Source organism: Corylus avellana, chromosome ca7, assembly GCF_901000735.1.
Source record: "Corylus avellana chromosome ca7, CavTom2PMs-1.0".
NCBI classification, from domain to species: Eukaryota; Viridiplantae; Streptophyta; class Magnoliopsida; order Fagales; family Betulaceae; genus Corylus; species Corylus avellana.
Genome location: NC_081547.1, coordinates 1,364,021 through 1,434,843, shown reverse-complemented (window position 1 = coordinate 1,434,843; position 70,823 = coordinate 1,364,021). Strand labels below are relative to the sequence as shown.

The window sequence follows — 70,823 nt, the reverse complement described above, 5'->3', positions numbered from 1 at the left end:
AAAGAGAGAGATGGAACTTCATACTATATAAAATAAAAATGGAGGCTTTGGGAGTACTGATATCTCTCTCAAACAAACTCAGGCCAGAAAGAGAGAGAGAGAGAAAGAGAGAAGCAGTCGCTTTTCTTCCTTCTTACCTCCTTTTTACTCACCAACAATATTAGCTTCTATTTATTTTTATTTATTTCTCCTTTTGTCAAAGAAAATTGAAAATGGAATCTTATAACATGTAGACCAAAACACAAAGGAAACTGCTTCCATTTTATTAGTTGTTTGCTCCTATGACCAAAATAGCCTTTATCTATAGCACAGTACTGTCACTCCTACATTTTTTTACTTGTTTACTTCCCCAAATTATCCTCAAAATTACGTATATCATCTCTTAACCATATATTAAGCAATTTGTAATCGGGTAATTTTTTTTATTCAATAAGCAAAAAATGAACATTTACTGTTTATTTTTTACGGTGAAAACAAATTTGATTGGAGGAAAGGTAATTAGCCAAATTAAGCAATTCACAATAAACGTTTTTTCTAAATCATTTAATTGGGTATTAGAAATGTATGAAAAGACGAACATGCCATTCGGAATGTCGGCTATTATTGTCATTTTCCAAACGTCCTTTGGAAACCAACGCAAACTACGGAATAAAATAAAGATAAGGTCTGTCCAAAGTCACCTCAATGATCCAAAACTACCACCATCCTTCCATGTGTGGGGAATGACGAGGATGCCCCGGCTGATGATTGTCATAAATTGGCGACAGTGTTTGTTGGATATGAGATTTCGGTCATTTTAAGATACCCCGCCATGTTGTGCATCACTAACCTAACTTAGTGATATAGGCGAAAGAGAGGGACAGGGAGAGTCATTTGAGAAGATTTATTAAATATGAAGCAAAACTGCCGTACCGAAAGGAGGTGGCTTGGTGGCGCCATGGGTTTGGGTTGAGACCACAGTAATTAGGTTTGTGTGGATGAGACATGGCCTGAAAGCCACACTTAACCGCTTTACGGTTTGCCAATGTCGAGATAGGCATGTCCATCACCCTTTTCGGCCTCCTAGCCTCTCATTTTTACAGGTGCTTTTTGTGCTTTTTCCTTTTTAGCTTTCTTGATTTATTGTTCTTGCATGTCACTAGTGGTGATGCAGTAATAATGCTATTTACTATACTCTCATCTCATTTCATCTGTTTATGTATATATAAGCACTTCTCAAATCAGTCTAGTGGGACGTTATCAGAGCAATAATATTAACTTCAGGTCAAGTATTTCATGTATTTGGGTCTCATTTATTAAGCGGGAGTATATGAATAGATATGCTAAACTATGAATTTAAATTTTCTCTAAACTCCATTGGAATAATTTCTTACATATATACCTAGTTTATAATATTGCCATGTTTCTCTTGAGCATGTGAGGATTTAATAATTATGTTAAAAAAACAATGTATTTTTCACATGATAAATGACAGATTTATAGATTAATTTGCATGAAATTTATATTCTTAAAATATTTTACTACAAAGAAACACATGCCACTTTATTAAATGAGTTTATATAAATTATCTACAAACGTCTGTAACAAATTTCTATCTGAGCAATAACGTAACATATTATTTTTGGGGTGAATGTTTTCATAACCATTAATTTGCCTTGATTGCAAATGAATGCATGTTGATATATGCACATTGTCTTGCCACGTGAGAGCTGATATGCTTCATTGATGTTGCCATCCAAGACGTTCGTAATTGCGCCGATTTTTCTGTAACCAAATATTGAATGAGCTTCAGTTTTTTTCTAATTTTTTATTGCAGCTTCAGTTCTTAATCCCTCCTCTTGTTAAATGTCTACTTTCTTTTTCCTTTTTTTCTTTTCTTTTTTTCCCAAACAACCTTAAACCATAACCCAATGTAATTCTCAAATTCTTAATTAACAGGTGAGACCGATGCATTATTTAATATTGTGCAAACCATATCTTATAAATATTTTCATAAAGCCAGCATGCATGCTAAGGTTTAATAGCCCTTGAATTAGCCCGTATTAAATATTTGAAGGCTACTAAACCCTTTCAGAATCTAACAATTAGATTCCAATCTAATATAGTAATTAATATCAATTGTAGACATATATATAAAAGGGCATAAATTTTTTATAAGGTCATGAGATGAAAAAAAAAAAAAAAAGTTTCCAACCCAATTTCTAAAAATTTATGACATGTTTCTTTTCATGTAAGAAGCACATGCTAATAAAAAAAAAAATGCTTCTTCTCACATATTCAAGAAATGCATGACACTTTTAAAAACTTAGAGAAATTCCTATTAACTCAGTTTATATATATATGAAGACTTTAACCGATTGAAGGCAGAAAAAATTAACCAAAGAAAGTTAGCAAAGATGAAATTTGATTTATTTTTAATGAACCAATAGTATATATGCAGTAATCCCTTGATGAATGCAACTTGATCAATCGACGTAAAATGCACGCAAGTATGTTTGACTTCCCGGGGATTGAATATGTAGCATTAGCAAGCCTATAATATCCTTGTCAACAGGGCAAGCCAAGTTTTTGTTTCTTCTTTTTGGCTTTATATGTAGCTAACCATGTTTAATCAGCATACCTATAGTTTTTAATACATATGTGTACGTACGTATACTCTTTTTATATATTTTTATAGCTATTTTACAACTTGCTAATACATGTCAACATGTGATCGGAACCATGTTAGCCACTAAAAAAAAGTAACATTAATTGTCTAATCGCATGCTGACACATGTCAGAAAGTGGTAAAAAAGTTATACATTTTCTCTCTATTTTAGCTTTTTCTATTTTAATTACTCACTTTTTTCAAAGCACCTATATCTCACATTTTATTTTAGCTATCAACTTTCCTGGCCTTAATTATTTTATTTAATCTTTGTTTTCAAAGCATTTATATTTCAAAGTTATGTGCATGTCTTATCAATTATTTTTATTTTTATTTTTATTTTTTTCCTTTTAACAGTTGGTGCGCATTGTAGCAACTCATTAATTTTTGGAAACATTTAGAGCATCTCTAGGATACCCTTCATATGATTCATAATAGCTATATTTAGATATTATGAGCCATTTTACTCATCTAACAGATACTTCAAAATGGAGTACTTCCATCTATTTTATTACAGTAAACTTTCGTATATAAAAGTTAATTGTAACACATTAAAGTCTTTTCTTATTATTTTCTCTCCCCCCTCTCTCTCTTCTCTCTTCATCTCCCTAAACTTTTCACATTAAAAAATAATATTTAAAGTAAGCAGAGAGATAAATAGTTTAATTTGTTAGAGTTTGTATTAAAAAATTAGTAGTTAAATTAGCAGGAAAAAAAAATTATATTTTGAGTAGCTAAAATAGCTACCACTACCTTAGATACTACCTAGTACCTAGCTAGCTAGTTGCCAAAATTGGAAACCCAAACTTGTGTTATCTTCATGTGTTGACCTTTCCAGATATATATTAGGATAAACCAATTAAATCAAATTAATTTTAGGTTCGTATTTGATTTGAATTTAATGTTTGAGTTGAATTAACACCATTGAATTAATACTCTTACCAATAAGTTATAAGCTTTTTGTTTACTTAAAATGCAAGAAGGGAAAAAAGGAAAAAAGTGGGAATTGTCTTGCTTACGTACGTACTAGAATTATAGCCGCTCAACACTCAATTGGAAGGGAGATTAAAACACTTTCGTCTCAACTGCAAACCGGATCGACAATTGACAGCGCAACCCTCTCTTTCTCCCCATCTGTCGTCTTTCGGGTGATGTCACGTGATTCTCACCCTCTTCTCACACGCTTGACAGCCCCACTACATGATTGACAAAACCTAATTATCTCATCCTCCCCTCACGTGCCAAAGTCGGCTATGCCAGTATGCACGTTTGCCTCCATATTTATTACCCCCATCTCCTCCGATCCTCTTAAATTATTTTCCCATGCGTCTACAGTTTTTGTCCTCTCCTTTGCGTACATATATTTTCAAAGTTCACGTTCAAGCTTGTATGAGAAAGAAAGAAAAGCCAACCCTTTACACTGGTGGTTGTGTTTAAAAGGGCATGGCTAATTCGATCGAGTTTATTTCAAGCAACAACCTCTAAACATCACCTCCCCACCTTTTTTTTTTTTTTTTCTCGTTCGGCGCAGACACAAACATCAACAACCTAAGTTCTGGTTCATTTGATGTAAAAGAGACAGCAGCATGAAGAAGGTAATCTCCACCAGACACTACCATGTTCTCTTATTTAAATTTCTATCTACTTAGATGGGACCAAAAAATGATGTGTGCTTCAAATGTTGGAGCACTTTCTGATGGCCTCCCTCGTCTCTGAATTATCCCACATGTTCGTCATGCATGCATGGAGGAATTTATTTTTGATTATATATATATATATATATATATTGTTCTCAGAGTGATCATGGCCTGATGGGTGTGTCTGTTAATTATATCATGCAACTTGATCATGCACACATCAATATTATTAATTATAATGTGATAATAATACACACACACATATATATCTATAGTGATGGCATCATCTCTCAATTGTCTCCAACAATCTTTTGTGCTCACATTTTCTTTATTGCGATGGCCAATATGCATCACATTAACTAGTTTGTCTTGCAAGAAAGCGTGGTTTTCATAATTGATCGATCTAATTTTGTTCTACGTGGCGACAGATTTTGCCGCATTTGTTCCATGGCCTAAAAGCTAAATGGGGCTTTACCCAAACAAGGGCTTACAAGGAAGGAAGGTAAAGAGGGTAAATAAAGTTGCAAGATTAATTACGTCAGGAAAAAAAAAAAAAAAAACCAACTCTAATAGTACCCAATTATATATGTACCTAACGAGAAGAATCACAAACACCCTTGAAGGATTTTAGTTTAATTATATGTGAGCATCGCTTGAATTTGAAACAAAACTTGTCTTCTCTCTATAATGTGTTCGGATTTTGTTGAAACTATTAAAACATGATGAAAATCAAGAGAAATTAGAAAGAGACAATAATACACACAAATTAGCTAGGTGGTTTGGCATTAAGACTCAATTAGGGCCCCTCTTCCTTTGGACCTAACGAATTAAATAGTACAACACACATTATGATTTATGAATATGATCAGTCACTAATATTTCTAACAAGTCCCTCTAAATTTGATAATGCTCTTCTTGGTCTAATTTCAGTATTTTCATTATAACAGTGGATCTTGTTATATATGCTAATTAATGAAAATTAACCATATTAAATCTCCACTTGTACGTACCCAAAAGTTTAAGTCGATAGAAAATTGTTTATTTAATCATTTAGTTAATATTTTAGCAATTTTCCTTAATAAGTGAAGTCCAATACGTGTAATATTTAATTAAAATATGAGGAGAATAACGAAGACAATGTTCAAGTTCAAAACCTTTGTTCTGGTATCAGATTAAATCAACATAGTTAATAATATAACACTCTCCAACTATAATATGTGTCATGAAGTTAGAATTGTTGCTCCATGTTCAGCAATGTTTATGAAAAGAATAATGATATTCCTCACACCTATCTATCACATTCATTTTAGATCAATTAATATAGCGTGTTTTAAGTACCTTTCAATTTTAGAGACTTAAAACCATTTTTTTTTAAAAGGTTAAAAAGTTACTTAAACCCCAATTGAGCTCTTCCGGTACTAGCATGTACTAGCATGCATGATCACGATCGGTTGCATGTACGTGGCACATACATGTTAATTAGTGGCAGACTGCGCGCCAGTACAACGCTTAACATGTGGGAGTCGAAGTCAGTCATCAATCAATCGCTTACTTGGATAAAGCTTAACGGTTTTTTTTCTAGTTTAATTTTATATCGCAGATCGACCCCATTGCTCATATATCATTCTTCGTTTGATGCCATGAACAACTACTCTTAATTCAAGCAATATCACTCACTTCCTGTACTCACCAGCCATAAATAAATCCATTTAATCTTGAATATCCAAGCTTCACACTCGCCCAAAAATGGTGGCCGGCTAGCTGCATATATATATATATATATATATAGGAGAAGATAGAAATAAGAAAGATGAAGGAAAAAGCTCACACCCTCTATCGGGCATTGGTGCTTCAATGATACTGGTGGTACGTAGTAGATAGGAGAGTGGTGGTATCGGTGGTAGTACATACAGGTAGCTCATGGTGCATGGTGTGTTCAGATGTTGATGGATCGGAAATTAGGTTTATCTTTATTTTCTACTTTTTGCCCTCCCAGTTTTGGTAGGCTTGCTGACATTCAGGTACATGTATACGTAGCATGTATAGATAGATAACTCTTAAATCTTATTTCATTTTCCTACTAGCTATGGCCATTTTTTTATTTTTTTTTTGGTTCAAATTAAAGACCAACGTACACTTTAAAGAGGGCAACCCTAGAGGGGAAAGGACATGTGCCTGCAGCTGTCGATATAACCCCCAAACCAAAGAGAGCAATTGTCATTTCAAAAAGAAAAAGATGCCCCAAAATCATAATTCGGAATTTTGTGCATGCTAATATATATCTGTACACATTTAATCGCATAAGGGCAAAACTGATCAATCAAAGACAGCAACAATTTTGGCACTAAATTATTTTCTTTAAAATTCCCTCTCATCCCTTATTTGCAACAACTAAAATATGTCCCGTTTTTGAGAAAGCTATTGTCTGTCACTATTTTTTATATCATTGCGACTTGCAGATGTAGATGGTGACTTTGTGCCCCACGAGCTGTACGTCTCAGATCTGAAATTACAACTACAAATATTTTGCTTCTTCATTTTCTACAGACCTCATGTCTCTGTTAATATAACCATTAATCTATTTAGTTTTTTTTTTTTTTTTTGGTAACTGCGTGAGTGTACTTCCATTTAATATCAAGAGGATCGATATTTGAGATAATAAATTAAAAATATGTCAACCATTTTGTTTTGAGCAGCCCAGATATGATACATGGTGCATAAAATAGTTAAACAACAGTAGCAGACAAAAAAGGAGATTCACGTCTTCATGTGTGACTAACTAATAACACTTCAAATTCTATATTCGTCGCCTAGCAAGGGAAGCGGAGACTTTAATGCCCGCACCTTATTCTAGATGCCATTTTTTGTTTCCTTTGCTTTGTTTGCTTTTTCCTTTTTCTTTTCCTTAAAAATAAAAAACATTCGTTGGGAGTTGGAGTTGGTTATGTGTAATGGTGTAACCCCACAATCTCTCGCGTAGGGAAATTGAGTAGCTTAGAGAATTATAAAGATATTTATGGATGATAAGTCTCGCAAAGGTTCTTTATTGTAAGACTAAATCTTTATAAGTAATTCTAAAGAATTTTCAAATTAACTAGCTAGTCCGATCCCTTTAGAGTAATAACACAGATACATATGATTAGCGCTTTTTCTGCGTCGTTACAAATTGTACGTATCAGAGCACTGCATAACGTGGCCCTAACAAAGACACATGCATGAGCTTTCCCTAGGAAATTTGTAACGACTCAAAGAAAGGCATTAGGTTTATAAGTGATTGTAGGAAATGTCTCAAATTGACTGGGACATATATGGCTAGTGCTTTTTTGAGATATTTGTTTATTCTATTAAAAATGTATGTGAAAATTACGCACTCTAACGACATGTGTTAATTTAATAAACTGAGTTAAAAAAAATCAATATAATTAATTTGAAGAAAAAAATAAACTGTCATTTTCCAAGAACGTAGTGCTTTGCACAATCTTTATAACTACATAATATGTGCTATAAATTATTTCCACCTACTTTTCATATACAGTCTCAAATTTTACTTACTAATTGTGATACATAATTTTATGCATGAGATATATATAAATATATAAGGAAAGAAAAGAAAAGAAACTGCCAGAGAGATCAAATGGCTTTTTATAGCTACAGTTTCAGATCTACAGCAAATTCTGGGAAATCACGTTTCTATCCATTGTCAGGTCCTTGATTCCCTGGCTTTTTATATCCTCTACTAGTGCTTTATCAATCGCAATTCCCTTTGCTGCCTTTATTATAGTGACAATTCTTCTTTATGCTTCATAACTGTTTCGTCATCGGTTTATAGTTTGCTCATAGAAAATGAACCATAAAAAAACAAAAGACCGACCGAAAACTAATTCCATTATTCTTAAGGATTTGTGAAAATAAAACCTAAGAAAATAAACAAAACTTCACCCCATATATCGCTACTAAAAGCAGATCTTGAGAGAATACATTCTTATTTAAAAGAGATATGTTAGAATCTAATAAAAATTCGATATTTTGCCCATAAAATTCGATGTGGCAAGATGCTACATCATCTTCTTTTTGTTTTGTCTTTCCCTCCACACACAAAAAAAAAAAAAAAAATGATGTTGCATCTTGCCATATGGACTTTTATGGGCAAAATGTGGAGTTTTTATTAGATTCTAGTATTTTTCTATTTAAAAACAACAAAAATATAATAACAAAAATTCAACACACTCTCACGCATTCTACATGCCATCGTCGGCCAGCCACATGTTGCTAAAATGCACCCCGATGACTATTGACACGCACACACTAATCAATCTACGGTGGAGACGAGAAAAGGGAGATGGAAGGAGGAAAGAGAAAGGGGGAGGGAAGGAGGGAGTCGTAACTCCCTCCCCCACTCTTCTATGCTCTCTTTGTGCTGCTAAAAAATAAGACAATCTTACTATATCAACATCAATAAAAGATTCAAGCATATCATGCAATTATAAATACTTTTCAAATAATTCACATGAATATGATAAGTTGAGTATTACAATTTGTTCATATTTATTATTATTATTATTATTATTATTATTATTATTATTATTATATAGCAATAAAATTAGAATGCATATTTATATGTATATGATTTGTTTGAGTTCACATTTGGGAAGGGAGTGCTAAAATAATTATTTAAACTTGTTGCTTATACACTTTGTTAAATAAACATTTATCTCAAAAGATCAAATTGATGATAAGAATAGGTAAATTTAATCATATAATATTTAGCCAAAATGAGAAAAAACAATAGAGTTAAAGTTCAAATTCATGACATTTGTTCTAATACCATGTTCAATCATTTAGTTAATTAATATTCTAATGCACTTTATCTACTATGAGATATCTCTCATATGGTTTAATCATATCTTCTTTTTTTAACATTTATTTGAAAGATTCTATAATATTTTATCGCATTTGACAGATTCAATGGTGATGAGTCATTGTCCTTCAAAAATTTATCAGTTCACAATCTCAGAAGAGACCAAAAAAGAAACTATATATGAAGCAGCACATGACACTAAATGCCATTTCTTACAAATATGAGGATATATATAGTTGTAATTAATTAAAGATAGATAACTTGACAAGCATGTATGGGACCCTCCTCCTTGTTTTTTTTTTTTTTTCTTCTTCTTCTTTTTAAATGGAAGCTTGAAATTTCTAGACAAATTCTACAGTAATTAATGGCCGGAAAATTGCCTTAACTAGTGTAGTTGTATGAGTAAAAAATAAAATTAGAAAAAGAAAAAGAGAAAGGAAGTAAGAAAAAGGGGAATTAGCATATATGGGAAAAGAAAAGCATAGAAAAAAAAGAAAGAAAAAAAAAAGATCGTACAGAGGTAAATTGATGTACGAGGAGGCGTCAACGCCAATTTTGTAACTGTCTCTTTTGCCCAATGGAGAGTTGGAAAAGGAAATGATGCAAAGCGAAAGGTTAAGACAGACAAAACTGCGCGGTAATATGTAACGACAGACTAATAAAAATGAATGGTCCCTCACCCTCTGCTTTGTCCTTTTTTATCACTCACATTCTTCTTTTCCTTTTCCGGATGCCTCCAACTTTTTCTCCTCACTTTTCCACACACTTACATTTACAACACTTTGCTTTTCTTTGTGCCTAATTACATCATTATTTTGATGTGGCAACGTTATAACAGAGTACCCGACGAACAAGTACTGCCTAATTCTTGAACGCTGAAAATTGGCTCTTTCATGGTCCGGAGTAAATTTTACATACAAATCTAATAGTTATAGTTTATATGTACGTTATCACATGATGAATAGATAAATGACGTGTAACATAGATAATGTAAGATATAATAAAACAAAATCTTGACCATAAAATAGATTCCCTCCCTCCATTTTACTTGAGATCGGATCTTATATATATGCCCTTTGGAAGGTGTCCAGGGTTGATCCGATAGCTAGGTAGATGCTATCTGCTTTACAATTAATGTGTATATGAAACTTAACCTCTCATATTAATACACGTGTAATTTAACAAGTTTGTTTATAATGCTTCTCTTTCTCTAATCCCTGAAATTCTTCTGATAAAAAGGACAAATTGGTGCATTTCTTAACTGGGTCAACGATATACATGCTGGTCATGCAGGCCCTTTCAAGCTTAGCAAGAGCTAGCTAGCTAGCTGCCCAGGTTTTGGATCTCATAGGCTCTCATGTTCAAAGTGATTGTGATTTTTCTTCTTTTTTTTTTTTTTCTTGAGCTATAATGTGATTGGGATTCATATGGCACGTATAGCCATGTCATGATGAGAATGATTTTGTTCAAATAGAGCATCTTTTTTTTTTGGGAGGGGGGAGGGGTTGATGAATCGATAAAGCATATATCTTATTTGTAAGCTATAATGTAGCCAAAATCAACCTTTTGAGAAAGGATTAAAAAAAAAAATTGTGTTGGTCTTTCAACTAAAATTGATCAGCTGATAATCGGTGGTTTTCAAATCTCATATATATTGGCTGGCCATTTTTGTGCATGTTGACCTTATAAAATGAGGTTAATGCTGACACGATTAGCCGGATTAGGGAGAGAGTGTAAGAAAGTTTCATGCAACCAAGGTCAAATTGCATACAATATTATTAAAGGATGGCCGTTTGACTAAAGTCTTGTATATGTGACGATAATAGACATTTATATATTATAAACATTTTCGTTTAATTTTCAACGTGTCACTTACGTCCCTCCATTGGCTTAGGGATTCCATGCCCCCACTCGTCACGATATAAACTTACCAAACAATCCATCATAAACAAATGAGATTTAAATATTCAGGTGAAGCTAATCTTTCCACAAAATGTATAATCATAATCCAATTATATCCTAATCGCTAGTTCGTACATAAAATCAACAAAAAATATATATATTTTTTAATTTTTCTTTTTTTTTTAAAAAAAAGGTAAGCCATATACCTAATGATGTTAAGCTCTAACCAACAACTTCCCTTCAATGAGGTATCTCTAGATACTCAAGAATGATGGTAAGCAAGCAAGAAACCTGGCATATTTTTTGCTTAAAAATCAAGCCTTGTGAGTTGTGACTCTCACCACCAAACCCTAGTATTTTAGTCGTCGTTAATTGGTTTCTTATTTCTATTGGTCCAAAAAGTTGAAATCTATTGAGGTTGGGACGAATATATAATGAGAAAAATCCTATTCAAATGTGCCATTCATGTCACACAAGAGCCATTGTGTTTGTTTTAGAGAAAAAAACAAGCTTTTTATATACTAGTATTTAGAGAAAAAGAAGAAAACAATATACAAATGCTCTTGTGTGGGGCTAAGTGTTAAAGATATTCGTCACCCCTTTTAAAGTCCAAGAAGCTTTCTGATGTATATGAAAATCTGTCATATCAGATTTAATTTATTATATATGTTATGTTATATTGTATTATGTATTATAATAATAATAATAATTAGTTTATCATTGTGACTGTTGACGAAGTAAAACAATTAGTTTTAGAATGGATTATAATATTGTGGATGGCGATGGGAACACGTTTTTTGAAGCCTCTTTTTCCACTTTCCTAGTCACAAGGGAAAGAAACGTTTGAGAATTTACACACCCTTACTTCATTTCTTTCCTAATCAAATGTGCGAGAATCCAATTGAATCCAAGATGTTCAGCAGGATGATTTAACTTTGGATGTCAATAAATATGATGCCCTTCATCAGGCAGTGAAATGGACAGAATCATGTTCAAATTTTATTTTGTTGTACGTCTAATATATATAGTATACACATATTTTTAAAAGGATATAGTTATTTAGTAAACTGTTATATGATTGCCATATAATTTTTAGATCAATACTCATATAGTAGTTTACTAAATAACATTATTTATTTTTAAATGACGTAACAACATATTTTATATATATATACACTGTTAAATGTGTGTGAAATCCAATTTGGACCATAAAATTAATGAATACAATCCTTTGTCCTGCTCCCAATGGATCTAGAATCTCAATCAACTTCATCATAATTAAAGAAAACAAAAACCTAAGATTTAAAGGTCTGTGACCATATCGATAGAACCCTAGCTAGTGGTAAAACGCCAAAAGCACCCCTCTAGGCTGTTGAAAATAAGATCATACGGAGTAAGATTATATAAATTAATTAGTCAATTAGAGCCACCATGGCCGAATCTTAATCCAAGGGGTTGTTATTCTTGGGACTAGAGAAGGAAACAGGCATGTCCTTCTCAAGTGGGTCACTTTCCTCTGAGATGATTACATTAACCAAGGGACCAACATTCTCATGGTATGGCTCCACCCTTTTCGAGATAATTATTTACTTTCTTGTTCGTGTTTTTACTTCTTCTTTTTTTTTCCTTCCCATTTTCACCTTTTATGTTAACGAAGTTGGAAATTAAAAGAAAAAAGAAAAAAAAAGAAAAAAGGAGGAGGCAAATAATTAATATAGGAAAAGAAAAGAGCCGGTGAAATTAAAGCATTAAAACTTGTGGGTGCAACAGTCTCGGGTTTGGCGGCCTTTTGGGCATGGCCCCATGCGGAAAACGACCTGAAATTATTGAAAGCATACCACTTCTCTGTAACAAAAATGGGGGTACTGTCATATGAAGGGTATATCTATAAGGTGGTCCTCTCACCTCTCTTCGTATAAGGGGGTCCACGTGGCACTTCCGGCAAGGGGTGGCCACGGCCACGAGGGGAGAAAGTGGTCCAAAGGGATCCCATCGATCGAGCGGTGTTGGAAACTCCAACACTTGTCTACAAAAGGGAGGTGCATGCCAGGCTGTTGAGCAAGAGCATGGGCGACACTCACCCTGAACCTCAGCATCAGCCTCAGAGACTGATTTTTCATGGCCGAATTGGTATTTGTAAAATTATTAATTTTTTTAAAAGTTTAAGTGTGATTAAATTTAATCATATACTTTAACACTTTCACGTGAGAGTGAATTGACTGAGTCGGAGTTCAAACTTAAGACCTCTGACTTTGATATTATATTAAATTACTATTTGTCCTAAAAACTTATTTAAGGGTTTGAAACCATTCATAAAAACTCTTTGATATTTACTATCTGAACAACAAAATTCTGCATGTACAGGGTAAATTAAGGTTTCAAACTTAAGACCTCTGACTTTGATATTATATTAAATTACTATTTGTCCTAAAAACTTATTTAAGGGTTTGAAACCATTCATAAAAACTCCTTGATATTTACTATCTGAACAACAAAATTCTGCATGTACAGGGTAAATTAAGGTGGGTTAGAGGACCACCTCTTGTATCCTTGCGACGTGGGTCTCATGTGGGTTGGGGCCTAAGAGACTACAAAAACACTTTTTGAGTTTTTGGATGGACCTCTCTCTCTCTGGGGGGGTTTAACTTCGTTGTCCAACTTGAAAGCCTCCACTAGCAAAGCTCTTTTCAACAGTCAATTCTTGGGCATTTCTCGATCACTTCAAATTCTCTCCATTTGTTTAGTTTTATATATATATATAGTTTCAGTAAAAATAATAATAATAAACAAAAAAAAAAAAAAGAAGCAAATTACTCCGCAAAAGGGTTTTATGGTGTACCAAAAGTATTACACTTCTCTATTTCCAATCTCAAATCTGACGTGAAACTCTCTCTAGCATCATTGTTGACCAGGACAAGAACCTACAGTTCAGATATTACTCGACGACAAAATCATGTTTTCACACTGAGAGAGATGTTGCAATTACCAGACCACAATGGTGCTTATCCAGCAATTGTGATTAATGTCTTAGTAAAGTTTGAATTTTTATTTGTTGAGTATACACTTGCGATTGTAAGCATAAAAAAAACTAGTGCAAGTGCATGGTTAATATAAATGGTGTACGTACCCGTCAAAATCTGGCAAGATAATTGACTTTCTTCTTCTATACATGGTCTCTTGATTCATGATTTAGTGTGTGATCAACTGAATCTTCAATAATGTAATTGAATCTAAACCTATAAACTTAAGCTGAAAAATTGAATAATATCCTAACATATACTATATGATTGTTTTCCTCAGGCATAAATCTCCCAAACGCTACAAACAGAAGCCAGCAAGACTTGGTAATTTATCATCAAATAATTTGGGGAAATAAATACTACAAAGAAGGCTATCACATGTATATAAGTTGCGATTGAAGTTTTGGTCCAGCTTTTACGGATATAAAAATCCGTAGATGCCAATTATTACAGGCCTAGAGCTTCTCATGCATGGGCTCAGATCAGCCCCACCTTGTCACCACTTGACAGGCTTTATCTAGGCCCACCTAAGAAGTAATTGCATAAAGCTATTATGGGCCGGATCCATTATGATTCATGGAACAAAAAAGGCCGCCCGAGGTATTGCCCAGGCCAGGCCCATATTCGAGGCTTGCAAACTGACAAGCCGCCATGGGTTCTGGCCTGCCTTGCTTTCGGGCCGTTTGGGATGTTTGAAGGCAGACACGTAAGATATGGTTTCCTCTTGCTCTAAAGCCCAATCGGGAAAAAAAAAAGGAAATTCGTTATTTTCCCTTTTGGAGTTCAGCAATTTTAAATCCAATTCCAAGATTACCCTCCTTTTATTTTCATTGTTAAATTAATCAGCACGGAATACCATTATAATAAGTTCCTTAGGATTTAAAATGTGACTTTAAACTCTTTGTAGTAAGCATAGATGACAAATAATTCCCATAATAATACGATACGCGCATGTCCTCTATAATAAAAAATATATAAATATAAATACTAAAAAAAAAAACACTCTAATTGGTGGTTGGACCACCACAAATTGGCAAGAGGGTGTAGCTAAACTATCCCCAAGGATTTGAGAGTTGTTCAGTGACGGTTTAGGACCTTTCGGTCAAAATTTCCAACGGAAGTTTAGAATGAAGAGTTATTTGTTATTTATACTTATCATCAGAAGTTTTAAGTTACTTTTTAAATCCTAGAGAGTTTATTGCAAATTTATTACAAATTGATGCAATCAATTTTGCTTCTTCTTTTTTTTTCTTTTTTTTTAAAAAATCTTTTTTGGTTCTGTTGAGTTCTTCTTTCAAGATGTGAGGCAGCATCTCCAACAGATTTGCATGGAAATTTTTTTATATATATATATAAAAAGAGAAATGCTAGGTATTCTTCTAGTGTTTTCATAGTATTCTCTCAACTGTAATGTGGTTTTTAAAATTATTATTGAGTTTGAGATTATCATTATTAACTTTTAATCTATTGATGATTTTAAAAACCATATCACAATTGAGAGGATACCAAAAAAATACTAAAAAAAAAAAAACATAACATTTCCCATATATTAAAGAGCCCTTGTTGAATCTGCACACAAGTCCTTAATTAACATTTATTCTTCCTTTTATTGGGCTATGTTGGGGGTAGAACTTTAACAAAGAGTAGGCCATAGGCCGTAGCAATTAGAATAGGGTAGTGCTATTTTAAGAGATCGTATTGACCATTGACCAAGATTATTTGATCAACATATTAATACATCCCACTGATTGAGCATGAATTCGTGATTCACTTTGGTTTCCTGCCTTATTTGGCCTATGCAATATGCATGTTCCACCTACAAAATTGCTAATTATTTGCAATTGCCTAATTTCTTTGTCAATCACTTTATTCTTCCTCCTTTTTTTTTTTTTTTTTTTTGCTACCATTGCTCTAGTTTTCAGCAGATTGTCTATGAAAACTAAAATAATAATATTGCTACAGTTTTATAGGCCTAATAAAGTTTCAGGGCAATGAAGGAAAAAAACAAAAACAAGTAGAGAAATCCAATTGATCATGAACATCTATTTCATTCATCGGAAAAAAAAAAAAAAAAAAAAAAAAAAAGAAAAAGATCATCTACAATTGATTGAGTTTCTTTTAGTAAATATTCCCTTCATAGAAAAAATAAATTACAGAGGTTTTAGTACAAAACCAGAAAGACCCTTCTCAATGCTCATGAACATCAACTTCGATGACACAGACAAGCAAGAACTTGAAAACGCCTTTAAGAAAAGAACAAGATCCACTAATATCAGACCTGCGCTTAGATTCGGTGTTCACCGCCTTCAACCACTTCTTTGTTTTGTCGGCAACCGTCTCTTTCTTACGTCGGAACGTGTAGCTTCTGAGGTATCTCTGCCTGGGGCTTGAGGCATAGCTCTCATGGCCGACAGGATCACTACTTTGAGAGTTGATTAATGGAGAGCGACCCGTCTGCGTCTCTCTCTTCTCTTTCATGCTTACCCTTTTCAAGAACTCTGCGTCTGCTTCCGCCCATTGCAAGAGCTTCGCAAACCTAATTACCTTCACCGGGGCTTCAGCATCTAAACACCCCGCAATACAGTTTGAGTTCATCGCTAATTATCTATCTCTCTCTCTTCACTAATCTTTATCAAAACCTACGATTAGTGAAAAGCAGGGTTGCCTCTTGGAGGATATATATATAGTAGTCCCTTGAGTGGCCGAGTCTACCCTTTTCCGAGACGTACTAGTTTTTAGTTCTTATTTCCTACTAGGAGTCTAGGACTATCTATATAGGAGATTTATTTTAACCAAAACAAGTAAAAAAACAAAGGGCATTACGTACTAGTTTTCTTTTCCAACTTCTACGTGAATTAGAATTAGACCCTTACCTGGAAACTTTGAATCCCCTCATTTTTCTCTTGTGTGGACATATCAAAAAAAAAAAAAAAAAAATTTAGTTTTTCATCATCAACATGTGTATTGATTTGTGAATTAAAAACATAGCATTTCAAACACTTTCGTAATTAGATCATTATTTTTTAATCAGGATCTCGAATCTCCTACAATTACATGCCCTCGCTATGATATAATTGGGAAAGCAATTGTAAGAGCTGTCTCGATCTCCAATAAGACTAACTTGCTGGAACTTTTCACAACTTCAATCCAAACAAAAATTACAGCCAATTCGAATCAATTTCTTTCTTTCTTGGGACCAGCTGGTAGCTCTGGCCAGTCATTGCTTGATTTTGGGGGAGATATGTTATAGTAATGCTTACAACAAGTTTTTTTTTGTTGTAATTTGAACCGAAATCCAAAGAAAGCAACGTGACTTAACCAAAAAGATAATGGAAAGGGCACAGACATTCTGAGGAAATTTTTGATTAGATAAAGTTTTGTTGCAGGGAATCTTTTGGTTCCTGTGGCCTCTAATTGTTTTGTCCTTTCTTGGTTTGGTCTTTCCTCTATCTTTGTGTGGAGTTGTATATCTAAATACTAATGGTTCTTAGCTTTGTCTTTACATACAAGATAAAACAACCATCAAGCTGCCAATTCTAACTATCCCTTGTATTATTTATGCACCAAACTTACACTCTTTAAATTCAAAACCCTAATCTTCTACATCCACCATTTGGTCAAAGTTGTTTAAGGACTCACAACATACATTTTGTTAGTTTAAACCACCAACATTATTATTATTATTATTATTATTATTATATCCTTCTTCAACTTTCTTCAAATAAGGATAGAATCCAAGTGACTTTCACCTTCTTAAGTTTCCTTTAAGGTTTTGAGGTGTTTGTAGTTTATTTTGGCCGTCTCAGTTATTTTATTTTTTATTTTTTAATTCACTTTTTTTTTTCTAAGGGTTTTTTAACCCTTAGAAGAAATCCCAGCCGATATACCAAGCTACTGCAGGTAAGCCAAATCCGAATTATTGAATTATTTGCTTGTTTTGTTTTGTTTTTTTACGAGTATTTTGTTTCTACAGCCAGGGGTCAAAGAATGAATATATGAGGTTTGGGCTTTTAATTTTTTGCAGTTTATTTTCTATTTTTATGAGGTTTAGGTTGTGAGAAGATGACTTTTTATTTTGACTGAGATTGAGTCTAATTTTTATGCCTATATATATATATAGATACTAAGGACAAATTTACTAAGAACAAATTTCAAAATCGGCTGGCCCATGGCCCCTAAAGCCCGTCTGGCCCATGGCCCCAAAAGCCCGTCTGGTTTGGTCTCTATCATCAAGTTCTCGCTTTAATCTCTCAATGAATCAAGGCCCAAGAATAATCGTAAAGCCCTAGGCCTGGACCTTGAGCAGTGGAGATGCTACAGAATATGGACCTAGGATATGAGGTAGACATCTTAATGGACTCGGCCTAAACAATTTCGGTTGTAACCAATTAGGCTAGTAAGAGGTCTCCACTCGAGTTCGCGACTTAGCATGTATTGGAGTATGATTCAAATTGTGTCGAGACATACGTATAAGATTATATAAATAAATTATAATTTAGTTAATTTAATTAACCTCTTAGCCCTAGCTAACTCACTAATTTTGTATTAAGTTTGTGGGTCATATCAAAAAAATTGTTTAATTCTAAATATCGCATGTCAAATTTGGGTAGTCTCGAGGTATGAATATAAGATTATATTTGGTTAATCATAACCAGACTCATTTGATTAAATGTGTTAAATTTCTCAACTATAATATACTAATTTCGTGAAAACGTGCAAGTTATGTAAAAAAAAAAATATCAGCCTTGGTTGCAATGACGTACTGGAGGGAGACCGGGAGTGGCCCTGGTTCCCCCCCAAATCACAAGAAAAAAAAGTTAGGCAAAAAAGAAAAGAAAGTGTTTTTGCCAGTTGGTCCCTCCTAAAAAATTGTTAACCCTTAATCTTTTTCCTAATTAAAACTTGGATCCGTCCCTGCTTAGTTGGGTATCTATTAGCGAGTGAAATGAAAAAGAATAATTTCATGGTAAAAATGAAATACACCCCACAATGTCTATATAGGTTGGTCCTAGACTCCTAGTTTGAATTTTGTGTGTTGGATATGGTCATTTTACAAGTCAAATTTAGACAACTAAAGCAAACGAAAAGATGGAAAAGACAGCACCGCAGACACGAAAAGAGGAAGGTAGGCTGAGCAGTAGTGTCGTCTTTTTTCTACTTATTAAGGCAGTTAGACAGGCCATTTCTACACAACAAGCATCACTGAAGAAAGAAATAGTTATTAAGAAAAAATCCTGCTGGTTTTGTTAAGACGACAAAATTGTCTGCCTCTCTGTTTTACTATGTACACAAAGAGTGAATTTAGGTATGGTTGGTGCTCCTATAAGAGGAAATTTGTCTAACCGCTTCGAGTTTGAATTAGGACCGATAATTTTCAATACGATCTAAAAATTCAATGCAAATATAACAGAAAATTAGCAAAAATTTAATCAATTATACAAATCATTTTGACAAGATCTGCAAAATCATTTTCTCGTTTGTCTTAATTAATTACCTTTAATTAATTGATTTCACATTTTATCATCATTTTAGTTTAATAATTATTTGCTGATGCAAGAGTTTGAGTTACACGTGAAGCGAAGTATTAAAATATTAATTTATAAGCTTAAACTTTTGAAATAATTTGTGATTTAACTACGTGTATTCACAACTCAAATAACACTCCAAATTAATGAATCCAATTCCATTGCAAGCACTCTTCTGGCTATCGATGGCGATGGATGGATAAGAGCACGGATGATGTGTACCCTTCGTAGCCCTAGCAATCTGCATGTGTTATTACCATTAGTATTTGTCTACCACAAAACAAAAAAGAGAGGAAAATGTGTATTTTTCTAGTAAAAAAAAGAAGGATTTTGTCATTATAAATAGCAAGATTTAAAGATATTGATAATTAGAAAAGGCAGCACCATCAAGACATCAAAGTCATTGATTGATGGAAGACAAAAGCATTGTGCAGATGCTTTTGAATTTCTGCATAACAACAAGTTAGAAATAGTACGTCATATTCCAATATAATACATCATCAACAACATGGGCAACTTGCATGATTTCTTTAGTTAAACAATTTGTTTAAACTTAATTAATTTATTATTATTTTTTTAATGAATTCGGGCTTGTTTTCAAACTGCTCCATCAACTAGTGGCTGTGGGTCTCAATCTTTCAAGAAAAATGGAAAAAATAATGAACAGTTAGAATTTTATTGAACTTTATCCGTCGCGCCAACCAGAAGAGTAGAAGATCAAAATCATTATAACAACTTTGATTAATTAATAGGACGAAAAAAAGCAGATTACTTGAGGAGACGAGGCATTAAGAAAGGGACAAAAACAAACAAATGGTCGGCTGAGAGTGCTTGCTTTCTTATGGAAAGTGATTCCATCACTCTCGTGGGGTATCTGCATATATCCCCGGCCAATCAAATCATTACCTTATAACACACATTTTCCTTATAAATGTGATCATACTAGTTTGCTCCAATTATATTCCAAGGTGACCCAGTTAGGTACCCCATGGGTGCATGAGGCAGTAGGCAAGTTGCTACTATATATATTATGCTTTTGAGAATAAAGTGGTACTGGTACACAAACTTAATGATTGTTTAGGCCATGAATATCCCTCTAGATCCTTCTTAATTAAGTGGTGGGAATTGCAGCTCCAGATATTGAATCTGAGATGATAGAACAATAATCAACATATATACCAGAATATCTGCAGAAGCCATTTTCTTTGTTATTGCTGAAACAGTTGTATTGTAATGGTGGGTGTCAATGGGTAAGCCAAATTCTCCCACTAATGAGAATATGGAGAGGAGGGACTAGCATATATATATATAGGAAATCATATGGAGTCATACGACGTAAAACCCATTATTTAGTGTCGTTTAATGCAAAAGATGTAAAAACAAATTACACAAAACGTTGCATTTAAGATAAAATATTGACATCAATCATTTCTTAAAAACAAATAAGATAAAATTTTAAAATCAATGGGGCCATGAGCCATGACCCTTGATTCTATCTTTGAATCCATCTATTAAAAAAGGGAAATATTGTTTAAACTAAACCTCATCAATAAGTCTGAAAACTTAACCTTGCATCCCATTTTTATTTTTTGGAGTCCCCTATAGCTAGAATTACTTGATGCCAGTCAATATGGCACATCCAAGCTGCTTCTATTTAATTGAGTGGATCACTTCACACCACGTATTTGGAAGTATTCTCAATGATTTTCCTTTTGCCCACTGAATTGATCCAAATCCGTAGCAGAAAGCACCCCCTTATAGCCCTTTCCGGTTGTATTATTGCTTAGGGGGAAAAAAAAAAAAACCTTAAGAATATCATGAGTTAATATCCATTCATCACTTGAGGGGACCATTACTCACTCAATGGAAGCTACTGAGCATGTGCTAGCTCATCTGCTAATGTCAAAAGGAGGGAAAGGAATAATATTTTATTTCTCAATGAGATTACGTCCACTGAAAGAAACTTAGTGGTTGCGATGCATGTGAAGAAGTCTTAATCTCTGTTTCGAGCACATCAGCACCTAACTGCTTGAATTAAAAAAAGGGATTATTACCTCATCGTATGATCACCAGCCAACTATAAAATACACAACTATAATCTATAAATTACTACCTTAAGAGACATTTGTTTTGTGCATGAAGTATGTTGCATGTATTATTATTATTATACGTACGGAGAATTTATATGCATTTTTAATTGATTATATGATTTTTACATGCATTATTAATTTGATATTTGTTTTTATAGTGTGTGATTCTAACATTTGTTTTTAAAATGGGGTAAAAATCACGTACCAATTTGATAAACTAAATTATAAAAATTTCTTTTGGTGGAAAGAAAACCATTCATGAAAAAATAGATGAAGGTTAGAAAGAAAGGAAATGACTACATATGATTTGTTTAGAAAACCAAAAAAAAAAAAGACTAAAGAGTACTAAGAGTGCATTTGGCATTGTAATTTTCACAAACCAAAAAACTAAGAGCATAGTTTTAAACTAAACTACAATTTTACTAAATGCTTAATTTCATATCATTATTTTTAAATTTGCAAAGTCAATCCCACTCTAAATACGATTGTAAGTAACTGGGGCCTTGGATACAATTCAGAAAAATTAAAAGCATGTTTCAAAAAAAAATTAAAAGCAAGAGGTAGTGTGCTATGGCCTTTCATTTGGCTATATATGTGCCACAATCTCATTGTGGGGTAAAGAAATGGGTCCCTCTGGCCTGCTGGCTCACTTGAGGCCTCATAATGCAAAGAACAGAGACTTAAACTGTCACTAGTAACAATAAAACTGAACGGAAGATCAAAAAAATACCCACTTTCTCCCCATGACATCTTTGTCAACCAGAAGGAAAGCAATTCAATGGGGGTTTTGACATTTTGCGGAAATGCGGTGGAAAATGGGATCGGGATATATTGAGGACCCCACAAGCAAGAGAAGAAAGTGTTAGAATTTCAGTACAATTACACAGCTTCACCATGTCTTTTTGGTGGTCTTTAAGGAAGGTAGGATAAGAGCAGTTGTTCAAGTTTCAAAACACTTTCCAACCATTGTTTTTGCTTGTTCTTCTTCTTTTTTTCTTTTTTCTTTTTTTTTTTCTTTCTTTTTTTGCGTAGGATCCAAGTACTCTCCCACTTGACTCTTTTGGTCGCAAACTTTTCCTTACGTTTTTGTGATTGTGGCTTTGTTTGAAAAGGGTCAGTGCTTTGAAGGGCTAAAACGCAATCCAGAAAATGAAAGATAACATCTTTGATGTCCTCTAATTCTTCTTTGGTGACTGTGCAATCATGGGTATTGGGAATTTTGTCTGATCCGGGATTCATCAGATTATATTGTCTCTGCAGATTTTTAAATCTGTTTCGGGTGAGTTTCTGAAAGTTGTTACCTATGGCGTCATATCAGTATTACCTGTCATGTTATTATCATCTGAAAATTGTAAAGGTGGGAGATTCCACTTGCTTTGATTTTTTTTTTTTTTTTAAATAATCATAATTGTATGGGGCTGGTGGAGGGTGTTTCCATATAGATAAGGGGTTCGGTACTATTTGGCTGATTTCTCAGCCTATTTATTTAGGCCATTGTTTGCACATCATATAGGAATTTTGAGGATTTGAAGCATTGTGGGCAAGTTTGTACCTTGGTGAGTGATTTTATTACCTTTTTTTTTTTGTGCAAGTAAAGTGTTCTTTCATTACATACTCCGAGTTTTTGATTGATGAGGCATAAAGCGATTTGTTTAGATTGGGTTTCCATGTTCTTTTATTGTAACTGCGTGTATACGCAAAGAATTGAATTCCAGAAAGTTTATTTCTCTCTGAGAATGACTAGTATGTTATTTCGGTATTTCGCTCTTATATCCCTTCCCAATTTCTCTATAGAACTACTGCCTCAAAATCTGTAAGGTGTGTACCATATTAAGACACTAATCAAATTGTGAGGCTTGTTTTTTTGTATATGTTTCCCAATCACTGTGAATGATGTTACTTGTTTTGAGATTGCCATTTCCTTCAACTTCATTGCATATTACGTCTTTTCACTTAATATTATATATATTGTTCAAACACATGCTTTACCATCCTAGAATTATTCTTAGAACCCTCTAATGTGTTTTCCTCATATTACACTTTACCAGACGGTAACAAACATTAATTCTAGTTTTTCACCCCCGGTATTGATGTTTGTATGAACTTCTCAAACAGTGGTATACATAAAAATAGGCTGATAAGAGTCACCAGCTATTGCCAGAGATGTTTGGAGCACCTATCAAATTTCCTTTTGCCGATTGGAACATGATTCTTTAATTCAAATTAACAACTTGGGTGCAGGGAAAAGCTTGCAGTCTACAGGCGAATAACATTTTACATTATGGGTTGGCTGACCAAGATTCTTAAAGGTTCTAGCCATAGAGGGCAATATCATGGGAGATATGGAGAGGAAAGAATTTGGGACGAGGCTCGTAATTCAGTGGTAATCATAGTTTCTGCTTTTTATAGATACCGCCATGTGGCTCCTGCTCATCTATAATATGTTTAAGCTAGCCTATTCGCTAACAGTCGCCGATTCTTAGAATAGAATAGAATTTCATATTACAAGTTAATTTAAGAGTAGATTCTGAAGTGATATTCTCGCTCAAATTTTATGCTAGCTTGTTTCAATTATTGTCCATTGCTAATTGGAACTTGGATGCAGGATGAATTGACAGATATTGAGAGAGAACAACTTGATTATGTTATTGCAATGTCCCTTGCAGAAGAAGACCTGAAAGGGAAAAAAGTGATTGGTAAGTTTCACTGTTTGTCTGTGTTGACCTCGACATCACTCAATTGTTATCTGGGAGGGTTCTCCAGAATTTTATTAAATAAGAGTGATGACTCATAAATGAATGCATAAATGGCTCCTTAAACTGAATGGCTCATTTAAGTTGGTATAAATGAATTCATAAATGGCTCCTTGAAAGCCATAATGAACAATGAGTCTCCTTAAACTGTAGTAAACAATTCATACATGGAAAGGGTCCATTTAGATGAAAAGAAAAATTCAGGTATTATCTTTGAATGCGGAAGTTACTTGTATTGAAATCAAAGGCAGCCTGAAGTCTCATCCTCTATTTTCTTATTTTTCTTAGGTGATGAACCTCAATCAGATGAAGATGAACATCTTGCTAGAGCTCAGTCGGATGAAGATGAACATCTTACGAGAGCTCATTCCGAGGAAGATGAACATCTTACTAGAGCTCATTCCGAGGAAGATGAACATCTTACTAGAGCTCATTCCAAGGAAGATGAACATCTTACAAATGCTCATTCCGAGGAAGATGAAAATCTCACTAAAGCTCAATTGGAGGAAGATGAACAGATTGCCATGGCTATTCAAGAAAGCCTGAATGTGGGGTCTCCGTCTCCTCCTCGATATGATAGTGGGAATATATTTCAACCTTATCCATTCTTCTTTCCATCTGGACACAGGTATATTTGGTCATTATGACATCTGTAGTATGTTATTATCTATATGCTAATTGCTCTACTCCTTAGTTTGCTAAAAATTTCAACAAGTTCAATTTAACTGCTTTGAAATGAATGAAAAGGTGCCAAGAAAAGTGACATTTTTTTATGAACAACGGCTTTAGGTAAAATCTCGACGATTGAGAAAAAAGGAGAAAAAATATTGTGGGTAGATGTTGCATGTGTAGGAACTCTGGTAAGATGGTGGATCATCTTCTTTTACATTGTGTTGTGGCTAGAGAACTGTGGTCATTGGCCTTAACTTTATTTGGAGTGCATTTGGTGATACCTTGCACTGTGATAGAAGTGTTTACATTAAGTGAGAACTTAGTCATCATGAAAAAGCTGAGATTTGTTGGGCAGCTTCTCTTTGCATTATGTGAACAATTTGTTGGAAGAGAAATTTTCATACCATAAAGGATGTAGAACTGACTGGGAACTTGCTTAAAAACACTTTTTTATGTTCTCTATTTGATTAACTGCATGATTTGGGAAGTATATATTACGAATAATTTTTGGATTTCATAGCTCTTTTGGATTTTCTTTGTAATTTGATGAAACAGTGTATTATTATCACCATGTGTATCAATTCTTTTTGTTCTTAATAGAGTTTTTATAACTTAATCAAAAAAGAATTGGAGATTGCATTTCCTACAGGTGAGCTAGGCTAGCTTATCTGTTGAATCATAGCTGAAAAAACCAATTCAAGCCATATAAACATTTTTCTTAGTACTTTTATTTCTTCATCTCGTGGATCAACCAACTTATTTTTATTATCACTTTGGTCAGGTAGTGCCTACCTACCCACAGGTATTTACTCACTTTCTTTGGAAATACTCGATGGAGATACCTGCTGACTTTAACCTACTTAAGTTAATGCAAAAAAAAAAAAAAAAAAAAGAAGAAGAAGGATTTTTAGTTTTCTGAATGTTCGATGCTCTGCAAACTAGTTTGATATTAAATATCTTGAAAAAAGAAATGCTAAATCTAAGTTTAAAACCTTGAACCTATACTTGGCATAATTGCTGAGGAATTAGAGACAGAGAGATATGTAAGGTTAATTCTTCGAGGTTGTAATGGCAGTTTGGAGGTTTCTAGATAATTTATTTCCAGTGACGTATTGCAGAACAGAACATGACAGAATCTGAAATGAGAGACAATGTGATACATTTGTTCTTTGGCTTCTGGGTGTTTTATTATTTCTCATGGTTGTGGGAGAAGAGACAAATTTTAATGGGAGTAATGCAAGCATCATTTAATTTGAAGTACTTCTTTGATTTGTAATAAGAGGTTGACCTGCCAAATTACATAAATAGAAGCTGGCATGAACATCTAAGCTACAAGATGACTGTTTAGAGTTGAGACTTGATGGTCTTATGTTTGAGCATTCCAGCCCAAGATTGACTAACAATAGAAAGTTTGTAGAGATGCTACGAATAATGCTTAGGTGCTTATTACTTGGTTATTCATCAGCTGGGCTTATATGATCTCAGTGGATTGAAAGGATTTTGGTTTTAGATTAAATGGACAAATAGATGTTAGAATAATGAACACCTAACTGCTGGAGTAATAGAAACTCATAAGCACATAACTTAAGATGTACAAATATGTTATATTTAAAAGGAAAATTATCCGAAAGAAGCTTTCCATGATATATTTGATCTTGTAACATTTTGGTATAGATCTTTGAAGTAACCGGAAATGACGTACATAAAAAATACTTGGTTGTTTTTCTCTCACCTGAAAAAATGGGGTTGGAACACATTCTTGTTACCTTCCTGAATTTTCATATGGAAACTGTACTCATAGCAATGCCTCTTGAAACTTAATCGACCCTCCATTATAGGTAAATTTGCTGTATTTTACTGAGGTCAAATGAAATCTGACCTGTTTGTTGGACCACATCACTTATAGGATCTGTGCTGGCTGCAACACTGAGATTGGCCATGGACGATATTTGAGTTGCATGGGTGGCGTTTGGCATCCAGAATGTTTCCGTTGTCATGTTTGCAATCTACCTATTACTGATCATGAGGTGCAACAAATTCGAGTTAATTTAATTTGTTTTTTTTTTTTTTTGGAATTGGATAACAATATTCTTGAATCCCAGGCTGATTTGCTTTTCATTTTGGTGATTTCAATGACTATTAATGAGTGGAATGTCTTTTCTCTCTGACAGTATTCTATGTCTGGCGATCACCCTTATCACAAATCCTGCTATAAAGAGCAGCACCACCCAAGATGTGATGTTTGCAAGAACTTTGTAAGTTAGCTATCTTTGGTTCTCTCCTCTCTCTCTCTCTCTCTCTCATCAAACATTATGTGTGCCTCACAAACAGAAACTTGAGGCTGCTCTAAATCAAATGTAAGACTCATAATCTTACCAAATTAACACCTGAAACTAACTTCGAAGGGATTGTTTGAGACGGATCATAGATTCTTGGTTGATGAAATATCTTTGCATATCCATTAACCCCATGGTCATGTTGTGACAATAGAAAAGAGAACAATAAAATAAGTCAATCACACAGAAGACCATAATTTATGTGGTTCAGCTTAATAAACCTACATCCACAAGCAGAGACGACCGGGAGAAAATTTTTCTACCAAAAGATGGGAGTACAAAGAGTAGTGAAGAGAAAACCACTCAAAAATTCCAAAGCCTCAATACACCAATATCTCACTCTCACACGAGAATTTCAAACAAAATATAAATATTTCTCTATTTCTCTCACTACTACTGTGTCACTCACACAGTCTAGACAAATAAGGAAAACACTTTTGAGTGTGGCTAGAGGCTGTTTCTCAACGTTGTCTCTTACATTATGATAGGCTGAATATGGTATTTATATATTTGAGGAAAGTCTTCTGGGTGAAAGTTATAAGCCGTGTGGGAGAAGTAAACCAAACACAATTGACATTTCTTTCAAAACTATTGGAGCGCACTGACTTGATCAATCAAGTCACGCAACAAGTATTTGGAAGATTGACACATTGGGGAGTCTTTCAATGAGATCATAATACAACATGTTGTGATATCACTCAACTCATAAGCTTAAGCTTAGGAATTTTGACCCAACTATATTATATCAACCGCTCACACTCGCAATAGATTTTCAATTTGAGGCTCAATCTTTTTATACCAACACATGTATACTCAACATGTCAATTATCTCAGATTCATGCGAAAATTAAAATAATTTCACAAACAAATAAACAGGTGAATACTCTGAATGGTGCCTTATTGCTATTAGCTTGATATTCTGATAGCAATGGGGATGTTGTTCTTGCTGGTGTGGTCAAGTCTGTTTAAATACGAAAATTAGCAGACCTACTTTCTGGATATGCTAAATTGTCTGAAGGTGCTTTGAAAGAAAATCTTCACAGAAGACTAATTTTTAGGGACCAGTTAAAATGATTCTTTCTAGCTGGTATCACACTAGATATTTGGTGACCTTGAATTTTTTTAACATAATTTTGGTTCTTTTCTACAGATCCCAACAAATTCAGCAGGTTTAATTGAGTATAGGGCACATCCTTTCTGGCAGCAAAAGTACTGCCCCTCACATGAACGTGACAGGACTCCTCGGTGTTGTAGCTGTGAAAGAATGGAGGTGAGTTATGCAAAACAAAATCCCTCCTTTCTTTGGAAACAACAAAACCTTAACGGAACAAGAAAGGATATAAGAAACCACTACTAAAACATCCTTCAGAGACACCTATGAGTTTCTGTTTTCACTATATCCTTCATAATGCAAAATCTTATAATCCATGCAGCCGAGGGACACAAAATATCTGTTACTTGATGATGGCCGGAAGCTATGTCTAGAGTGTCTAGACTCAGCAATTATGGATACTCATGAATGCCAACCCCTTTACCTTGAAATACAAGAATATTATGAAGGTTTAATTATGAAAGTGGAGCAGCAAATTCCAATGCTCTTGGTTGAGAGACAAGCACTAAATGAGGCGATCGAGGGAGAAAAGAACGTAAAGACTGATGCGTTAACGTTTTCATGCTTCAGATATGCATTTTCTTTTCTTTTAACTTTATGTTAATCTTGATTTTAGTTAATTTGTTTATTTACTTTTTGACGTGGTAGGGTCATCATCACTTGCCCGAGACCAGAGGACTTTGCTTGTCAGAAGAACAGACTGTCACCACTGTAAGAACTTCTATCCTAGCATATCTAACAATCCATTTTTCTTGTAAAGATATCTGTATACTGTATCAGACTGAAATTATTTCAACTAAATTACCAGATCTTAAGGAGGCCCAAGATTGGTGCTGGCTACCGGATCATAGACATGGTAACTGAGCCTCGTAAGCTCATCCGTCGATGTGAAGTAACAGCAATTCTGGTTTTGTATGGCCTTCCCAGGTACTTTTTTCTCTTATTCGCACCCTAAACACTTGTATTATTCTAAATCATGAGACTTGCTTAAGAATTTTGTGTATGACCAAAGGCTTTCTATACATATAGGTTGCTGACTGGGTCAATCCTGGCTCACGAGATGATGCATGCGTGGCTCAGGCTTAAAGGTGCTTGTCTGACCTCTTACCATGCTACTATTGACAATGTTTGCATTTTAGATCTACTAAAAGGGTGTTTGACAGGTTATCACAATCTGCGTCCAGAAGTTGAAGAAGGTATCTGCCAGGTCTTAGCTCATATGTGGTTGGAGTCTGAGATCTTGTCACCATCTGCAAATGATGTTGCCTCATCTTCATCACCGGCTTCCTCCTCGGCCGGTCCCTCTTTGACATCATCAAAAAAGGGTAAACGTTCCAACTTTGAGAAGAAACTTGGTGACTTTTTTATACACCAGATCGAGTCAGATACATCGTCAGCTTATGGAGATGGATTCAGGACAGGCAACCGGGCAGTGCTCAAATATGGCCTGAGGAGCACTCTTGAACATATTCGACTGACAGGAATCTTCCCTGTTTGATTTATAGAGTGATATTACTAGTCCTCCCTCCCACATGTTGATCAATGCATTGCCTCCCTGTCATATTTAGTTCAATAGGATCATAGCCCATATGAATTCAGGAGAAAATATAAAAAAAAAATGGAAATGCTCTTTCCTACTCACAATTGCTGTAGTCTCCTTACCACATAATGATACTGCTACATTATACTTCTACATATAGGAACAATAAATCAATGAATATATATACATATTTTCCTTTTGTCTGTAACATTACTCTGCTATCCATTCAAAATTCACTCAGCTAAGCCCTAAGGTCACGTGCATTGCACCAACTGGAGTACCGGCAGGTAGCTTCTCAAGAACTAACTATTTCATATAGAAAAGTCTAAGTGATACTTACCATGTCAGTTTTAATTAAATTAGTGGCTGACATAATAAATGCCATGTGAATTTACAAACTACTTACCACATTAACTACAATCATAATCAAATTTCATTCTTTTCACAGGTTTAAAGATTGTTGTATACTAAATACCTGGTAATTGGTACTATGGATTATTGCATCATGTCGTAGTCATTACATAAACCGTAGTGAAGATGAAATGGATCAGAAAGTGCTGTTTTTGGTATAATGCCCCCAACCTAGGCTGCAAACATAGTTTTTAAAATCTAGCCTTTCATGTCGCTCTAAGGCCCATTTGAATTTGTAGTTTCAAAATGTCTAATTTTAAAAATAGTTATTTTAAAATTTGCAATTTGACATTTAAAATTATACGTTTTTAAAAACGCAACTCCTTAAGATTTTGGAAATGGATAGTTTTTTCATCTTTTTACACTGTCATTATTAAAAGTGCACCCCAAATGGCACTTTTTGCAATTTTGGTTAAAAAAAAAATTATATATAAAATCGTAAGGCCCAACGAATTATTCAATCCAGTAGGAGGGCCCGGATATGCTGTTTGCCCATTTGGCCCAAAATCTGTAGGAGAGCAATTGGGCTAATTGTTGCCGGGATGTGGGTAAAGAGCCCAAACATATAGACCGCTCAAACAGCCGCTTAAGGGCTTAAGCTCGCACTTGGTGTATTGGTACGAGCACGACAGTGCGAGTAAGCAGTAACCCTCTTCCCTCGCATGATAGTGGACTGCGGACCAGATGTTTGATGTTTTGTGTCTATGGAGCAAATAACCATCGTTGACAGTTACAACAACTTCAATGCATGCCCGGAACAATCTATTCCTATAGCTGTTATGGTCTTTACCTAGTGCCAATGCATTTCAAGCAACTCTTTCGTGAGGTGAACCTACTCAACAGTGTGACCCAGCAAACTCGCTGCTATGCCCGCGACCCATTTCCCAACAAAGTCTCCCATTACCTCCACCGTGCCAAACTCATCGATTCCATTCGACTTGGCCTCCGCTCCGGTCCTCCCAGCTCGCTCGCGCCTATCCTAAACGGTCGCCTTCTCGACTCTTTCGTTGTGACTCATGCGCTCCGGTCTGCGCCTTCGGCAGACTCTGCCCTGTCCCTGGTTGACACCCTCGAAACAATTCCTCATTTTTCGCATACCCAGAACACGCTCCATGCGCTGGCCACCGTCCTGGCCAAGTCCCGCCGGACCGCGGAACTCAAATCCCTGATCGATGCCATCAATGCTGGCAGGTTTCGTAATGTTCGTGTCAGCTTTATGAACCTCATGCAGTGGCACGCTGCCTGTGGAGACCTTGACTTGGTTCTCCGAGTTTGGGATGAGTATAGGCTGTCAAATCAGCGTGTATGCACCGAGTCTTACAACATTGTCATGCGCCTCTATGCGCAAACGGGTAAGAACGACTCTGAGGCCGTGGGGATTTTCTATAGGATGATTGATGGCGGTGCAATCCCGAACTCCAGAACGTATACGGTGATGATAGAGCACCTTGTGAGTTCGGGAAAGTTGGATTGTGCTATGGAGGTTTTCAATAAATTGCCCTTGATGAGGATTAAACGCACTTTGAAGCAATATTCGGTTTTGGTGGAAGGGTTTATTGGCGTTGAGCGGTTTGGTGAGGTCAAGACTTTGCTCAACGAAATGCGGGTTGATGGAGTATTGCCTGGAACAGCCATGCGTTTGTCATTGCAACGTATTCAGGAGGCTGGATTTGTCCAAGAGACGGATGAATTTCTTGAAGAAATGTTGCCGGATGAGAGAATCAAGAAAATAGGATTTATTGGCGATACTAGTGATGATGATGATGATGATAAGGATGATGATGTTGCTCAAGGTAGTGGAGGTGATGATGTTGATGGGGTTCAGTTAAAACCATGGTTAGACCCAAGAGCTTTGGCAAGTGCCTTGCATCATTGGAGCTCTAACGAGGCATCGGCCCTGGAGGAGGCGAAATTGGTGTGGACAACTCGGTTGGTTTGCAAGATTCTTAGGAATTTCAAGTCTGCAGAAACGGCTTGGGAGTTTTTCTGTTGGGTTTCTTATCAGCCAGGATTTACTCATGATGTTTACACAGTACAAAGGATGATGGCCCTTTTAGCACGCCATGGGCATATTGAATTGGTTGATAAACTCATTTCCAAAATAAGAGGGGAGGGAATGAGATTGCCCTTCAGCACCATCAGGTTAATCATTGATCTCTATGGCATATCAAAGAAAGCCGATGCTGCCCTAAAGGTCTTTCGTGAAGATAGAACTCTCTGCAGTTCCATATCAAAATTGAATTTGGTGCTTTTGTATTCATCTCTATTACGGACATTGACCAAGTGCAGGAGGAATTCTGATGCCATGGATGTGCTTGAAGAGATGATTTTGTGTGGGATTTGCCCTGATATCCAGACATTTTCTGGGTTAATGCATCACTTTGCGTCAAGTGGAGACATCAAAACAGTGCAGAAACTCTTTGCAATGGCTAGGCAAAGTGGTCTGGAGCCAGATGGCTATATGTTTAAAGTACTGATCCAAGCTTATTGCAAATGTGAGAGAGCTGCTCTTGCGTGGAGGGTTTTTGAAGACATGAGGAATTCAAATTTGATCCCTGATGCTGGCACAAAAGAGTTGCTAGTGAAGAGTCTCTGGAAGGAAGGCAAGCGGAGAGAGGCTGCTGCTGTAGAAGAGAATTGTGAGGAAATAAATGATGTTCTTCCGCCAACATTGCGTGGTCACATATGGACAGTGAGTTCTGCAGATCTCACATGCGTTTATAATATTTATTCCAAAAGCTTTGCATCAACAGCTGGCTAGAATTGTGATTAGTTTTGAAAAATAAACAATGATTAGCCTCAAAGCTGTATGCTGAGCAACCTTGTTTTCCTTTCTTATTAATTAATTCAAAATACCAAAGAAAAGCTTGTTTATGCTTGTATTGAAGTATTGCTCATTTCTCTTATTTTAATTAGTGCCCCTTTTATATTTTCTGACTTGAACCTATCTTATGGACGGGCACCATATTGCTCATTTCTCTTAAATTCCTCAATGGCTTCTCCAGAACTATTGGTAGATGGTAGGCAGTAGCTCATTGTTCTTTGAGAGACTGTAATTCATGAGAAGTACCATACAAACTACACAGGCTACACCCTACACTAAGATGAGAAATGTGTACTGTATAAGATTCAAAAATGTTAAAGTCTCGAAACTAAAGCAAAACATTGTGATATAAGCACAATTCATATATCAAAGAAATCCTCACATGACATAGGGCAAGAATAATCATACATACATTATATCAAAGAAAACATACATTAAGTGGTTAAATGGTCCTGTTCTAAAATGAAATAGAGCTTCCACTGGAACTTTGTTACTGTGATATGTTCTTTGACAATTCCCAGGTCAGTGAAGTGTTAAAGGTTCTTACGAGAGACTGCACAATCTCATCCATGGCAGGTCGACCAGCTGGATCTTTCTTTACGCAACTATCAATCAGTCTGACCAAGAAAACAGCAAGTTCTGAAGGATAATTCCCTTGGAGGGAAGGATCCATGAAGTGCCCCAAACTCTCTTGTCCATCCTCCTCAAGAAGCATAGCTTTTAAGACATCTAATAATTGCATATTTTCCTCTTCATACAAAGCAGCAACCTCTTTCCCAGTCATTGTCTCTAGCAGGAGAACCCCAAATGCGTAGACATCAAGCTTTGTGGAGACAAAACCATTTTCCAAATACTCAGGGGCCATCTAACCTCTAGTTCCAATGATGTGCTTTGTCAAGGCAAATTGACCTTCCTGCCCTTCTGCTAACCTTCCCAGACCAAAATTTGCAATCTTAGCCCTGAAATCGCTGTCCAAAAGAATGTTGCCGCTCTTTATATCCGTGTGGACATGGGGAGGAGCAGTGAAGCCGTGGAGATAGTTAAGCCCAGTGGCCACATCCAATAGAATCTGTATTCTCTGTGTCCAGCTCAAAAGCTTTCCATCACCATTGCTGTTATAGATCCAATCATTCAAGGGTCCATTGGCAGCATATTCATAAACAAGATACCAATGACCATCATTGAAACAGACGCCAGAGAGACATATAATATTAGAATGGTTGATTGTGTTCAATAAATTTATCTCTTTCGGCACATCTCCTTCCATCTTCTTAATGGCCGCCAAATTCCCATTGATCTTGCCACGATAAACAGATCCTTTAATCCAACAACTGGGGCTGAAATCATCTGTTGCATGTTGGAGCTCATTAAAATTATACGCTTTAACGGACTGAGCAATACTAGATATGCTCTCTAAGAAGTCCTCAGCTTCTTCCTCAACCTTCTTGTGTAGTGGTTTCTCACGTGCCTCCACATGATCTGAGACAATAATAGAACTAGATTTCTTCTTACTTCTACAGAAGAATGCAAGGAATATTATAGCTCCAAAGACTGATAAAAAAGCAATTCCTCCAAGTGCCCCAACAAGGACATAAACCCAGGTTTTACTTGAGCTTTTCTCAGAGGAAGAAGTTGGAGATGGTGGTGGTGCTATGGTTTGAGAACTTGATGGCGGGTCTTGCAGTGGAACTAGAAGCGTGGTAAAGGGATAAATAACGGAGTTTTGTTCAGAAAGCCCATTAGCCTTCAAAGTCCTCTCAGTATTTACATTAAACCTATCACTAATGCTTGCAACATAATCACCGGTAATGACCAAGTGACTCAATAAATACTTGACATCAACATCAGTTTGGTTCTTTGTAGGACATGCACATCTAAGAGGAATATTGATTCTTGTACCAGAGTATAAATTCCTAGTGAGAATATTGTTTTGATTCTTGAGAGCTTGACAGGTTGAAAGGCCATGGAAGTTGTTAATAGCAATCAAAAAGTATCTCCATGCTGGACAACATAAGTTGTGTTTGCTTGATAAAACTCCCCTGAACAGGAGCAGTTGATTGGAACAAGCACCAACTTGTTGGTTTGAAATGTTGCAGTCTCGGAAACTGAATTAATTTGCGAGAGCTGGGATGGGTCAGTGGCCAAGAGAGATGAGATGGCAGAAATGAGCAATATGGTGCCCATTACAGAAGTAGCCAAGAGAAGAAGTTGAATTATCTGTGTTGCCACAACCTGTTGTGGCCTTTCCCACATATGGTTGCTGAGCCAGAATCAAGGACCAGCTTGAGAATAACAAGATTATGAAAATGGAAGTGACAGAGAGGAAAGTCATTTTGGGTTGAAGTGGAAAGATTTGAAGGAGGCTATGGCAAACAGTAGGTTGATCAGTGGGGTATAATTTCAACTTTGGTGCGGCTGTAGTTGTCCATTTGTGAAGAAAGTTCTAAGAAGCAGTGCATGTTGAATTTGTGTTTATGATATCAGGGACTCTATCTCTCTCTCTCTCTCCATTATTGAATTATGCATTATTAGGCCTTACATCTATGTTAAATACATTTTTGCGCACATATACTTCCTTCTCAAGTAAAGCACTCTTGACCAACTTTCAGTAATTGAAAAGACCATTAGAATTAAGAAAATAGATGAATCTTCAATTCCCACTAGTTTATGTAATCTTCAATGAGTTTGATCCAGGCTGTCCTAGTCCTATCCTGCCCTGAATGGGACAGGAGTGATATGTGCATTAATCAATTAGAGCCAGGCTTTCTAAGTCCATATTAAGATCCATAAATATATTTTCTGACATAGAAATGATATCCTATTGATACACAAATTGTCATACATATGTATTTTCAGCAATTGATGTAGCATATCTTAAATATAATTCTGGTAAAACACACATGATCTTCACATATATAGGACTTCTACCATTCTTGACCTTGGTTTACTTGCTCTACACATCGTGAATGATTTGCCCAAAGTTCAGTTCCTACAAGGCGAGTTTAGTTCATTTCAGCTGTTCTATCTTGGTTGCTTGCCCCTTTTATATTTTCATTAAAGGTGACAAACGGGCTGGTTTCTGCTTTGAATAAATCCAATCGGCAGGCACCATATTGCTAATTTCTCTAAGTTCCTTAATGGCTTCTCTCTAGAATGGTAGACTAGTTTTCACTATAATTCATGAAAAGTATCCACCAATCAACCTAGGCTACACTGAAGATTGAAAAATGCCATCTTTAAGAAGAAACTAATGCAATAACGTGAAATAGGGGAAGAATAATCGGTAAAACATACATTAACTATTTAAATGATCCTGTTTCATTTATTATGACATAGAGTTTCCACTGAAACTTTGTTACATATCATGTCAAAAAAAAAAAAAAAAGAAACTTTGTTACATAGATATATTCTTTGAAGATTCCCAGGTCAGTGAGGTGTTCAAGATTCTCGAGAGAGACTGCGTAATCTCATCCATATCAGGTCGACCAGTTGGATTTTTGGTCAAGCAACTATCAATCAGCCTGACCATAAAAAGAGCAAGTTCCAAAGGATAATTCCGTTGCAGGGAAGGATCTATGAAATGCCTCAAACTCTCCTGTCCATCATCCTCACCAAGCACAGCATTTAGGGCATCTGATAACTGCATATTTTCCTCTTCATACAAAGCAACCTCTTTCCCAGTCACTGTCTCCAGCATGAGGACTCCAAATGCGTAGACATCAAGCTTTGTGGAGACAAAACCATTTTCCAAATACTCAGGAGCCATGTAACCTCTAGTTCCAATGATGTGCTTCGTCAAGGCAAATTCACCTTCCTGCCCTTCTGCTGATCTTGCCAGACCAAAATTTGCAATCTTGGCCCTGAAATCACTTTCCAGAAGAATGTTGCTGCTCTTTATATCCTTGTGGACGTGAGGAGGAGCAGTGAAGCCATGGAGATAGTTGAGCCCGGCGGCCACATCCAATAGAATCTGTACTCTCTGTGTCCAGCTCAAAAGTCTTCCATCGCTATTGCTGTTAAAGATCCAATCACTCAAGGGTCCATTGGCAGCATATTCGTAAACAAGATACCAATGACCATCATTGAAGCAGACGCCAGAGAGGCATATGATATTAGAATGGTTGATCGTGTTCAACAAATTGATCTCTTTCGACACATCGCCATTCATTTTCTTAATGGCCGCCAAATCCCCATTGATTGTGCCACGATAAACAGATCCTTTAATCAAACTACTGGGGTTGAAACCATCTGTTGCATGTTGGAGTTCCCTAAAACTATACACTTTAAGGGACAGACAAATGCTAGATATGCTCTGTAAGAAGTCCTTCGCTTCTTCCTCAACCTTTTTGTCTGGTGGTTTCTCACGTGGCTCAAAGTGATCAGAGACGGTACTGGAATCAGATTTCTTCTTACTTCTACGGAAGAATGCGTAGAATAAAATGGCTCCAGAGGCCAATACAAGAGCAATTCCTCCAAGAACCCCAACAAGGACATAAACCCATGTTTTACTTGAGCTTTTATCAGAGGAAGAAGTAGGAGGAGGTGGCGGCGGCGATGCTGGTGGTGGCGGGGGTGGAGCTATGGTTTGAGAACTTGATGGCGGGACTTGAAGTGGAACTAGAAGCGTGGTGAAGAAATTAATAATAGTTTCTTGAGAAAGCTGATTAGCCTCCAAAGTCTTCTCAGTACTTGCACCAAATCTGTCACTAATGCTTGAAACAGATTCACCTTCACTGACAATGTAACTCAATAAATAATTGACATCCAAATCAGTTTGGTTCTTTGTAGGACAAGCACATCTAAGAGGAACAGTGATTCCAACACCAGCAGCTAAACTGGTAGCGGGGTATATATTTTGTTTCTGGAGAGCTTGACAGGTTGAAAGGGCTTGAAAGGTGTCATTAGCAATCTTAAAATAAGTGTCATCAGTCTGGACAACGTAAGTTGTGTTTGTTTGATAGTACTCACCTGAACGGGAGCAGTTGACTGGAACAAGCACCAACCTGTTGGTTTCAAATGTTGCAGTGTCGTTAACTGAATTAATTTGAGAGAGCTGGTACGCGTCGGAGGCCAAGAAAGCAGAGATGGCAGGAACAGTGTTGTAGGGGGGTTGAGATCTGAAGGTGAGGTAGGCTTGGCAACTTTGGTTCAGACCATTATAGAAGTAGCCAAGAGAAGAAGTTGAATTATCCATGTAATTTCCACAATCTGTTGTGGTCTTTCCCACGTAAGGTTGCTGCGCCATAGTCCAAGAACAGCTTGAGAATAACAAGATCATGAAAACCCATGTGACACAGAGGAAACCCATTTTGGGTTGAAGTGGAAAGATCAAGATCTGAAGGAAGTTGAATGATCAATCGACTTGGTTGGGCATGTTGTAGTTGGATTTTGTTTATGGGGAAAGTTCTAAGAAGCAGGGCACGTTGAATTTTTCTTCATGATATCTTCTTAATTGGGACAGCGTGGAAACTGTTGCCTGGTAGGCATTTTCATTCCCCAAAACACAACCTGTCTAAAATTTCAAACTTTTCAGCTAATACTTTGAATATTAGCTTCAAATCCATGGAGCATCATGAGAATCAAAAGCAATATCGCAATCATAGCTTTGATGCTGGTCAAAGTAAACGCTCGAATCTGGCAGATCGGTCAGGTAACAATGATATTCATATTGAACGTCCCTGTACACAAATAAAATTATTTATTAAAAAAATGCTATTTTTTACATTTATTTATTTTATATTTATTAAAGTAGCATTACTGATATTTATTTAAATGAATAATACTAAAAATCACATTTTTATCTCATAATCTTTTTAACAAAGATTGACCAATGATTAATTGAAGGTGACACATTTGAAGGAAATTTCCAACCATGTAGATATAATTTTAATTTCAATATAAATACTATAAAAATAAAAAAAATAAAATAAAATAGATACACACGCATCAGGAACTAATTGTTAATTGCAAGAAAAGGACATGGAGGTCTTTTTTAAAAAGACATTTGAACTAATTGGTCCTTACAAACACAAAAAGTCATTAGTTTAGAGATGAGAACGAATAATACGTTGTATTTAGATACAAACAAATACTAGAAACAATGTTAGACACGCCTCATGAACTAATTCTTAATTAACTGCAATACCGAACGATGAGGTAATCAAATTTGTCATGGTGTTTGAAGTTTCTATCTAGATTCCGCAGGTCATCACTAGAGGTTGCGTGAAAACGTGTTTGGTCTTCCTTCAATTTGAAAACGTCCAAAGGGAAAAGTTTGCATGTCTTTTTTTTTTTTTCCTGAGCTGGAAAAGTTTGTATTTCACGGGTGGGAACAAGCATATCCAACAAAACACACAAACTTATTAATATCATTACAACCCATCACTATAAGAAATTAATAGTATTCATGATTAAAAGTTTGTATATCTAATGGTGTATATGAAATGAATGTTGGCACACCTTTTTTTAAAAAAAATCATTAACTTTCAATCTTAACCATGAAATGAAGCCCTGTTCTAAAAAATATGGGCGGTGTATTTACTTCTCCTATTGCCACGACCATCAATATCAACTACTACCAAGTTAGACTTGAGGCCATTATGCAAAGCCTTTATGGCGCAGACTCTAGCCTCAGCAGCCATATATCTGCAGACTGCAGAAGGATAATACACCACCAATCAATGGAATCAAGAGATGTCAATAGCAGGGCTCCACATCAAGCAAGCATGTGGTAGAACCACTTGGTGATCAAGCAAATCTGACTCCCCAGAACTACTTGTCCATTCAATTGGCCTAGAGAGAGATTTTATAAGCCAAATATATGCCAGCTAAGCAGAAAATATCAGGGCAAATTCATTGGGGGATTTAGGCCCCAGATATCTTCAATAAGGATCTCCAATAGTGCAGTAATGGCCAGGCAATTGCGCATGAACACATTTTAGTCTTTGGAGGGTAGAACATAAGGCTAAGACAGAGTCTTTGACATGTTCCTCGCTGTTTGATTTCTTTATGTCTTGTTTTGTTGTACACGATTTGGTGCATCTACATTAAAGTTCTACCAAGAAAAAGAAAACAAAGGAGACCCTCCAAGTGCGGGGCCAGGTTTGCCTACATAGAATCCCCAAGGATCCATGATATTATTGGCTAACCCCCAACAGTGGCGACCTCCCATTGCTGAGAAAAGTTATCCTTCTTGGCATCCTTGCGAACACTAGCACAAATTTTTTGAGATAAAAAGCAGACTTGAATTCATCATTTTCGAAACTCATTATTTTCATAAGTAACACCAGAACAGGGGAAAAAGAAAAGAAAACACACCAGTAATTGAAGTTTGTATGCACTAATCAAGAAAATTCATTTATAATTGTAGAGCCCCTAGAAAGCTCATAAAAAGATCTACAAGTTTGGAAGTAACACCCCTCCCAACAGAACAATTTGACTACCAGGTTTCCAAGCACAGATACCGTATTGTAAAGTAGAACAGCAAAGCTATGCCAAGACAATAACAAAAGCAGTGGCAGTCACATAGGCCATTACCAAGTCCTCTCACCTTTGTTATTACAAGTAAAACTCCAATTAGGAGGCAAAGAATACCACTGCAGATGCTACCCCGTAGTTCATCAGCCAACCAATCAGGAGCAACCACAAATAGGAGAAAACGAGAAGCTGAAAAGATAGATAATACATAATCAGAGCAGAACTTCATAAACTGTAATGCAATTACACCATGTCATAATGAAAAAAAAAAAAATCATTTGTTATGGTCAATAACCAATTCAAACCTGGAAAGGTTTCAGGCCAGAAGAGGTTTGCTACGACAGCAAGAAAGGCAATCCAACAACCAAATTGTCCTCTGCATACTTAGATTAATAAGTAGTAGTAGCAGAACATAGATCTAACATAAATACAATAATAGAAAATTGCTGGGCACCTTAGAATTTTGAACAGCGCAGTTGGGAAACTTGTAAAGAGATATAATACTAGAAGGGTAGTTTGAAAAGATGATCTCCGGCCTATTCGGTTCAAGAACAACAAAATCCTGTCGAAGAAAAATACAATACAAGACTTATAATGAGAGAAATGCAATAACAACAATAAGAACACAAATTTTTGAATGTCATAGACCAACTTAAGTGTAATGTGACACCTTAAAAAATTAGTCTCACATTAAAAAGATAAATTACCCACAGTGAGTGGGTGGATTATAAAGATACTCATCAGTGCTAAGTTACACATCGACTCCTTACTAGATGAAATTAAACTTTATTAGTAATTCTAGGGAGCTCCCAAAAACAATAGAAGTCGCAATAATAATAAAACTTAGATCCCCACGACCAAACTCAACAAAGTATATCTTACAAGCCTCAATGCATTAATGGTCTCTTTACCTAATAACTATTAAGTTCATTTCATATACCCCATGATGAGAATATTAGCAACCAAGTGAAAAGATGTATATAAGGAGCTACCTAATGCAAGAAAATGCACCAGAGTATGGAGATGGCCCATGTCATTGTATAAGTGCTACAACATACCTCCGTGGCTAAAAATAATTATAACAAACACAACGATGATGGTGATGATGATTGCATTGGAAAAAAAACAACACTCGTCCTGGTTTCAAAGAATGACAACAACAAAAAAAAGGCTAAAATAAATTTCTTGTTCCTCGAAGTTTAAATTTGTTGCCAAGTTGACACCAACACCAAATTAGAGGGACACAAATATATTATAACAAAAAAGAAAAGTAGGGAAGAAGAAACAAAGAAAAAGAACCATGTCAACTTTGGAAATTCCATTACTTAGCTAGGTTATATATTGAAGGTTTCCCCAGATTTTCTAAACCACTGCTATATAATAAAATCTTTCTAAACAAGAAAAACCCATTAAATTTACTTAAACAGAAATCGCTTATAAGCAAGATGAGACTCACAAGGCAGAGAGGGTTCCACCCCACTGAAAGCTGCCTCGAACCTTGATTGATAGTTCTGGAGAAGTGGATGATGCACCAACTGCCGCATCCCCAACACATGCAACCACTTCAGCAAATCGCATTCCCAAATTTTTCATCTTTGTTCTGCCAATTTTTCACACTTGCCCACTGAATTTTCTGTGACCAACGGAGACCGGGTTTGACCTGTGCTCTCTCTTTTGCTTTTGTTGTCTACTCATTTTCTTTTTCTCTGCCCCCACCACTTGGAATGATGGGGGTCCGAGATCCAGTGAGGTCGGGAAATTCGACAATCCCGTGTGCTTTAACTGACGATGAATGCACGTGGCACAGAGAAGATCCAACGGTATATATATACCTTCAATTGCTTAACTTTCAATGGTATATGCAAATCAAGCATATATTGATTAAAAAAGATCTGGAATCCGTCGGGGAAAAAAATTAAATTTTGTCTGAATAACTTTAGTGTTAAAATATGACTAATTATTGATAATAAGAATTCCAAAATATGCCTTTGTATATGTACAATTCATAATCTTAAGATTATTAGAAAATATTAAAGAATTTTAATTTTTATATTGATATTACAAATAATATTCATAATCCTCTTTTTTTTTCTTTTTTTTTTGGACATGTCCGCACAAGAGGGAGGAGAGGGATTCGAACTAGTAACCTTCGCTTCATTAAGCGTGGTTCCAGTCGATTGAGTTACCTCTTGGAGACAATATTCATAATCCTTAATAATTAAATATATGCCATGATTGTTTGAACAGTAAGTAAGGCCATTTGATCAGAGCCGTACGTTAGTGTTACATCAGTTTACAAGCTGCCATAAGCCACTAATACATTTTAGTTAATTCTATGCGTTTGTGCTTTGTTAAAAGAAAAGAAAAATATGTAAAAGAGTATTGAGAGCAAAAAGAAAGAAAAAAAGAATATTATTTGAGGTAATTCAAATTTAGAGGTATACACTTCTATACTATAAGTATATATAATAAGGTCATGTCAATATATATATATAAATTATATATATAATTTTTTTGTAAACTGTGATATATAAAATAATATTCCTTGTAATATTCGTAGATGCTTAAACTCCATCAGAAACCAGGGAATCATTTATTTATTATGCATGTATATATATCTCATCATTTTGTAAAAGTGATTTTGGTGTTGTCATGATATATAATAATATATTTATTACAAGGTAGAGATATATATAGAAAATATAAAGGTATATAAATATCATGACAACACCAAAATCACTTTTACATGCAAGATGATGATATTATATATGTAATATTTTTGTAAACTGTGATTTTGTAAAAGTGATTTTGGTGTTGTCATGATATATAATAATATATATATTACAAGGTAGAGATATATATAGAAAATATAAAGGTATATAAATATCATGACAACACCAAAATCACTTTTACATGCAAGATGATGATATTATATATGTAATTTGTTTGTAAACTGTGATTTTTTGTAAAAGTGATTTTGGTGTTGTCATGATATATAATAATATATATATTACAAGGTAGAGATATATATAGAAAATATAAAGGTATATAAATATCATGACAACACCAAAATCACTTTTACATGCAAGATGATGATATTATATATGTAATTTTTTTGTAAACTGTGATATATAAAATAATATTCCTTGTAATATTCGTAGATGCGCTTAAACTCGATCCATCAGAAACCATGGAATCATTTATTTATATGCATGCATAATTTATTTTTTATTACTCTTTTTTAAAAATCCACGATGGAGCAGTAGTGCTGGTGCATATTTATACATGTTGAAGATTTGATCATTTACAAATTAAGACGTTGAACAAAATTAATTAAGCCATCATTTGGTGAAACTCGTTAAAATCAAGCACTCCGTTGCCATCGATGTCGTATACTTGAATCATGGCCTTGCACTCATCGAATGATTTAGTGTCTCCGAGGCGTTGCAGCATCCTCTGCAACCCTCTGGGGGTGATGCAACCTGACCCTTTCTCCCACTCAAACATCTCAAACGCCTTCTTCAGGTCCTCATCGTCGCCGCCCCTCTTCATCAGCCTCAAAAAGTCTTGGAAGTCCAACAGTTTGTCGCCGTCGGAGTCAAGATCATCGATCACCGCCTGAGCCTCTTCGTGTGACATGTACTCTCCGATGGACCCGAAGTATGCTCTGAGCTCCAGCGCCGAGATTTTCCCGTCCTTATCATCATCAAAATAACGGAAAACTTCCTTCAGCTCGTCTTCCCTAGTGCTGCACTTGGGTGTTAGCGCACGTGGCGGCACAGGAGATCTTGGGGATCCAGGAGAGCCCATTGAAGTAGTACTGGAGCCAGACTTTGATCCCCGGCGATGGAGGCTTACCCTAAGGCTCTTGTTGGAGAACCATTTTGAAGGCTTGGGAACCACATCGGACGTCGCCATTGGACTTGACCTAATAAATATTGATCATCAACTCCTTCAAGAAACAGAGAAGAAGCAACCGGTTTATATAGAAGAGAATTGCAACTTTAAAAAAGGATTGTTATGGGGATAAAGCCTGAGGCAGGAACTTGCAAAGAAATTGCAGGGTTGATCGATCATCAAGAATGCTTACGTACGAAAACTTTCTGGTGGGAAAGGAAGGTGCATGGCAATTTCCTAAAGGGTCCCGAGAATTGATTGAGCATTAGTGTCTTTTAGCATCATTCATGGCGTACGTACGACGCTCTTTAGAGGGTGTGAAAAGCACGAGTGGAAGTTGCTTCGACAACATGATTTGAAGCATGGTATCTGTGACTACTGTTGATCCAACGCCTTCAAGTTAAGGCATGTATCTACCCAAAAGAATAAATTAAAGAAATAATTAAGGCGGGGAAGTTACCAGTAAAGGTTGATACAGCATCCAAATTGCCTATAAACTTCTGGCCCAACGGATATTGGTGCGTTACCTCTCCTTTTCCTTGTTAAGGGGGAAGAACCATTTTAGTAATGGTATTAGGGAAGAAATTTGTAGACCTAACTGATCATCTCATAAAATCGGTTCAATAAGAAATAGTTATTCACTCCTTATAAACATATTAAAGGTCTTGTCCACGGGCAATGTGAGATTTTTTTTCAACACCCTCCCTTATGCGCAGGCCGGTATTTTTTCTGGTCCTTGTCACGAGATAAGTAGTGTTGGCTCAATTCGTTCTATGGTAGGCTTTGATACCATGAAAAAATTCGTGGGCTTAACTCATCTCATAAAACCGGTTCAATAAGAGAAAGTTGCACACTCCTTATAAACATGCCTAAGGTCTTGTCTACAGGAAATGTGAAATTATTAGTAGATTGTTATATAACTTTCATATAATTGAAATAGTGTGATAATGGAAATCAGTTTTTGAATCGGCAAAGACTTGTAAAAAGAAAAATTAAGGGTTGATTTTCATTGACACGTCATCATAGTCGTATAGAGGTCTATATATATATATATCATTTATCTTTCTTTCTTTTTCTGCATAGTTAAGCTTTTGGGCTAAAAGTGATGTCCTAATTTGTATATTAACTTACTCTTGTTTGACTGATCTCTTGGTGTTTCTCTCCCCAATATTATATAATGGGTTTAGCCTTAAATCACAATATGCATTTTTTTAGTCTCTTAATTAAAAAAATTTTGTCACTACCTTACCAATTCATGACTTTTATTAGTCTGAATTAAGATAACGATCAACATTAAACTGAAATTTCGCATAGTTTTCATATTAAAATAAAGATCATAATATGGTTTAATTTCCAAGAGAATGACATAGAGAACACTAGTATAAATTAAGTACCGACCATCACTACCTGTACATGAAAAGTAAAAATTCTTCCTTGAAATATGATTGGCTAAAGAGAAGAAGAAATTTGAATCGTGCTGAAGTTAAAAAAAATAATTTACTGGATGAAAAAGATGCATATATGGTGCGTAATTTTCCTTGCTTTCATTTCTTGGCAATTGTACTGTCCTGGAAATGTTGCCTTTCGTAATGAGAAAGGCTACATAGAGGGGAAGACCCGAAATGCTGACTGTGATCTTCAATATACTTTAATTAATCGGTATATATCTGTTGATGCAATTTTTTGTCCATATTACTGTTTGCCAGCGATATTTCTTTATGGTTGCACTATCCGTGGATTTTCTGCACATCTATGGTGTTCCTGCAAAATAAGAATGCGGTCAGAGGGTCTTCAGTTGGGGCTGAAGACTCTCTGATGCTTAAATTAGCATCTTGTGTATGGATAAAAATATATAATGATAATATGCCTCTAATATCAAATAATTTGTGTGTGTAAAGTGAAATATATGAAAAGGAGTGAGAGAGGTTATAGAGAAATAAGAGTCTTCTCGAGAGGGAGATGTGAGAGAGAGTCCAGGAGAAAGGGAGACCTTTCTTCTTTTATAAGCCAATGGTGACACGTGTCACCATATGAATGGGTAATGGCAAAATGGTCAATAACTATAAATGGGGTGGGCATATTTTATCCCTAACAATATCCATGGGGCATAAGCTTGGGAGGGATCAATAAGTTATGTTGATGTTCAAACCTACAATATAGGACGGATTGGAATCTTCTGTTATTAGGCGGTCCAGCTTAAAAGAGGAAAATTGCAAGGCTCACTTGACCCGAGCAGATGGGCTCAGAGCAGCCTAATAACAGGGAGTGCATCTTGATCCCAACATAGGCCCAAGCTATCTATCGAGTAGTCCAAACTAGGTCAATCCAGAAAATGGTCGAGGTGAAGTTTAGAGCAGTCGAGAGTATTCCATTGGAATGATAATGGATTTTGATTTTTGTCATAATAGTTTCTTACAATCCATTCAACGTGGTTTGAACTAAAGGTCATTTAGAATGGGATTTGAGTGGGGAGCACTTTCGATTCAGATTTCAGAACGCGTGGCCTCCATTTACCCTTGTCAGTTGTCACCCCAATCCAGCTAAATTAGACAAAGATAAAAAGGAGGATGTATGGGTTGCCTTTTCTAGGCCTGGAAATCTTCGGCCCATTGGCCAACCCAAAACATTTAACCTGCTATCAAAAAATGAGAAAAGGAACCCAACACCCAATTTCCTTTTCTACTTTTTCCTAATGAGTAATAATACCTGGTCATTGATCAAACTTCATATATATTCACTGCGACAATATATAACAAGTAGTATATATCAACTTGGTCGTCATCACTAAAAACATTTCTCCTGAGTAGTACTCCTTTCAATTAAATTGCGTGATTGACTCGCTTATATATGTTCATGGAACTATGAAGAAGATAGATATCAAAGGTGTCTGGCTTTGTTGGGATTTTTTTTTTTTTTTGAGAAATTCTTTTAGTGAGACAAAGACAACAATATATTAAGAACCCACTCAACCTAAACCTTAATTAATTAAGCTGATGTGCTCACATTTGTAACATCTTCTCAATGCGAGACGCTATTCAAAGTCATTGATATAGTACTGGTTTTGTCAACTATAAAGGCAGAGTACATGAAAGAAACTGTTTGGTGAAAAGATAGTAAGAGGCGTTGCATTTGGCTAAAAAGCCCTATATTTCATGCAAGGACTAAAAACATTGATGTTCAATATCACTTTAATTGTTTACGAGATAGGGTAAGATGATCAGTTGATGGTATTGGATAAGATCCACACCAATAAGGATATATATTGTTACACATATTTTGACAAAACTAGTAGTAAGAGATAAATTTGTGTGAGCTACAACTTCTCGCGAGCTTGTTGTCCGTCAATAAAAAGTGACCGAAACAATAAATATATACACTTTGTGGTAATTTTGAAACAAGTCTTTCAAGTGGGAGAATTAATGTTGGAATCCTGTTAATTAGTCTTAAGATTAGAAATCCTAATACGTACGTACCTTTTTGATAATATTATGTACCTCTTAGGTTTAACCGTTTAAGTGATCATAATATTTCTCTGTTGTGAATCCTAATTTTCGAATTATGTATATATTTCATAAAGAGGAAAAGAGAGAATTGCTCAATATTGTAATTTTTCTTGACGTTATAAGTGACTTCTTCATCTTCTTCTTCTTCTTCTTCTTTATATATTAATATTTTTCTTACGAGCTGCATGCGAATTTTCACAGAAATAGAAAGATACCAATTATTCAGAAAGTCTCACAATTTCAGCACGGCAGCTTGATTTAGCCGCACATGCACGACGTTGTTCAACGTCAAAAATACTTTTATATGATTCTCTTTCACAAGTCACGTACATCATATATATATATATATATATTACATATAACATATATTAACTTTCTCTTATCTTCAAGACTCTTTGTCATTGTTGCAGTATATATAAACATCGCCTTCAAACAACAAAAGCTACGAGCTGCCGCGTGGCCGTACGTACAAGGGAAAGACTGTTGGAGCCACGCAAAACAAAGGTATCTATCTCAGAAGTACTCTAGAAGGCTGCTGCGTTAATTCATAATAAATTAATGCATATATATAATACAACTGTACAAGGAGGATGGATAAACATGAAACCGCATAGGCCACGTCGATCCCCATAAAACATCTAGATCTCGACATAGGTGTCACCCATCATTATTCTCCAAGGTGCAGCGAACTGTCGCCGTTTTTTGTCCTTTTCCTTCTAGTTAAGGATTAGGTTCCCTCTTTTCCTCTCGTTTATCTTGAGCGCCAGCTATGACCAGACAGCAGCCTCTCGCTACGCGTACGTTGGCTGGTCAGACTGTGGGGATAGCAATAAATTTATTACATACACAAGTATCACCCACTTCATTCATCGATCAGGGCTTATAATTAATTAACAACAATTTTTGAGATCTATTACCAATTAATTTAGATGGCCTTTCTCAAAAAATTAAGCTCTGAGAAGCATGGCGTTGATTTTTGCTTGGTTGGACCAAGAAGCATGAACCTGGGTCGTTCTGGAGTCTAGGTTCAACTGGGTCACATGGAACAGTACAAAGAAAGAACACAAGTACCATTGAACTTGGCCCGATTAATGGCCTTGGTTCACGTACAACGCCAATCTAGTCATGTTTTACATTATTATTATTAGATTTAGAATCTGCCTTTCTGATGGAGATCAAAAGAAGCAAAAAAAAAAAAAAGAAGCACATGTTCGATCATTATGCGACGAGCTATACCTATATCTAACATATATGTGTTATAATTCAAAATTGAAAAAAGTTGAAGCGGGTAAGAAAAGTTATGATAAAACATAGAGACGAAGTAAGCAAGGGGTATATATATATATACAGGTTAATTAAGTCAGCATTACCATCATATATATATATATAGAAAAGTTATGATAAAACATAGAGACGAAGTAAGCAAGGGGTATATATATATATACAGGTTAATTAAGTCAGCATTACCATCATATATATATATATATATATATGATGGTAATGCTGACTTAATTAACCTGTATATTTATCTGTAACCTTCTTCAAGATATGGTGGGTGGTGTTTTAATGAATGATTGATATTGGTGACTATTACACAATGAGCTTGACATGAAGGGACATCAAATTAAATCGAGATTTAGGGGCACGTGGTTGTTTCCATCGAATTGTTTGAAATGAACGGATGAATACAAAACTTGATCTCTAAGAATTGATGGCAATTTTAATGCTTTCATATCATGTAAAAATAAATTTTTTCCAATATTATATAACTTTTTTATAAATTAAATTGGAAAAAAAAATATTCCAAATTAGTAATCTATTAAATTGGCATTTATCTTTAGAACACATGACATTTTTTTTTTTTTTTTTTTTTTGAAAACTTTATTCTTACGCATGGCTGTATATAACCTACTCATTAAAGTTTTCACATAAGAAATGCAATTGAATAAATACTCCTATTCCATAAATGGGATACGATTATTATAATAATATAAATTAATTTGTAATAAATAGAGACTTGTTTATCCTAGATTAAGAGATTTATTTACCTTAATTTATGAGATTTTTTTGAAAGGGAATCCATATCAGTCTCATTCATAGAAATTATCATGAACATAAAGCTCTTATAAGTAACCATAGCTAAAGGTACGAGGTTACAAGCGTCACAGATGACGTATTACATTCCAGACCCAAAACTAATCCACTAACCCATTACTAATCTACATATTAAAAAACAGATATATGTCAAACAAACTCAAACTAATGCATAGGTAGTGCTTATTCTTTGGAATTGAGGGTAAACAAAACCCTAACCGAAACTCTTCCTCCTCTACTTGAAAGCCAGGATAACGTTCACATCCACAACCCAAAGGTCTGGACCATAGCAAATAACCCAGAGGACATCACACATGCAGATCGAGAGGGGAAAAAGCCTTATTACAAGCAAAAACAGGAAATAAAAGCGTACATGGAAATAAAGGGACTAAAACAAAAATACAAACATAATAGAAAAAATCGGACAAACAACAAATGGAAACCAACAGAACAAGGAAAAAACCGAAGAATCACACTAAGCGGGAAACGGCAACCGGAAGGAAGCCAACGCAGAAGGTGGCGTTGGAGCTCATTCCAGGGGGACACGAGGAAAGACCCGACAACAGACGGTGGGCAGTAAAGCGGCGCAGAGAAGATCGGCGTCGCACACAAAACAAACTGGGGGGGAGGGAGGGAGAGTTTGAGTGAATCCCCCAAGAGCATCACTCACAAAGTGTGACAAACAGGCAATGCAATAAAAACAACATACCAAAATACATGGCAAAAGATAGACATAAAGGAAAGGAAATAAAACAACCAGAAACGAAATAAAAAAAAAAAGCCGGAGAGAACCGAAATCAAACCACATCCAGAGAGACAGATCCAGTGCAAAAGGTGTGATGGGCACTGGCAGATCCAGGTAACAAGGTGGTGGAGCACAAGTTGAGATGGACCAGGCGACAGGCGGTCGATCGAGCAGAACACGAACCGGAGCCAAACCCGACCCAACAACAGGCGCAGCAGATGGAAAAGAGCGGAAGATCAGCCTCCAAAAAACCCTAAAATCAGAAAAGGGGTGGAGAGGGAGGGAGAGGAAGAAAACACTCGAAAAGTATGGAACATCAAGTAAATAGACTAGCTCTAGGGCGGGAGAAGAAGAGGATGAGGGAGAGGAGGAGGGATGGGGAAAACAAGGGTTCCCCCTCTCCGACAACACTCTCTACTAGAGATGAAACTCTAACGAGAGCGTCTTGAGACTTCCATTGTAGTGTCCCAGAATTTTCAAAGCTATTTAAATAGATTATTTTGATAATGATGTTATTTTAATATCCATTGTAGCTAAGGATTTTAATTCTTGGGAAATTTATGAGAGTGGTAATTAGAGAATGGTAATTGGTGAAATAATAGGATAGTAAATATGTAGCACCTCAGATTTTGAAAGTCTTATTTTAGAGATATTAATTTGATGCTATGATTATATTCATATTAGGCAATGATGTTAATTCTTGAGAAATTTATGATATTGTATGAATGGTAATTGGAAATTGGTAGGTAGAATAGTAAGTGGTAGGTGGAATAGTAAGTGGTAGGTGAAATAGTAAGTGGTAGGTGGAATAGTAGGTGGTAGGTGAAATAGTAAGTGGTAGGTAGAATAGTAAGTGGTAGGTGGAATAGTAGGTGGTAGGTGAAATAGTAGGTGGTAGGTGGAATAGTAGGTGGTAGGTGAAATAGTAGGTGGTAGGTGAAATAGTAAGTGGTAGGTGGAATAGTAGGTGGTAGGTGAAATAGTAAAATGAGGGTATAATTGTAAATTGAAGGTGGAATAGTGTTTGATTTTCTCCTATAAATAGAGCTCTTCTCCTTCACAATTTTCACCACTCATCTCCTCTCCCATCTCTTGCATATATTCTTCCTTCTTCCGCTTTTTGCTCGGTCTTTCTTCTTTCTAAGAGTGTTTACTCAGAACAGAGAGAGAAAGGGCGAGACCAAGCGCTACAAGAAAGAAAGAACACAAGAGATAGCGGACTTTAGAAATTAGTTTCAAAAGATATAATAGTGGTGTTAGTCATATTGGAGCAACTAGATTCCTTCATACCACTTCTAGCTTCAGTCTAGAGGTAAGTAAATTCACTACCCCTTCTAAAATTACTTCATGTCATGCTATTTATTCATTCTTTAGTAAATTGTAAATGATTATTTTATTTACGTATTATGAAGTTATGTTGCATGCATGAAGGATTTCTAAATGAATTATCTAGAAAGTTTCTATTTCTTTAAATGCTTTTTAAGCACAACAAGTTTATATTTGGAAAAGTTTCCATTTTAAGAAAAGAAAGTTGAGAAATGATGATGATTATAAGAAAGAAAAATGATGATAAACCATCCTACATGTTGCCCTAAGATGCATCAAAAGAAGTACAAAGAAAAGTACAAGAGATGAGATAAATGTTTATGAAATGAGGGCACATGTATGGAGGAGAGTATTTTTGGCCCCAAGATAAGTAAGAATGAGAAGAGTTCGGTACCGATACTCGGATGGAAGCGAAACCACTGAAGGAGGCTATGCCAGAAGGTGGTATTCCATCAACAGACCGTTGAGTGCACCAAGAAAAAGAGTTAATTGACGGTCGGGCATGGCTGAGGCCACAGTTCAGTGCCATGGTCACAAGGACCCGCAACCCTCGTGCACAGGGGTAATAGTGTACATGGGCCTTATTATGAGAAAATGATACTATATTTTCAACGAAGATATGTTAAGATGATTTACAGAGATTATTTATAATGATGCATTATGATGATGATTTATAAAGATGATTTACAACGATGATCTATTACTAGATGTAATAGTAAGTATATGTTACGGGAGATGCAACCGTACATACAGATATTATTATGGCTAGAATTATATTATTTGCGAAAATAATTTTCAAAACTGAGAACAAGGAGTAAAACTATTTATGGTTGTGGATTTTACTTGCTGGGCCCCCTTTGGGCTCATTCAGTTTTATTTCTTGTTTTCAGGTAGAAAGGATGCTGAAATAGGAGGCCAGAATGGGGTGGGAATAATTATTAATTTTCAAAGTCTTTTCATATCAGTGATTGTAATAATATGATATTCCGCAACTAAAGTTTAATGTTTTCTAATTTCACTTGTAATAAAATCTCTTGAATAATGTCTTATGCATTTATTGTATCTTTTAAAATCAAGTACTCTGATAAACCTTATAGATCTTTGCAAGAATTTTTGTTGTAAAAGAAGAAAAGTGGCAAACTCAGCCTTAACGGGCTGGGGATGTTACATCCATGGTGGCATGGGTATTACATGCAGCTTCTTATGAGATTTGGTTACATTTGAAATTCATCACTCGTAGAGCTTTATAAATAGAGCCTTATAATGTAGAACCCAATCAAATCAATAGGAAAAAGAAATGTAGCCTAAACTCACACATGTATATAAAAGCCTGTGGTTTGGTTTTCGTCTATTCCTCCACTCCAATCTCTTTACTACTCTATTATGACATTCTACAAATCAATTCAAAATAGTCTCCATTTTTTTGTCTTGATATTCTTTTCTAATTTGTTTTTATTTTTCTCGATTACAGTTTCTGATTTGACTAATTTCCATATTTTATTCCATAATAGTCAACTCTTTAATAGTTTAACACTTTAACTCATGGTAAAACCTCCCCCTTCGACCCGCTCTCGATCAAGTCCATTGATTTATGGGTCTCGGACCATCTTCACCAGTGCAGAGCAAATGACACGATAGATCAAGGCATCCTACCCCTAAAACATGCCCATAACATTTGTATTAAATACAGTACCCCTTGATTGCGTTTGTTTTATGGGAAAAGTTTGGGAAAATACCTAATTCCGGGAATTCCCATTTTCTAATGCTCATGAAATAGTTGAAATTTAAAGTTGCCGCTTAGTAAGAAATATTGAAAATGAGATCATGAAGTTTCAAAAGGTAAATCTCTAAAGTTAAGCATAAATCATATATATTAATTAACTGGAATTGAACTCATTAGTGTGAGACATCTACACATATTTAATTGTTTATATATATTATGCATATCCCATAGTCGGGTAGTGCACAAGTTGCAATAAAAAGAGTGTAAAGTGGATGACTTGACTAAGACTCATGTTTTAACATATATTAATGAGTCAAAAAGTCGAATTTTTTTTACCATCAGCTGCCCTTGATTTTTCAATTAAGGCACTTAAAATTACAAATTAAGAGTACTGCCATTTGCCAAGTCACATCGTTTATTAAGGCCCGTTAAATTTAATTTTCATTAGTAAAATGATTAAATAAAAATTTTGAATTGTCAATTTAATTTAAAATTTGTAAATCATAATTACTCCTAATTAAAATTACAGTAAAAACTATAATTACTCTTAACATTTTCCTTCCTAGAATACAATAATATTAAGGTAACGTTTTCCCGAAAATGTCATCATTTTCTGACATCGTGTTCCTATCTTCCTTATTTAACATATTTTTCTGAGCCATCTCCACCGTCAATTTCGATTGGCCATGGCAATTCAAAGCATCAACAAGAAGAATATGCGCATATCACACCACACGTACGTACATCCGATATTTTAGTTTCATTGCCTCTGGCATAGAGACACAAGATACATGCAATAAGTCATCAATTTTTTTATTTTTTATTTTTTATTTTTTGCTACTCTCCTAACCAGATAAAATATGTGGTGTGGAGTATGGGAAGACAGAATATGCGTACCACATGATAGCTTTGCTTACTTTTAATAATTTACATTTAGCCCATAAAAACGACAAGACTCGACTTGAGAGATACCTTTATGGCTTTGTTGTATATTAGTCACGGTAGTTAATTTGTTTTTAGTACATAAATTCAGGGATATACATTGGCTTTAAAAGTATCGCCTACCTTCCCCACTAAAACACCACAAGAGAGAAAGAGAATGCAGCTCTCTTACTGTGTAAGAGAGAAAAAGCCCTGCGTGGGCTGGGTTGAGAAATATTTTAAAGACTGCCTTTGCAATCTGAAAGATGAATTTTCCTTCGGTTTTGGGCTTGCTAGTCTTGTCTTCTGGGGAGTGGCAGAAATCCCTCAAATCGTCACCAACTTCCAGACCAAGTCTGGCCATGGAGTTTCTCTTGCTTTTCTACTCACTTGGGTTGTTGGGTTTGTTCTCTTCTCCCACTCTACCCCCTTGGGCACTCAGAACCATGCATATACATACAGCTTTTTTTTAAAAAAATAATGTTTTTGCTTATGTTCTTGACGCAGTGATGTTTTCAATCTGGTGGGTTGTCTTCTGGAACCAGCAACGGTGAGCATGCTGTTTTTTTTTATTTTTTTTTATCTTGTTTGGTGGTCCAGTTTTGGTTGGCTCTGGTAACTGTGCAATATCTTTAATTTTATCAAAATGCACTCTAGCTATCAGCCTCTGTACTATTTTGGTTCCTCATACTTAACCAATTTCTTCCTTTTTTTTCTTGTTTTTTTTTTAACCCCCTAAAGAAAATAGAATAATCATTTGAATTTCTCTTGCTTTTGATGCAGCTGCCTACCCAGTACTACACGGCTCTGGTAATACCACTATTTGGCTTGGTTATGCATTTTTGTGTTGGATAATTGGATTACGATGCAATTGGTGGTTCCAAGGGCACTGACATAACTTTAAGGTTGCAACATGGGTAGGTAGGTCCGGCTGGAAAGAAGGCAACCTTGTAATTAAGGTTTTGAGTAGGCCCAAGCTCAATTCCAACCCGACTTTGCCGGCTAGGCTAGGGTTATTTGGTCGGATTGAGATTTTGTACAATAATTTCATGTGGTTCGAGTTGTTTGGAAGTGGTCGAACTAATTTTTAGCCATTAAAATAGTTCGGCCATTATCAACAGAATAGGATCTTTTCTATTTCTTTTGAACCGGAAAATATTCAGTTAGTTGTAGTGAGCGATATTTTTATCCTCTCAAAAAATAAAAAGACAAAAATATCCCTCCACTATAACTAATTGAATATTTTCCAATTCACCTGAAATAATTCTGTTCCCATCAACCGTTTATAGTGATCAAATGAAATAATTCGGCCTCTTCAAAGAGGCCAGCTTTCCTATGTGCTATCACGAGCCGTTTATTTCATTTGATGAAATCAATAGTTATATATTGCACGCGGACGCCGATCCTAGCCTATCCTTTGGACCAGCCCCCAAGTTGCAATCTTAACTTTTGTGATGCATACATATAATATAACATTATATTATGACTTTGGAATCTTGGGGTCTATTTGGTAAAAATTTCTGACACTGTAATTTTGTTTTTAAATATGATCACTTAATCAAACATATCTTAGGATGTGATCTGCCAGATCACTGCTACTATGGCATCTTTTTTACAATTTTTTTTACTATTATTTTGTAAAAATATTTACCAATTATTTTGCTTCAAAATTATACTTTGTAGACCCCACATACAACTCATTTTTTCAAAAAAAAAATCCCTGCCGATCGAGTCAATTTTCAGTTTTTACTCTTCTCAAAACTTTTCCAGGCCTTGTTGTCTTACTAATGTTTTGATTATATTATTATTGTTGTTTGTTTGTTGCAGCTTTACACGACCAGTACTGTAGTCTTAGTAGTGCAGAGCGTATACTATGACTACATCTGTAGATGGTTAAAGTGCAGAAAGATCGATGTTTCCCATACGGTACTGTTTAATTTCCTTCAACTTTTAATCTACTAAAATGATAAATAAATAAGAGAAATACTAAACATTTCAAATTTTTATTCTAAAAGTTTGTTTCTAAATAACATGTCATCATCCTATGAGTTGGTAATACATTTTCTAAAATATATATCCATATTATGAAATAAGTAGACACAATAAGAGTTAATTTGCTCCATTATTTTAGGCGGAAGAAGAGAAAAAACCATTGAGACGTAAGCCAGTAGATTCTGGCATTGCAATACCTAGGCCTTCACCAAAAGCGACTCCTCGAAGAGAATACTACTATACGTACGTAGAGAATTCTCCTCTTTAATTACGTCATGTGTTAATTAGCACGAAATTACAAGGTTAGTTTTGAAATTATCATGATCATGAACAAAACTATATATGTTTTTTCTTGAATTCTACAGCTCAGCCAGATCAATGGCTGGCAGTGGTACTCCTCCCTTTCGAACCTATCTCAGGGCAGCTAAAAGCGGCCCTTCAGCCATGGAACTCAACTGTGATTCGTCATCTGATGACGAGGCAGCTACAACGCAGTCGATTAGCCAGCCTAGGCCTATACCAAGAGCGGTGAGTTTAAATCACCACGTATTTTAAAAATTTAATCTTTAAAAATAATAATAATAATAATAATAATAATAATAATAATAATATACATGTGTTACAGGCAGGTTATGGAACATTTCTTGCAACATCAGTCAACTTGCCCCTACAAACCAAGGGTCTGACAGAAGCATACGTGGGACTTACTGGGAGAAGACTCTTGCATGTATGATATTAATTGAGATTATAATTACTATATGAATCATCAAATTTCTTCAGAGGATCTTACTACTAGGCCCTGTAACAGGAACAAGGGATGGAGAATGTTTACGGGCAATGGCTGGGATGGTTGATGGCTGCCATTTACATGGGCGGCCGACTCCCTCAGATATGGCTAAATGTAAGCATCATATATATATCAAACTTAAACATGATTGTTTAATTGCCTAATTTTATTATTCGTTTTTCTTTTCCATTAAATTATATATATTGTCTCTAATTAATAATGTTATTGCACATATTGGCCAGATTAAGAGAGGGAATGTAGAGGTGATGCTCTTACCACTTTCTTGCTTTTAAACTATATATCTTCAATATCTTGCAGTGATTGTTCCAATAGTTTAAGAGTACGTACCCTTTTGCTAATTTATGATTTTTCAGGGCTTGAATCCTCTCATGTTCGTTTTTGCACTGGTCGCCAACGTTACTTATGTTGCAAGGTTTCTCTCTCTCTCTCTCTCAAGCTTGATCTCTCTGCATGTTTATTAATTTGTTCTCTCATGTATGTTTAATTAACTTCGTTACTCTACTATGCAGTATTCTTATAAGAACCACCGAATGGGAAAAAATCAAAGCTAATATGCCTTGGTTGCTGGATGCTGTAGTTTGCGTGCTGCTGGATTTATTTGTATCCTTAATTTCCCAATTTTCCTGCACATAAATTATTAATTAACTCATTTTTGCACCCCCATCGTTATCATTGCATCATCACAGTTGTTAGACCTTAACGATACATAATAGATCATATTGCAGTATATCTATTATAGATACTTGCGAAGGACAAACTGTGGAGATTACGGAGATGACTATGTAGAAGCAAGTAAAGCTGCTGAATCTTAATTAGCCCGTATTTGTATTTGATATTTGCAAACCAAATATTGGACTATATATAGCCTAGTTTATCCCCACCACTATTTGTGCTTGTATTATTTGTTTGATTACCAACCATGTATTGTTGTTCCTTTCCAAAGGGCGAAATAATTGAATCCACTACTTGAATTGCTTGTATCTATTCACCAAAGATTCTATCTCAACAATTTGTTCATCCAATTTATAATTTGGACTACAAATCAAATGTGAGACTATTTTTATTATAGAATTCACATGTTTAAGAGAGGATAAGTTATTTGCAACACGTTCAAGCAAACATCACTTTCTCAAATTACTAATAATTCGAACTAAGAAATTATTGATGTTTGTTTGATTACCAACCATATATTATTGTTCATTTTTCAACATGCGAAATGATTGAATCGATTACTTGGAACTGCTTGTATTTATCCACCGAACTCAACAATATGTTGATCGAATTTATAATTTGGCTTATAAATGTGAAATAATTTTATCAAATTCAATACTCGTGACATGTTTGGATAGATGTCACTCTCATAATGCTAATCCGAAAAATTTTTGGTACTTTTCTTGAGAAAAGAATCAAAAAAAAAAAAAAAAGTATTGGTTGATGAATGAGTGATCTGATTTGTGGTACTACTAATTGGGGGTAAACTTTATCCTGTCTTGTGTTGATTTGACTGTGGTTGTGTTTTGGTTCAGAGGACGTACGAGGTATGTTTTAACCTTTTCCACCAGAAACAAAAGTCCCTTCCTTCGTCAGTTCATTGAACTTAGAGAAATGCTCCAGCTCAACTTCAAATGTTCACTCAATTCGTGCCAATTACGGATGAAATAACAAATTGAAATAAAAGTATATGTAATGTTTAATAGTTATTTTTATTGTCACATTAAAAAAAAAAAATTACTTAAAAGAGTATTTTTCTTAAGTTTATACTCCTCTTTGGAGCATTATTCTTTTTTTTTTTTTTTTATATATATATTCGCACAAAAAAAGAGAAGATAATTTAAATTAATGATTTCTGCTTTATTAGGCTTGATTTCAACCAATTGAATTATCGTTTGAAGACTTTCGGAGCTATCCTTAAGCCTGCTTTCGGTGTAAGTAGTAACATAAGAAATTTGCAAAGCCAGAAAAGTTTCATTTTCATTGTGTTTTAAAGCACGTGCACTGCGACAAAAGACACAACTAACAAGTTCATCAATTTTTTTTAGAAAAAAAAATTACTTTTGGTAAATTTTTTACTTTCCTCCTCAAGTTACATTTTTAACCCCTTTGATGCTGACAAGCATTTTCCTCATCTTCTCCTGTAGAACTCACACCATTTACATTTTTTTTTTTAACATAGGAGAAACTTTACTCAAATTAATTGCACGTCGCAAACACATATTGTACAACAATTTTTACCGTTAATCAAACTCTTACGGATAACTAACCCCACCCGCCAGAACCGATTATCAGGTAACCCAAGAGCTTTCACCCCTGACAAGCTAAGCCATTTACATTTTCCCAAACAAAAATCAAGTCGAGCAACCGTACATGTGAACTATAGTAGCATTTAAGCTATCATTTATCTCAAAAGCTAAAGTTGATTATAAATTATAAATTTAATTATTTAATTAATACTTTAATATGGATTACAATTTAATGTCAAAGTTTGAAATCAAAATCTTTACTAAGAGCATCTCCAAAAAAGTAGTCAAATCTCTAATAATAGTCATATTTGACTATTATGAGTGTTTTTCATCTCTAATAGAATATGCAATTTAACTTTTTTTATCTAGTGTGAACGGTAAATATGTTGATTAGCGTATTCACTATAAACTTTGTTTATTATTTTTTTAATCTCTCACTTTCTCCTCTTTTTTCTTTCACTCTCTCCCACACAAAATAATATTTAAATAAAACAAAGATTAGAATAAAAAATCTATTAAAGTGTATAAAAAAATGAGCAACTAAAGTGAAAAATTGTATATTTTTAGTAGCTATTTTGTTTACTTATTCTGGAAATACTCTAAATATAGTAAACATCATAATCAAATCTAAATTTTGACCATTGACCCATTACATCGTTATATATTTAAACTAGTGATCTTAATTTTATTAGGCATAATCCCAACCAGTTAGACTACCTCTTGAAAACTATTACATCGTTATATTTCAACAAATTACTTGAGCGATTTAATTAATTACGTGAAGGGCGAGAGGTTGTTTGTAGATGGATAAACTAGTCGATGAATAGAAGTAATGATGGGGACTCGGCACCAAGTTGGGCAAAACGTAAACGTAATTATGAATTAATTTCTATTTTTATGAAACGACAAGTCGACAACCCACTAACTCTTTTCTATATATATATATTTCAAATCATGTCTGAGCATCAATCTACACTCACTGGGCCACTATCATTATAAAACGAAGAAAAACGTAAAAGTTGATAAGCTTAGAGCACTACCAACATTGGTCTAGTCAAACGCTTTTTTTTTTTCTAATTAAAATTTGATTAGGACCCTTAAAATCACCTCCACATCGCTACAATGACTTTTGAGTTTGCTACCGTAAAGTCTCCCAAGATAATTGCATTATTTTACAATATATATGTGACGTTACTGCTATTTTCTTATAAAGAGTCGCTAACACTATACAATTAATTACAAGATGATCAGCACCAAACATAGTGTTTACATTCATTGACAACTCTATATATATATCGTTCAAAATATATACAACTTATTATTTTAATAAATACACTGATTGTTCTCAATTGGTAGCTTAATTAACTGAAAATCACGCATCATAAAGTGGAGATCACTAGTTCAAATTTTCATCTCTTATTTTTCTCTTCTTGTGCGAATATGTTAAAAAAAAAAGAAAAAAAAAAAAAAGAAAAACGGGCTCGCAAGCTCCAAAACTATGTACCTAATCAAAATGGCATTTTGGCCATCTAGACCCAACCTGATGATCTCTAAACCAACATCCTTGTTTGGGTCTCCAAAAGCGACTTCTCTCCAAACCCTAAGGGTCAAACTGACTGGCCCAATAACAAAAGGAAATGAAAAAAAATGGTAATCCATAACGGCCCAATAACAAAAGGAACTGAAAGGAGAAAGGCCCTAACGTGTTATGCCATTTATGGACTTCTTGGGCTTGCAGTAGGAGAGCCACAATGCCACATCGTCATTTGGAGCCCATGACAAATTTTTTATATTAAGCTAATCTTTTTCCTTCCTCCATTAAATGACTTATATTGATGTTGAAGCAAAATGGTCCCTACACAAAATAGAGCGTCATTGGCTATATATAGCTTAGAGGTTGAAACTAATTTGGGTCTTACTCTTCAAGGAACAATTTGGATTCCAATAACATGATTAAAAAATTCCATTGCTGCAAGCCATTTCAGAAAAATGTACGTGAAAATCATATACTTTAAAGATAAACGTCAAGAATTTTCTCAATTGGAAGAAAACTATACCCAGTGACTGGTTGTTGGCAGTGGCTACAAGAGTAATTGAATTGGATTGTTTTAATGTGTGGCAGATTTAATGAGAAGAAACTAAAATTTAGTTTAATAATAAAATAAAATACAATGGTATGGAGCATGTGGGCTAATTACCATGATTGAGTACAAGTGAGTTGTCACGACCCCTCTGCTGAACCACAACTAAAGGAAAAACTCTTTTCTGTGTAGTTTTGAATGCAATGTTACTAAATGATAAGATATGTTTCATCATTTGTTGGGCAATATTTATATATTAATGGCTTCCTAAATATGTCACCCACCATTAGGTTACGTTTGTTAGCCTGAAATATTGGTGATTCCTTAGAAATATGAATGGAATTATGCAAAGAGGTGAAATTGAATAATTATTCTTATTCTTTGTTTGTGGTAATACATAAATAACCAAATTTTTTCACTTTCATAAAATATTCTAACTCTAAAAATTATTTCCAAAAAAAAAAAAAAAAAATCTTAATTTTCAAAATTTTAACACCCAAAAATAGAAAATAGACTTTAGACTCGTGAACTATTACAACTTTCGCACTGCAACCAAATTTTAAAAAGTAATATCTATACCCCTCACACTACCACCCGTGTCAAAGAAGACACTCCATTTGAGAATTAGCGTTAAAATGAACGGAAAAATAGTCACACATGACCTTTTTTTTTTTTTTTTGGGAAATGGTATTCTATCCCTCTAGCTAGCAGGGAATCCGGGCAAAAGCATAAATCAAGAGCTAGCCAAGCCTAATTCCCCCCTCCCCCTTTTTTCCCCCAAAGGAAGGAAGTCCCGTAAGTTGGTGAATTTGGTCATAGAAATTAAACTACATTTCTCATTGCTGTCTGTTTCACGTGAATTTGCCTAAACTGATCAGTTGTAATATGGTCCATGGAATGGAACCAACCTTTCTTGAGACAGACAGAGAGAGAAACTCCAAACTCCCCCATGTTCCTGTCGGTCCATCAACTATTAATTAACAACTACAAATTAAAGGATTTGACCTGATAGGCAACTAAAATAATGTATATATATATAAACCATTAATGTTAATCATATTTCCCATGTTAGATCTTCCTATATTTATGCATCAAAGCTTCAATGATCGAGTTGACTGTAATGCACAATATACCATCTTTATAGCCATTGTTTAATTATATCGATCGATCTCACGTAATTGAAGCATCTATAATCCCATTAACTTGACCTTATGTAGTCTCAAAAGATCATTAATTATCTTGCAGGCAGAATAACTGGATGGTCGACTGAATTCCATGGGAGAGCCTTAGATTTCTCCTAGGTTTAACTTAATCAACGGGACAAAAACATGTTTGAGTAATTACATGGTTGTGTTTTCCAATGCACTACAAATTTCAGACTATTCCATGGAAATACTGGGGAATTAAATAAAGCATATAATTCAACGAGATTTCTGGCCATAAAAATGTCTTCTCAGCTCAATTGTTACGTTCCAAACAAGGAAAGTGGCTAACCCTTTTTAAATGCTGAGGTACTTCCTATTTAGCGAGCAACAACTAAGTTAAACACAAAATTATGTATTTTAATTATTTAAGGGTTAAATACTAAAAACCCTCTTAGGGTTTGGACACTTTATTTTTTTCCTCATAGATTTTGATTTGTATCACAGGAGGTACAAATCAAATTCGTTTTTATTTTTTTACATGTGGTTTTGATAAAAACCAAATTGGTCATTCCATCAATTGACCGTTAGTTGACTTAACGAAAGTCCACGTCATTGACATATAGACCAATTAAAATTTGACACTTGGCATAAGTGGCCATATCATCAGTGATGACGTGGCCACCTAATTACATTTTTTATTTTTTTTAAAAAAAAATTAAACAAAATATATTTTTTCAAAAAAAAAAATTGGGGGGTGGCCATTTGGGGGTGGCTCGGCCACCACCTTTGGCCATGGGGGTGGCCTAAACCACCCCCAGTGGGTACTGAGCCACCCCCATAGAGCCAAAGGGGTGGCCAAAACCACCCACAAACCACCATTGGGGGTGGTTTCGGCCCCCCCCTTAGCTCCATGGGGTGGCCGAGCCACCCCCAGTACCTATTGGGGGTGGTTTCGGCCACTCCCTTGAGCACTCTCGGCCACCCCCATCTGGCCAGGCCGCCCCCATAGCCAAAGGCCACCCCCAAATAGCCAAGGGCTTTTTTTTTTTCTTTTTTTTTTTATATATATTTTATAAAAAATAAAAAATTTAATTAGGTGGCCACGTCATTTGTGATGACGTGACCACTTATGCCAGGTGTCGAATTTTAATTGATCCACATGTCAGTGACGTAGATTTCCGTTAACTAACAGTCAATGAGTGGAAGAACCAATTTGATCTTTATCAAAATCACATGTATCTCCTGTAATACAAATCAAAATCTAAAAAAAAAAAAAAATAAAGTGTCCGAGCCCTAAAGGAGTTTTTAGTATTTGACCTATTATTTAATAAATATTTAAACAATTTTGGTAACGGAATAGAATTGTCTTTAGCCATACGCAGCCTTAATTTGATGCACGCTGCTCTTGTGTATTCGAATACTTTGTAAAACGGGAATACCACCGGCAACAGAAATATTATATATAATGTCTTTACCATTTGCAATTATTATTTTTTCCCCCCTTTTCTTTAACTTTAAAGGCATTCAATGAAGAAACAAATTTTAAAATAGAGGGAGAAAAAGCGAAAACGCGTCCAATTTTTTTTTTTTTTTTTAAATTTAATGGTATTTCTTGTCTGCCTAAATCTTGCTTGGATGCCACGATCTGTGCTTTAGATTGTGTCTTGAGAAAAAGTTAAAAAAGCTCAGAAGCAGTAGTTAAAATCTGACCAGATATTATTCATTCACATTGCGAGTGCATGCATGATTTTCGGACTCATCACCAAAAGCCAACGTAACTTTTAATATATGTCGCCAATCATTCCTTCCCCAATCACAAATACTTCTTCTTGTGCTCCCTGTTTAAGAATTAAGAGCCAGTACCATTGATTCCCTTGGACGAGGATTCTTCTATCAAATTTAAACAAAATTGATAATTTCAAGCAAAAGTTTAATTTGTCCAAAGAGATTTCCTTTATTAAAAAGAATAAAAAAGCCAAAAACTTACCTTTGACTAACTATACTTACAAAGAGTAATCATTTGGCGAATCCCCCAAATTAAGAAATGATTGGTTTTGGCCTGACATTAGACGCAAAAATGAAATTCCAAATTAAAGCAACATATATACATTTGCCTTGTATTCGAATTAAAGTTGGAAAAGATCGATGAGTTCAATTGATTGCCTTCATAAATTCATAATTGTCCAGTTTGATTTCGTATTACAGCTGAATAGGTACTGTCATTTGCAGAACGTTTTACATGGTAATTAATTAAATTGACCCCATCAAAGTTTATTTAAATAAAATAACTTAATTTGCCCAAAATCTAGCTACCAGCACCGGCGGTCTATTAATTACCCATTGATATATGTATATTGAGGTTTCTGGGTTCAATTCAAGTGCATCAAACACTAACCCAGAAAGATATCAGAAGAATGAAGGAATTAAACATGAAACAAATAATCTACTTGTCTGAACTTCATATATATAATGTAAGAAATGCAAATCATTTACAGCCAAAAGAAGAAAGTCGAATAAACTACATGACTCCTTCTTCCATCTTTAGTAACCTTAATTCTCATTCACTGTTCTCCCAGGAACAGAAACAACAACAACAAAAACAAAAACAGGCTTCATTTCTGTAAGATCTGTTAATGGCTGTATAATGTACAAAACGACATTCCCAAAGAGACAGAGAGAGACAGAGATGTTTAACACTTGGATTGGATCGATCCTCTCAAAATTTCAAAAAAATAGTAATATATATAAAAAAGATTTATTAAGTGAAAAATCAATTATACCATTTCTAAGACTCGATGGCGAACTGTGTCTGCAACAGATCATAAGGAGCCCACAACGCATCCAAAGGGCAGGGCCGGTTGGCGTCGAGCCTAGCCCATGGTTTTCCCTTCCCACTCCAATGCAAGAGACTCACCGGACCCGGATGCAAATCCCTACACAACCCACGAAAGTTGTCACCGCCGAGCCCGTGTTGGTTCCACCGGTGATCCACTGGAGCTATGTTCCCGGCGAAAACCAGCAAAAACGGTGGCAGAGAGCCGAGCTCGTAGATCCTCATCCGCTTCTGGAGCTCCATCCACTCCACTATCTTCGTCGTATAGTCCCCGGATCGCCACCGCTGCAAGTCGATGACCATCACGCCGGTGTTGAAGTAACACGCCTCGCGGCCTTCGAAGGTGAGGGAAAGAGACGGGTTGGACCAAAACGACGGCGTGAAGTAGGAGGTGAAGTTGGCGTTGCAGTACTCGGGAGCGGCGAGAACGGTCTTGTCGCCGAGCGGTGTCGCGGCGAGCTTTGCAATGTCGTCTACGAGGACCAGGTCGGAGTCGAGGTAGACGACGCGGCGGACACATGAAGGGAGGAGATTGGCTAGGTAATTGCGCGCGTAGTTGAGAGGGCAGTCGAGGGCTGCTCGGATGGAGGTGGAGATGAGGCCTGAGACGGCTGAGTGGTCGAAGTGGTAGACTCGGAACTTCAGATATGGGAAGGAAGCGGAGAGGGAGGCGCTGAGGAGATTGGAGGAGGAGGAGGAGGAGACGAAGTGGAAGAAGACGTTTTCTGGGCAGGAGGAGTGTTGGAGGACGGAGAGAATGGCGGCCATTGAGCCGCGGAGGTAAGCCGCGTCGAGAGTCATCGCCACGTGGACTTCCTGATCGGAGCAGATATACTCTGTGGTACTTGTTGTGGTGGTTGGAGAAATAGAAGGGCAGGTCGGGGAGTTGTAGAACTTGGGGGCCTCCCGGAATTGTTGGGCGGTGGCGGCATTGGTGGTGAGCGAGAGGATAATGAGGAGAAGGAGTGAGAGTTGACGGTGGCCGAGTGGTGGTGGTCTTGGCATGTTATGGTTGGTGTGCTGGTGAAAACTGAGATGGAAAGATCACGAAAGCTTTTTATAATACTCTCTCTCTCTCTCTCTGAGTCAAAGTAAAATATGTCAGCAATATATATATTTTAAATTTCATTGCTGAAAGCCCAAGTCATAAATATGGTAGCATATCGATTCTTTCTTGTATATATTTATTTTTAAGACAGCTAATCTGCTTAGACATAGTTGGTGTGCTTCGCATTGGTGCCACAAGATTACTGATCTACCTCATTTACTAATTCAATTCAACCATCAGTGATGAATCATCAGTTGATCACTACTACTAGGTGTCCTTTTCTTCCACATACACAACACAAGTAGGGATAACTACGCGGCATCAGTTACCGACATGACATTTTCAACTTAAGACACACGATGACCGATACAACGCTGTGAAAATAAATGGTACACATTAATCTTTTATTACCAAAGACTAAACTTTTTAAACAATTTTAAGGAGCTTTAATTATAATTTAACTAATCATTTTAAAATAATAATGCATATGTAATTAGCACTAATACTCCAATTAAAATGATTTTATTTTTCCTTTTTGGTAATAACTAAGAGAATAATGTCATATCTAAACATTGGACTCATGACTTACTGGTTATCAAATCCTGTGAGAATGATTCCATATATATGCTATTTCAATTGTAATCTCATTGTAGATAGATTGCTGTACACAGGATTATTATATTTTTAAATTGTCCCTATCCTTTTTTACCTTGAAAAAAACATAAAACAAAAGCACGGTGTACTTGTACCAAAAGGGGGAAAAAATGTGGCTGTAAGTCTTTAATTTGCACCGAATCAAACAAGATATTTTCAATATTTGCCTCTAGCTCCTCCTCTAGTTGAACCATCCACGTCTAGGAAAGCTCTTTGCTGCTCGCCTTCTATTTTACGATGGGTAAGTTTTACTTGGTTTTTTACAAATTAGGTTAAATGAGCCACCACGTACCCTTTTGAAGTGGATTGAGGTAAATATCTTTATACTCTCATCGACTAAAATTTGACTGTCATGTTTTGATAGAGCGGTTTAATATGTCTAATTTAGACTGTTTATTCTATGTGACTCACAACAAATAAAATTTTTAAGAAGTGGCCGAAACATCCTATAATTAAAGAGTTCGGCAACTTTCAAACTCTTCTCCTATAGGATTGGCTAAATTACTCGTACATGCTAATAACTACCTCTAATATTGCAAGCATTTTTTTTTTATTAATTTATTATCATGAATTTAGGACTTTCATTTATATTGTAAAACTGTAATTATGGATTTGCAAAAGCCCGTATAACATTTTTCTCTCCCTCGAATTAAATTGAATCTGTCAACGAACAATTCATAACTTGGAAATATTTCCTCCTCTTTGTTCCAAATATATTTGAACGTTTACAGTCATCTCATATTGATTCATGTCCCCGATTAATAATTTTATAATATAATGATTTATTCCACGCTCAAAAAATAACTTAAATTTGATCAATCGGAAATATAAGATTTATGAGAACTTATTTAAATATCCAGAATAAAAAAATTTCTATCGATTTAAAAAAAAAAAAAAAACCATTAATTATCTTCCATCAGTTTGGCCACCTCATCTGATCGTACGACCTGTTCTTCTAGCCTAGAGTTAATTGAGTGGAGTAAAATACAAGAGAAATGCTAAAGGCCCAACTTTTTTGCCCAACAAAAGTCCAACTTTTACCCTTTATTTTTTTTCTAAAAAAAACAAAATGAAAAATGGAAAAAATGTCTGAAGCAACCCTATCTATTTTTGGCCTTTCTTTTATTTAGTATTTTTTTTAAAATGAAAAATAGTATTTTTCTTCATAATAATGACATTTTCTTGAAAAAAATGACATTATTATGAAAAAAATACCAATTTTCATTTTTTTAAAAATACCAAATAAAAGAAAGACAAAAAATAGATAGGGTTGCTTCAAACATTTTTTTCATTTTTTATTTTATTTTATTTTTAAAAAATAAATAAGGCAAAAGTTGGACTTTTGTTGGGCAAAAAAGTTGGGTCCCTATCATTCCTCAAAATACAATGCCGGGGTTGCCACGTTGTGCCACAAAGGGACCAGAGGGACGTGCCTCCTTGGCAGGTCATCTTTATTGAAGGAGAAAAAGTTGACCGGTTGGTTTTTGAAGATTGAAAGAGACGGCCAAACCAGAAAAATAGTGGAAGCCTGCCTACAATGGGATCTAACTTCTATATATATTTTTCCTTTTTCATACATGTGACCTAACACTTTAATTCATTATCAAGCTAAAAGTTCTTAAAAAAAAAAAAAAAAAAAATTAAAGAAAATAAAAGAAGAAAGTTATGGTCATGGTTTCCATCTCTAATAAAGTATTTAAGAAATAAAGATTATGAATTTGAACTCTAACTTTACGATACTATTACGATCTTAAATGTCTCATATAACTTAAGTGTAATTTTAATCTTGTGTATATAATTTTTTAGACACCATTTCATTGTAAGACGGTTTTTAAGAATGAATTGTACATGAAATTTATATTATTTGGTATCAAAGCTAACTACCACTTTGAATATATGATAAGACACAGTTTGTTGTCGAGTCACAAAAGAGACGTCCTATAACTAGTTTCGAGCCATTGTAATTACCGTGGAATTGATTTTTTAGATAAGGTGTCATGAAAATGAGGGTATCATAATTATAGAATAAAAGAGAGATATTGTTATATATAGACTTATAGTCGGTCTTCCACCATGTTTATTGCTTTCAGTGAACTAAGTGCTGAATATTGACAATAAGTCGTCTCGCATTAGATAGGAAGACTATCTTTCCTTAAGATATGCACTCAACTGCAGTTCCATTTAGTGGCTGAAACACAAAGCTCAACCATATTATTGAATAGCATGTGCATCCCACATGCCCTTCAACCAATTGTTACTTTTTGTACAGAAAATGTGGGGAAGACATCTTCCATGCATTATTAAGAGGTGATCTATTGATTTATTTTTAATATGAATTTTGTGACGAACCAGCTTTTATTGCTTCTTTTTTGTTTTTTTTTTTTTTAGAGCTTATTGTTAGGCCAAACTCCAAATAATCAGTCCATCAAGAAACTTAGGCCCACAGCCCTTATATATATATATATATATTTTCAGCGTTGGTTATTTGTTCTATTTTTCTTTTTCTTTTTCTTTTGGCTTCATTTTCATTTTCCCAAGACTAAAACAGAAACCACTGAACTTTAACACAGTTAATCAGACCAAAGGGAAAAAGCACTTCCACATATTATCAACAACCTTGTGCTGTCGGTTCTGGTTTAGAGAGATCAAAAAAGGAAAAAGAAAATGAACGAAAAGGGAGTTTCATATCATTTTTACAATTTTCTTTTTGACTTTGTGCTCTTTTACTGCAGGATTTTAAATATGATGTTTGCCAGTCATTATTACCCCCCATGGGTTTGTCACCGACACCAGCACAGCCTACAAGTCAGCCCAACGTGGCGGGCGGGCTCATCGTCTTGTCCATTCGTAAAGCATCCGTTTCTTTTATGTATTTTGGAAGATATTAATTTTATAGGAAAAAGACTTTTGACATGTTATCAAAATAAAGAATATAATTTTAAAATATTTATAAATTATTTTCTGACTTTGTATTACTCGTTATTATTTCAGTTTTAATGATTTCAAATATA

At 35.3% G+C, this 70,823-nt stretch overlaps 9 protein-coding genes and 1 pseudogene across 14 annotated transcripts in view; 3 read left to right on the top strand and 7 right to left on the bottom strand.

Moving 5' to 3' along the window:
• LOC132186732 (BEL1-like homeodomain protein 2) overlaps positions 1 to 132 on the bottom strand; it is a 5,878-nt gene extending 5,746 nt beyond the window's left edge. For both annotated transcript variants that reach the window (XM_059600758.1, XM_059600757.1), the window contains exon 1: positions 1 to 132. This exon is cut by the window's left edge and continues 202 nt beyond it. The gene's annotated coding sequence lies outside the window, so the exon portion shown is untranslated.
• Positions 133 to 16,251: 16,119 nt separating this feature from the next.
• On the bottom strand, positions 16,252 to 16,659 carry LOC132186477 (uncharacterized). Its single transcript, XM_059600455.1, has one exon. The coding sequence runs from the start codon at positions 16,657 to 16,659 to the stop codon at positions 16,252 to 16,254; it is 408 nt and encodes a 135-aa protein (XP_059456438.1).
• A 5,743-nt stretch (positions 16,660 to 22,402) lies between these two features.
• On the top strand, positions 22,403 to 30,301 carry LOC132186698 (protein DA1-related 1-like). Of its 4 annotated transcripts, none has more exons than XM_059600712.1 (13): positions 22,403 to 22,600; positions 22,808 to 22,958; positions 23,921 to 24,062; positions 24,285 to 24,375; positions 24,721 to 25,060; positions 27,011 to 27,131; positions 27,276 to 27,359; positions 28,591 to 28,710; positions 28,874 to 29,086; positions 29,200 to 29,262; positions 29,360 to 29,478; positions 29,581 to 29,639; positions 29,715 to 30,301. In XM_059600712.1, exons 3-13 carry the CDS (start codon positions 23,961 to 23,963, stop codon positions 30,047 to 30,049), a joined length of 1,647 nt encoding a protein of 548 aa, XP_059456695.1. In that variant the 5' UTR covers positions 22,403 to 22,600; positions 22,808 to 22,958; positions 23,921 to 23,960; the 3' UTR covers positions 30,050 to 30,301. The 4 variants fall into 4 exon arrangements, with proteins under 4 accessions (XP_059456695.1, XP_059456696.1, XP_059456697.1 ...); XM_059600713.1 differs by having other exon boundaries at positions 22,792 to 22,958; XM_059600714.1 differs by lacking the exon at positions 22,403 to 22,600 and adding an exon at positions 23,170 to 23,235 and having other exon boundaries at positions 22,678 to 22,958.
• Positions 30,302 to 31,113: 812 nt separating this feature from the next.
• On the top strand, positions 31,114 to 33,376 carry LOC132187006 (pentatricopeptide repeat-containing protein At5g66631). Its single transcript, XM_059601158.1, has one exon. The coding sequence runs from the start codon at positions 31,251 to 31,253 to the stop codon at positions 33,261 to 33,263; it is 2,013 nt and encodes a 670-aa protein (XP_059457141.1). The 5' UTR covers positions 31,114 to 31,250; the 3' UTR covers positions 33,264 to 33,376.
• A 440-nt stretch (positions 33,377 to 33,816) lies between these two features.
• Positions 33,817 to 35,847, bottom strand: LOC132186476 (lysM domain receptor-like kinase 4; annotated as a pseudogene).
• A 795-nt stretch (positions 35,848 to 36,642) lies between these two features.
• LOC132187476 (lysM domain receptor-like kinase 4) lies at positions 36,643 to 38,927 on the bottom strand. The gene has a single exon (XM_059601793.1). It carries the CDS (start codon positions 38,632 to 38,634, stop codon positions 36,721 to 36,723), a length of 1,914 nt encoding a protein of 637 aa, XP_059457776.1. The 5' UTR covers positions 38,635 to 38,927; the 3' UTR covers positions 36,643 to 36,720.
• A 1,719-nt stretch (positions 38,928 to 40,646) lies between these two features.
• LOC132188277 (cold-regulated 413 plasma membrane protein 2-like) lies at positions 40,647 to 42,495 on the bottom strand. The gene is made up of 4 exons (XM_059602698.1): positions 42,259 to 42,495; positions 41,257 to 41,364; positions 41,108 to 41,178; positions 40,647 to 40,991 (listed from the first exon to the last, which is right to left on the bottom strand). Exons 1-4 carry the CDS (start codon positions 42,393 to 42,395, stop codon positions 40,765 to 40,767), a joined length of 543 nt encoding a protein of 180 aa, XP_059458681.1. The 5' UTR covers positions 42,396 to 42,495; the 3' UTR covers positions 40,647 to 40,764.
• A 1,484-nt stretch (positions 42,496 to 43,979) lies between these two features.
• Positions 43,980 to 44,794, bottom strand: LOC132187760 (probable calcium-binding protein CML41). Its single transcript, XM_059602182.1, has one exon. The coding sequence runs from the start codon at positions 44,718 to 44,720 to the stop codon at positions 44,136 to 44,138; it is 585 nt and encodes a 194-aa protein (XP_059458165.1). The 5' UTR covers positions 44,721 to 44,794; the 3' UTR covers positions 43,980 to 44,135.
• Positions 44,795 to 55,141: 10,347 nt separating this feature from the next.
• On the top strand, positions 55,142 to 58,795 carry LOC132187423 (probable vacuolar amino acid transporter YPQ3). 2 transcript variants are annotated; one of them, XM_059601727.1, is made up of 12 exons: positions 55,142 to 55,413; positions 55,519 to 55,561; positions 55,795 to 55,821; positions 56,839 to 56,937; positions 57,143 to 57,246; positions 57,369 to 57,531; positions 57,629 to 57,730; positions 57,812 to 57,904; positions 58,033 to 58,053; positions 58,165 to 58,223; positions 58,321 to 58,411; positions 58,525 to 58,795. In XM_059601727.1, exons 1-12 carry the CDS (start codon positions 55,190 to 55,192, stop codon positions 58,621 to 58,623), a joined length of 1,125 nt encoding a protein of 374 aa, XP_059457710.1. In that variant the 5' UTR covers positions 55,142 to 55,189; the 3' UTR covers positions 58,624 to 58,795. The 2 variants fall into 2 exon arrangements, with proteins under 2 accessions (XP_059457710.1, XP_059457711.1); XM_059601728.1 differs by having other exon boundaries at positions 55,158 to 55,405.
• Positions 58,796 to 65,870: 7,075 nt separating this feature from the next.
• Positions 65,871 to 67,163, bottom strand: LOC132187208 (probable galacturonosyltransferase-like 1). The gene has a single exon (XM_059601443.1). It carries the CDS (start codon positions 67,113 to 67,115, stop codon positions 66,063 to 66,065), a length of 1,053 nt encoding a protein of 350 aa, XP_059457426.1. The 5' UTR covers positions 67,116 to 67,163; the 3' UTR covers positions 65,871 to 66,062.
• Positions 67,164 to 70,823: the final 3,660 nt, after the last annotated feature.

What these genes read in the sequence shown, in the direction of transcription:
- LOC132186698 (XM_059600712.1), top strand. Translation starts at nt 23,961, where the DNA reads ATGGGTTGGCTGACCAAGATTCTTAAAGGTTCTAGCCATAGAGGGCAA. An exon ending in GTTTTGTATGGCCTTCCCAG is followed by an intron (nt 29,479 to 29,580) that starts GTACTTTTTTCT and finishes CTATACATATAG; the next exon opens with GTTGCTGACTGGGTCAATCC. An exon ending in TGCGTGGCTCAGGCTTAAAG is followed by an intron (nt 29,640 to 29,714) that starts GTGCTTGTCTGA and finishes GGTGTTTGACAG; the next exon opens with GTTATCACAATCTGCGTCCA.
- LOC132187423 (XM_059601727.1), top strand. Translation starts at nt 55,190, where the DNA reads ATGCAGCTCTCTTACTGTGTAAGAGAGAAAAAGCCCTGCGTGGGCTGG. An exon ending in CTAGGCCTATACCAAGAGCG is followed by an intron (nt 57,532 to 57,628) that starts GTGAGTTTAAAT and finishes CATGTGTTACAG; the next exon opens with GCAGGTTATGGAACATTTCT. An exon ending in AACGTTACTTATGTTGCAAG is followed by an intron (nt 58,224 to 58,320) that starts GTTTCTCTCTCT and finishes TCTACTATGCAG; the next exon opens with TATTCTTATAAGAACCACCG.
- LOC132187006 (XM_059601158.1), top strand. Translation starts at nt 31,251, where the DNA reads ATGCCCGGAACAATCTATTCCTATAGCTGTTATGGTCTTTACCTAGTG.
- LOC132186477 (XM_059600455.1), bottom strand. Translation starts at nt 16,659, where the DNA reads ATGAACTCAAACTGTATTGCGGGGTGTTTAGATGCTGAAGCCCCGGTG.
- LOC132187760 (XM_059602182.1), bottom strand. Translation starts at nt 44,720, where the DNA reads ATGGCGACGTCCGATGTGGTTCCCAAGCCTTCAAAATGGTTCTCCAAC.
- LOC132188277 (XM_059602698.1), bottom strand. Translation starts at nt 42,395, where the DNA reads ATGAAAAATTTGGGAATGCGATTTGCTGAAGTGGTTGCATGTGTTGGG. An exon ending in GGTGGAACCCTCTCTGCCTT is followed by an intron (nt 41,365 to 42,258) that starts GTGAGTCTCATC and finishes TTTCTTCGACAG; the next exon opens with GATTTTGTTGTTCTTGAACC. An exon ending in CTGGCCTGAAACCTTTCCAG is followed by an intron (nt 40,992 to 41,107) that starts GTTTGAATTGGT and finishes CTATCTTTTCAG; the next exon opens with CTTCTCGTTTTCTCCTATTT.
- LOC132187208 (XM_059601443.1), bottom strand. Translation starts at nt 67,115, where the DNA reads ATGCCAAGACCACCACCACTCGGCCACCGTCAACTCTCACTCCTTCTC.
- LOC132187476 (XM_059601793.1), bottom strand. Translation starts at nt 38,634, where the DNA reads ATGGGTTTCCTCTGTGTCACATGGGTTTTCATGATCTTGTTATTCTCA.